Source organism: Pinus tabuliformis, chromosome 2_1, assembly GCF_031772625.1.
Source record: "Pinus tabuliformis cultivar Carrire ecotype Pingquan chromosome 2_1, CPIR1, whole genome shotgun sequence".
In the NCBI taxonomy this organism is placed as follows: Eukaryota; Viridiplantae; Streptophyta; class Pinopsida; order Pinales; family Pinaceae; genus Pinus; species Pinus tabuliformis.
The window spans coordinates 503,350,424-503,422,512 of record NC_142299.1 but is presented as its reverse complement, the minus strand read 5'-3'; positions in this window follow the sequence as shown (position 1 = coordinate 503,422,512).

The window sequence follows — 72,089 nt, the reverse complement described above, 5'->3', positions numbered from 1 at the left end:
GGCAATGTGCCAAGCACCGGTCTTAGCTACACTGGACTTCACAAAAATCTTTATTGTGGAATGTGATGCTTCAGGAAATGGAATTGGTGTTGTTCTAATGCAAGATGAAAGACCCATTGCTTTTGAAAGTCGTCCAATCAAGGGAAAGTTTTTAAGAAAAGCTATTTATGAGAAGGAAATGTTGGCAATACTCCATGCACTTAAGAAATGGCGACCCTACCTAATGGGAAGACACTTCAAGGTAAAAACGGATCATGATAGCCTTAAATACTTTTTAGAACAAAGATTATCCTCTGAAGAGCAACAAAAGTGGGTCACAAAGATGTTGGGTTATGACTTTGAAATCATCTACAAGAAAGGGAAGAAAAATGTGGTGGCAGATGCACTCTCAAGAAAGGATGAGGATATGGAAGCATTGTTGTGTGCCATTTCTATTATCCAACCAGATTGGATAAACGAAGAAAAGGAGGAATGGAAGAATGACGAAGAAGTGTGGGCACTTATTCGAAAGCTACAACAAGATTCCAGTACTTCTGATACATTTAGTTGGCAAAATGATTTGTTATGGTACAAAGATCGCTTATACCTCTGTAAGAATTCCCAGCTAAAACAAAAGATTCTTATGGAATTGCACACTTCTCCCTTAGGAGGGCACTCAAGATTTTTAAAAACTTACCACAGGGTTAAGAAGGAATTTTTTTGGGATGGCCTTAAATCAGATATTCAAAAGTTTGTGGCGGAATGTTTCGTTTTCCAACAAAATAAAGTTGAAACAATTAAGACACCAGGTCTATTACAACCTTTATCCATTCCAAGCCAACGTTGGGAGGAGGTTTCAATGGATTTTATCACAAGTTTACCCAAGTCTGAGGGAAAGAGTGTCATCATGGTGGTAGTTGACAGACTTACCAAGTATGCACACTTTTGTGCATTATCACGTCCATTTAAAGCCAGTACAGTTTCTACTGCATTTATGGAAATAGTTCAAAATCTACATGGAAACCCAAAGATTATTGTAAGTGACAGAGATCCCATTTTCACTGGAAATTTTTGGACAAATTATTTTCTTGTCTGGGTATTCAGTTAGCTCATAGCTCATCTTATCATCCTCAATCTGATGGGAAAACTGAGATAGTAAACAAATGTTTGGAAGGATATCTTCGTTGCTTTGTATCTGATAAACAGACACAATGGGTCAAATGGTTGCCTCTGGCTGAATGGTGTTATAACACTTCCTTCCATACGACAACAAAGATGACCCCATTTATGGCACTTTATGGGTACCAACCACCATCAATCGCATCATATTCAAGAGAAAATTCTAAGGTTCAAGCAGTGGAACATCACATCGAACATAAACAACAAGTCCTCCAACTCTTAAAGGATAACCTCATGTTGGCACAAAATAGAATGAAACATCAGGCAGATCAACATCGCAGTGAAAGAAGTTTTGATGTAGGTGATTGGGTATTCCTACGGCTAAAACCATATAAGAAAATGTCCCTAAAGCAAGCTAAGAAGGATAATAAATTATCACCAAAGTATAATGGTCCGTACAAGTTGTTGGAAAAGATTGGTACTATGGCATACAAATTGGAGCTTCCTTCAGCTTCTTGATTGCACCCAGTTTTCCATGTTTCATGTTTAAAGAAGGTTACAGGCGACAAGCTCCCAGTTCAAACAATATTTCCAGAACTTGACGAGGAAGGAAAAATTATATTGGAACCGGAAGTAGTCACAGAAACAAGAACTCGACAGCTACGAAATCGATCAATTTCAGAGTATCTTATCAAGTGGAAGAACTTATCCGCTGAAGATTCCACATGGGAGGATGAGAATTTTATGCAGAAGTATCCAGAACTACTCAAGCGTTGAGGAAAACACTTTTTTTAAGGAGAGGGGCATGTTGGGTCCCTATAATACTAGTGATTACCCCATTACTATTGTAGTTATACCCCTTATTTATAATGTTGTGCCCCTATTACCCCCATATTATTATTTCTATGCCCCATAGAATGCCTCTATTGTTATTTTTGTGGCTTTATATTATTATTGTTAGGTCGGCTGGATTATATTGTGACTCCTTAGACTCCTATATATAGAAAGGAGGTTTTGTCATTTGTATCATCCAAGAATTGTTCATTTATGTAATGTAAATGAGGTTTCCCCCTCGAAGAGGCTGAATTCTAAGGCGTTGATCTATCTTTTCTATCTTTTCTTGAGCTGGTTTCATAACAGATATATAGATCCATGACTTCTGTCACTTGTATTGAGAATTAGCTATGTTTTTTAAACCAATCCTCTTTTGAAAAGTAGCTATAAGATTTGGCACCAGACATAGGTCCTCTCTGTTCTACTTCACGACGGAGGTAAAGAGGTTACTATATATTACCTTGTTTCACAAAGTGGATTTATCAGAGTATCCTAAGTGTGCATATGGGAACCATCCCCATGCCTATCATTTTAATTAAGTGCTTACATAATTCCTGCATTGTCCCATCTAGAAACGTTTATAGAGGATCCCACTAAAAGTTTAAGAATCTAGAAGCAGATTATTAACTATTGTTTCCTTCCCTCGTGAGAGTCTGCATTATGCCATTTTCCTTAAAATGTTCATTTATTGTGGCGTTGTATGTCACCGAATTAGGAGAAAAACTATTTTTAATGCTAGCCATTATTCGAAACATTAAAGAGAGTAGCATTGGGACTTATAAAGTGGACAAACCATTGAAAAATAAGTAAAAGTGTTAGGACAAAGAAATTTTTGTTGCACTCATCCTGCAACTACGAGATTCATTGTATGTCACCCTCCTTAATATATTCAACAATCAAAAAGTTACAATTTTGTAAATTAGCAATAAAACTTTGTGCTGTAGTTCCCAAAACACATCCTCTTCCTCCTTAGTCATTGATTTCCTGTGGAGTCACTGAATTAATAAATTGTCAGTAAATTTATCAGATGTGATGTTGCTCTCCACCATATTATCACAGGGGGAAAACTATTGAAGCCAATTGTTACCTTTCTTTCAATATCCATAGAATCTCAGAAAATCATAAGCGAGCTCTGATTTGATACCTTTGTCAACCATCTATGTGAAGAAATCCTTAGCTCTGTCCTTCTCCATCTAAGCCTATACATTTGCACAATGTGCATAGTCATTGCAATGTGATTCTCCATTAGCTCAGCCAGAGAGAAAGCCATTTCCCTTTCAGATAGACAGAAAGGAAAAGCTTTCTCAAGTGGAATCTAGAACTTTTCACGAAGGCATGCTTCAGGAAGACAATTGTTAGGGATCTTGTCCCTAAAAATAGAATTTTCCTTTAGGGATATCAGCCTTATACACCCAACAAGAGATTGCATAGCAAGTCACTAGGTATTTTCCTAGTGTACAAGATCATTAATTCAGACCTCTTTCTTCAGGCGAATAATCCCACCACACCCATATTTTTCTATATTGTTCTTAGTTTCCCCATGATTTTATGATATGTGGCTTGTAGTGTATCCCATGTTTTCAATATACGGAGCCATGTTAATACTATTATGATTGTGAAGAATTCCTCCATAATGTGCTTTGTCTTCATTTCCCTTACATTATCCTTCAAGTTTTTCTTTAATTTTCCCTACTTTTGTGTGTTATCAAATATTCTCCTAGTATTTGTTAGTTGACCTTTATTGATGAAGTAGAGTAGTATTTTTTTTTAATAGAAAACAATTATATTTGTATTTCTGAGGAACACACCTCATGTATATTATAGGCTATTGGAGAAAAAGAAAAAATGACATCCTATAAAGAATTTTGTACCTAAAAAACTAGAGTTCTCATACAAGAAATTTAAATGAGAAGAATGACTATCCTCTACTGGGCCATTCTCTAGGGTAGAATGATTGTCCCATTCTGGACTACTAGCCCTAAGGTAAAATGTCTGTCCATGATACTGTTGAACCATATTCCCTAATATGGTCAAGCATGACACATAGGGAATATGTCTATTGTCTTACTAAGAACCTATCTTAATGATCCAGGTCCAGCTGTGACAAAGGACCCTTCCAAGACCTTTTACTTTCGTGATGTGTAAGATTGCATTTTTAAAAGAACATAAATGAATACATTTGCATGCTGTAAAGAAGAGGAACATGAAATTCATCAACACATGAAAAATAATCCATTGATAACGAAGTTCATCCAAGAGGGACTACCTCTCTGGGTCCCACTGTCAAGATGGTGTAGGCCGTTGCATTAAGTGTTGTCAATATTGATGATGTACATAGAGATGATGTCACTATCATATAATGAAAACACCCTCACACACGAGTGGTGCCAAGAGATGTTGCACTATAGGAAATTTCAGTCAAAAGACTCCTATCATTATGAAACAAAACTCATGCATGATGATCATCCAACCAACATGGCATAAAATGGATCTCAAAACACAACATGCATAGTGACACATGAGTATCCTATCAACATACAACAAAGGGATCTCGAAACACAACCTGACGAATCATGAAAACAAGTAAATCACACATATGATTCTGCATCACATCAAGTAGGAATCATGAAATCGAGTAAGAAACAAGATCCCACATCAAACGTCAAACAAGGATTTGTGAAGCACAACGTATAGCAAAAGAATTACATCAACATACTGCATATACCTCACAGCTAGGGGCCATATGAAGAAGCAAATGTCAAACTGCTAAAGCTGTTTGCGCCATCAATCTCACGGCATCAATCGCATGGAAATGGTTGGTCGCACATGAATGCTGACACCTGCACTCCACTTAGAAAGTGGCTAAATAATAGAATGAGAAAATAAAAAAGTTGAACACACCATCATATTTGTGGCATCGAATGGTACAAAATCGGTTGTCAAATTTCTAAATTCTGAGAAATTGAGAAAATGGGGCTCAAGGAATCTTTTAGATTCCCCCTAGATTCCTCAAAGATTTTGCTCCATGGGTGGATTGGAAAGCTGCAATTCAAAAGGTGAATCTGACCTCGCCATTGCGATCTCTACATAAAACCATGAAAAACAACTGTAAAGTTGACCATATTCCGACATGGACAAAAATTACCTCCTTGGGAAAATTTCCAAGATCATGGTTCCACTCCCTATTTCTATAGTAGTGAAGGTTCCACCCCAATATTGAAAGATGGCCAAAAAGTGCAAAACACTGATGGAGAAATAGATAGCACCATTGCGTTTATGGCATCGAGAAGTGCTAAAACCATATAAAATTTGTCAAAATTTGACCAAGTGAAAATTCGACCCTCTTGCAAAACATTGCCTCCCCCCTCCTAGGCACATTGACAAACTGTGTTTAACAAAATTTTGCTAGGGAATTTTCCCAAGAGGATCGTTGTTTGAGTTGGTTAAGGTTCTGATTCATATGGAGGAGTTTGGGCAGTCAAACCTCGCCTCCTCCTTTTTTCTATACATTACAAACCAATTTTTTTTAAATTAAAGTTTTGGTTGGGTTGGGCCCGCCCATCGTACCCACCTCTGGCTGGTTCCGTGCATTAGGTTGCATGTTGGGCATGGCTGGGTCTGTGCCCCAGGGCCAGCCCACCACCCACTATCTATAGTGCACATGTTTGGTATGATTTATGGGGTGGCAGGGTCATGGCCGCCCACCTCATTTTTGGGTTGTGGTTCCGTGGGAGGGGCCAGGGGTCGTGGTCCACCCCTCCACCAATATTATTTTTTCTATGTGTGGATGGGATTTGGGGTAGCAGGGTTGGTGGCCCACCACCCCCTTTTTTATATATATTTTTTTGTTATATTAAAACAAACTGTGCAAATTTTGAAAATTTGGTTTTGGACCGAAGGGATCATTTCAAATAGGCAACGATTTTGCCCAGAATTTGGCTAGAGTTGTCCAGATTCCATGCAACGGAAAAATTTCAAATTGTGCCTTCATTAGTCCTACCTAATCATCAAAAAGTCAACCCAACTCTCACTACCTCTATCCCCTTCATCCAGACTCGGATAGGAGTGTCGTCCACACCATTGGAATCAAGGTGACAAGAACTTCGATTTTATTCCAAGTTAATCTCCTTTCTACCACTTTGGATTTTGAGCCTTTTCCATGCCACTGGTGTCTGAAGATCCACAAGGATCACTTAACAAGTCCAAGCTTGACCACACAGGGAGTATGTCTATCCTCTTGTTGAGAACCTATCTTGAGAAGTCCAAGCTTGTCCCTGAAGTGCAAGTACTTCATCTACATCTAGGACAGGCTTGTCAAAGGCCTATCACAGCTTTGGCTATAAAATATAGTTTTTAATGACTACCTCAAAACTAAAGAATTAAATTGGTTCCTTTGAGTCCAAATATTATTTTAAATTCAAGTTTTTTTTGTATCAAAAGCTCCATCTAAATCCATTTGCATGTTGCATTCAGCTAAGGTTGTCAAATTCGGATCAGATGCACATTTAAGGTTGTTACAAGTAAAGAAATAATCTATTCTTTTAAGTATGCATTCACCAAACAAAACCCATCCAAGTTGAAGCCACTCTTCAATGAGCCAGTGAAAGGAACACATCAGCTTGACATGACCAAAATTCACACATAAAATTTGCAACTTTTGACATGATATACACCCTTACATGGTATTGCTTCAAAGCTTGTGAATACGCCCATCGCAAACTATGTCATACTTTCTCAACAAGACCTAAGGTTAATAGTGAAATTACTTTTCTATTTTACTTTCTACAAATACAATTACTATTCATAAAAATGGCTTTACAAGGATAGCTAAAGCTCCCATTTTTGAGTGAGTCCTCTTAGCATCATTATACAGACAATAGTATTGCACATTATTTATTTTATTCCTATGTTAGAACTTGGACAACGAAGAGCAATGTTAAAATTGAAATATTCATCATAGTGTGATATATAGATCCACAACTTCTGTCACTTGTATTGAGAGTTAGCTATGCTTTTTAGACCAATCCTCTTTTGAAAATTAGCTATTAGATTTGGCACTAGACATAGGTCCTCTCTGTTCTACTTCATGTCAGAGGTAAAGAGCCTACAATATGTCACCTTTTTCACAAAGTAGATTTATCAAAGTATCCTAAGAGTGCGTATGGGAACCATCCCCATGCCCATCATTTCAATTAAGTGCTTACATAATTCATGTATTTTCCTGTCTAGAAAAGTCTATAGATGATCCCACTGAAAATCTAAGAATTTGGAAGTAGATCATTAACTACTATTTCCTTCCCTAGCGAGAGCATGCATTATGCCATTATCCTTAAAATGTTCATTTATTGTGATGTTATATGTCACGGAATTAAGAGAAACTATTTTTAATGATTTTCACTAATATCTAGTCTACTTCTTTAATGATTTCATCATATGCAATATCGTCTCACTGGCGAGCCTCATGCACTATCCCATTAAGAAGTTTAGAAGAATCATGCATTCCACCTTTCTTACGGTAGCCATTATTTGAACCATTAAAGAGAGTAGCATTGGGACTTATAAAGTGGACAAACCATTGAACAATAAGTAAAAGTGTTAGGACAAAGATGTTTATGTTGCACTCATCTCGCAACTACAAGGTTCATTGCATATCACCCACCTTAGAATGTTCAACGATCAAAGTGTTACAATTTTGTAAATTAGCAATAAAATTTTGTCCAGTATTTCCCAAAACACATCCTCTGCCTCCTTAGTCATGGATTTCCTGCGGAGTCCCTAAATATAAACTGTCAGTAAATGTATCAGATGTGATGTTGCTCTAATCCATATTATCAGAGAGGCCAAACTACTATAGAATATTGTTACCTTTCTTGCAATATCCATAGATCAAAAAATCATAAGTGAGTTGCGATTCGATACCTTTGTCAACCATCTATTTGAAGAAATGCTTAGCTTTGTCCTTCTCTATCTAAGCCTATCCATGAGCCAAATGTGCCTAGTCATGGCAAGATGGTTCTCCATTAGCTCACAGGGTTGAATTACTTTCTCCACTAGTTCAGTCTCACCTGAAATCACCTTTACAGGGCTTACAAATCTGAACCTAGACCCAGTAAGAGGAATCAAGTCAGATGTGATATCTCAGAGCGTAGAACAGTCTTTTAGCCCCCCACAAACAAGTTGTTAGCAATGTTCGTCTTGGTTCACATGGATTGCATGTTCACAGCCATGGTAAAGTGATTATCCATTAGCTCACATGGTTGAATTACTTTCTCCACTAGTTCAATCTCATATCCAGGTTCGCTACTTTAAACATCCTCTTCTGTCCACGATAACCTGAAAGCCCCTTTGCAAGGCTTACGAATCCCAACCTAGACCTAGTAAGAGGAATCAAGTCAGATGTGATATCCCAAAGAGTAGAACTAGTCTTTTAGGACCCCATAAATTGATTGATAGCTTCCCCCCAGCATTTCTGCCATCGATTACTTCCACTGCCCATTATAGCCATGCAGTGTGAGAAAGCCAGAGAGAAAGCTATTTCCCTTTGAGACAGACAAAAGGCAAAACCTTTCCCAAGTGGAATCTAGAACTTTTTCACAGAGGCATGCTTTAGGAAGACAAATCTTAGGGATATTTTCCCTAAAAATAGAATTTTCCTTCATCAATATCAACCTTATACACCCAGCAAGATGTTGCCTAGCAAGTCATTAAGTATTGGCCTAGTGTAATGGTAACCCAATTTTGTCATTGTCAAGTAGATTTGGCACCATACATAGGTCCTCTCTATTCTACTTCATGTTAGAAGTAAAGAGCCTACTATATATTACCTTTCTCACAAAGTAGATTTATCGGAGTATCCTAAGAGTGCATATGAGAACCATCCCCATGCCCATGATTTTAATTAAGTTCTTACATAATTCCTCCATTGTCCCATCTAGAAAAGTATATAGATGATCCCACTGAAAGTCTAAGAATCTAGAAGTAGATAACTAACTATTGTTTCCTTCCCTAGCAAGAGTCTACTAGCAATGTTCTTCTTGGTTCACATGGATTGCATGTGCATAGTCATGGCAAGGTGATTCTCCATTAGCTCACAGGGTTGAATTACTTTCTCCACTAGTTCAATCTCATATCCAAATTCGCTACTCTCAACATCCTCTTCTGGCAACTATAACCTGAAAGCACCTTTCCAGGGCTTACAAATCCCAACCTAGACCCAGTAAGAGGAATCAAGTCAGATGTGATATCCCAGAGAGGAGAACTAGTCTTTTAGCCCCCCACAAATTGATTGATAGCTTTCCCCCCACTATTTCAGCCAGCGATTTCTTCCAATTACCATTCCAGAGAGAAATCCATTTCCCTTTTAGATAGACAAAAAGCAAAACCTTTCCCAAGTGGAATCTAGAACTTTTTCATGTTTTTGATAGTTTTATCTTTTATTATAGGTTGTTGGAGTAGAGTTCTCATATAGCAACTTTAAATACCTAGGATGATATATTTGCCTTATGACCAGACCTCTCTTTATAGTGTCAATGAGTTTATGATCTGTGGCTTGTAGTGTCTCCCATGTTTTCAATATATAGAGCCGTGTTAATGCTATTATGATTGTGAAGAATTCCTCCATAATGTGCTTTGTGTTCATTTCCCTTAGATTTTCCTTCAAATTTTTATTTGATTTTCCCTACTTTTGTATGTTGCCAAACCTTCTCCTAGTATTTGTTAGCTGGTGTTTATTGATGAAGTAAAGTTGTATTTTTTTAAAAATAAAACCGTTATATTTGTATTGCTAAGGAACACACCTTAGTTATATTATAAGTTGTTGGAGAAAAAGAAAAAATGACATCCTATCAAGAATTATGTACCTAAAAAACTAGAGTTCTAATATAGGAACTTTAAATGGGAAGAATGAATATCCTCTATCGGACTGTTCTCTAGGGTAGAATGATTGTCCCATTTTGGACTACTAGCCCTAAGGTAAAATGTCTATCCATGATACTATTGAACCATATTCCCTAATTTGGTCAAACATGACACATAGGGAATATGTCTATCCTCTTACTGAGAACCTATCTTAACAAGTCCAAGCTTGACCACACATAGGGAATATGTCTATCCTCTCATTGAGAACCTATCTTAACACGTCCAAGCTTTTCCTTGAGGTGCAAGTACTTAATCTACATCTAGGATAGGCTTGTTAAAGTCCAATCACAGCTTTGGCTATAAAATATAGTTCTTAAAGACTGCCTCAAAACTAGAGAATTAAACTGGTCCCTTCGAGTCCAAAGTTATTCTAAATTCAAGGTTATTTTTGTATCAAAAGCTCCCTCTAATTCCATATGCATGATGCATTCAACCAAGGTTGTCAAATTGAGATGAGATGCACATTTAAGTTTGTTACAACAAAGGAAATAATTTTTTCTTTTAAGTATGCATTCACCAAACAAAACCCAGCCAAGTTGAAGCCACTCTTTAATGAGCCAATGAAACGAGCACATCAAGTTGACATAACCAAACTTCAGATATAAAATTTGCAACTTTTGAGTTACTATACACCCTTACATGGTATTTCTTAGAGCTTGTGAATACACCCATCCCAAACTATATTGTTTGCACATACTTTCTCAACAAGCCCTAAGGTTAATAGTGAAATTACTTTTCTCTTTTACTTTCTACAAATACAATGACTATTCAGAAAAGGAGCTTTATAAGGATAGCTAAAGCTCCCCTATTTGATTCAGTCCTCTTAGCATCGTTATACAGACAATAGTAGTGCACATTATTTATGTTGTTCCTATTTTAGAACTTGGACAACGAAGAGCAATGTTACAATAAGAAATCTTTATAATAGTGTGATATATAGATCCACAACTTTTGTCACTTGTATTAAGAGTTAGCTATGTTTTTTAAATCAATCCTCTTTTGAAAAGTAGCTATAAGATTTGGCATCAGATGTAGGTCCTCCTTGTTCTACTTCATGTCGGAGGTAAAGAGCCTACTATATAATACCTTTTTCACAAAGTAGATTTATCATAGAATCCTAAGAGTGTGTATGTGAACCATCTCCATGACCATCATTTTAATTAAGTACTTAGATAATTCATGCATTGCACCCTCTAGAAAAGTCTATTGATGATCCCATTGAAATCCTTATCTCTGTGCTTATCCATAAAATCTTATCCATGAGCACAATGTGCACATTCATGGCAAGTTGATTCTCCATTAGCTCATAGGGTTGAATTACTTTCTCCACTACTTGAATCTCATACCCAGGTTTGCTACTTTGAACATCCTCTTCTGGACACTATAACCTGAAAGGGCCTTTGCAGGTCTTAGGAATCCCAATCTAGACCTAGTAAGAGGAATCAAGTCAGATGTGATATCGCAGAGAGAAGAACTAGTCTTTTAGGCCCCCACAAACAAGCTACTAGTAATGTTCCTCTTGGTCCACATGGATTGCATATGCACAGTTCTGGCAAGGTGATTCTCCATTAGCTCACATGGCTGACTTACTTTCTCCACTAGTTCAATCTCATATCCAGGTTTGCTACTTTCAACATACTCTTATGGCCACTATAACCTGAAAGCACCTTTGTAGGGCTTATGAATCCCAACCTAGAACCAGTAAGAGGAATCAAGTTAGATGTGGTATCCCAGAGAGAAGAACTAGTATTTTAGTGGCCCACAAATTAATTGATAGCTTTCCCCACACCATTTCTACCATCTATTTCTCCCAATGTCCATTCCAGCCACTTAGTGCCAAAAAGCTAGAGAGAAAGCCATTTCCCTGCAGAGCCCCTGAATTAATAGATTGTCAATAAATGTATCGTATGTGATGTTTCTCTCCACCATATTATCATAGGGGCCAACTATTGAAGAATATTGTTACCTTTCTTGCAATATCCATAGATCAGAAAACCATAAGTGAGCTGTGATTTGAAACCTTTGTCAACCATCTATGTGAAGAAATCCTTAGCTCTATCCTTCTCCATCTAAGCCTATCCATGAGAACAATGTGCATAGTCATGGAAAGGTGATTCTCCATTAGCTCAGCCAGAGAGAAAGCCATTTCCCTTTCAGAAAGATAGAAAGAAAAACCTTTCCCAAGTGGAGTCTAGAACTTTTTCATGGAGACATGCTTAAGGAAGATAATTCTCAGGGATCTTGTTGCTAAAAATATAATTTTCCTTCAGGGATCTAAAGCTTATACACCCAAAAATAGGTTGCCTAAAAAGTCACTGGGTATTGGCCTAGTGTACAAGATCATCAATTTGGACCTTTGTGTTAACTTTGACGTCTATATTCAGTTGAATAATCCCACCACACCCAGCTTTTCATGTATTGTTCTTAGTTGCCCCATGATTTTATGATCTATGGCTTGTAGTGTCTCCCATGTTTTCAATATACAGAGCCATGTTAATTCCCTTATGATTGTGAAGAATTCCTCCATAATGTGATTTGTCTACATTTCCCTTAGATTTTCCTTAAAAATTTTCTTTGGTTTTCCCTACTTTTGTGTGTTGTCAAATCTTCTCCTAGTATTTGTTAGCTGACCTTTATTGATGAAGTAGAATTGTATTTTTTTTTTAATAGAAAAGGGTTATGTTTGTATTGTTTAGGAACACACCTCATCTATATTATAGGTTGTTGTAGCAAAAGCAAAAATGACATCCTATAAAGAATTTTATACCTAAAAAACTAGAGTTCTCATATAGGAACTTTAAATGGGAAGAAGGACTATCCTCTATTGAGAAATTCTCTAGGGTAGAATGATTGTCCCATTCTAGAGTACTAGTCATAAGGTAAAATGTCTGTCCATGATACTATTAAACCATATTCCCTAATCTGGTCAATCATGACACATAGGGAATATGACTATCCTCTTACTGAGAACCTAACTTAACAAGTCCAAGCTTGGCCACACATAGGGAAGATGTCAAACCTCTTACTGAGAACCTATCTTCACAAGTCCAAGCTTGTCCCTGAAGTGCAAGTAATTCATCTACATCTAGGACAGGCTTGTCAAAGGCCTATCACAACTTTGGTTGTAAAATATAATTCTTAAAGACTACCTCAAAACTAGAGAATTAAACTTCTCCCTCTGAGTCCAAAGCTTCTTTTAATTAAAGGTTATTTTTGTATCAAAAGATTCCTCTAAATCCACATGCATGATGCATTCAACCAAGGTGGAAAAAATGAGATCAGATGCACATGTTAGGTTCTTACAACTAAAGAAATAATCTGTGCTTTTAAGTATGCATTCACCAAACAAAACCCAGCCAAGTTGAAGCTACTCTTCAATGAGCCAACGAAAGTAACACATCAGCTTGACATAACCAAACTTCAGATAAAAAATTTACAGCTTTTGACATGATATACACCCTTACATGGTATTACTTCAAAGCTTTTGAATACACCCATCCCAATCTATGTTGGTTGCACATACTTTCTCAACAAGACCTAAGGTTAATAGTGAAATTACTTTTCTCTTTTACTTTGTACAAATAAAATGACTATTCAGAAAAAGGGCTTTACAAGGATAGCTAAATCTCCCTTGTTTGAGTGAGTCCTCTTAGCATAATTATACAAACAATAGTAGTGCAAGTTACTTATTTTATTCCTATGTTATAACTTGGACAACGAAGAGCAATGTTAAAATAAGAAATATTTATCATAGTGTGATATAGAGATCCACAACTTCTGTCACTTGTATTGAGAGTTAGCTATGGTTTTTAAACCAATCCTCTTTTGAAAAGTAGCTATAAGATTTGGCACCAGACATAGGTCCTCTCAGTTCTACTTCATGTCGGAGGTAAAGAGCCTACTATATATTACCTTTTTCACAAATTAGATTTATCAGAGTATCCTAAGAGTGTGTATGGGAACCATCCCCATGCCCATCATTTTAATTAAGTGCTTACATAATTCCTTCATTGTCCCATCTAGAAATTTCTATAGATGATCCCACTCAAATTCTAATAATCAGGAAGCATATCATTAACTATTGTTTCCTTCCCTACCGAGAGCCTACATTATTCCATTTTCCTTAAAATGTTCATTTATTGTGGTGTTGTATGTCGTAGAATTAAGAGACAAACTATTTTTAATCTTTCTCACTAATATCTGGTTTGCTTCTTTATTGATTTCATCATATGCAATAGCATCTGACAGGCGAGGCTCATGCACTATCGTATTAAAAAGTTTAGAAGAATCCCAAATTCTACCATTCTTAGGCTAGCCATTATTTGAACCGTTAAAGAGGGTAGCATTGGGACATATAAAGTGGACAAACCATTGAACAATAAGTAAAAGTGTTAGCACAAAGACCTTTTGTGTTGCACTCATCCTACGACTACAAGGTTCGTTGCATATTACCCTCCTTAGAATCTTCAACGATCAAAGTGTTACAATTTTGTAAATTAGCAGTAAGACTTTGTCCAGTAGTTCCAAAAACACATCCTATGCCTCCTTACTCATGGATTTCCTACAGAGTCCCTGAATTAATAAATTGTTAGTAAATGTATTGGATGTGATGTTGCTCTCCACCATATTATGACAGGGCCCAAACTACTGAAGTATATTGTTACCTTTTTTGCAATATCCATAGATCAGAAAATCATAAGTGAGTTGTGATTCGATACCTTTTACAACCATCTATGTGAAGAGATCCTTAGCTCTATCCTTATCCATCTAAGCCTATCCATGATCATAATGGGCACAATCATGGCAAGGTGATTCTCCATTATCTCACAAGGTTGAATTACTTTCTCCACTAGTCCAATCGCATATCTAGGTTTGCTACTTTCAATATCCTCTTCTAGCCACTATAACCTGAAAGCACCTTTGCAGGGCTTACGAATCCCAAACTAGACCTAGTAAGAGGAATCAAGTTAGATGTGATATCCCAAAGAGTAAAACTAGTCTTTTAGCCCCCCACAATTAAGCTGCTAGCAATGTTCCTCTTGGTTCACATGGATTGCATGTGCACAGTCGTGGAAAGGTGATTCTCCATTAGCTCACAAGGTTGAGTTACTTTCTTCGCTAGTTCAATCTGATATCCAAGTTCGCTACTTTCAACAACCTCTTCTGGCCATTATAACTTGAAAGCAACTTTGCAGGGCTTACGAATCCCAACCTAGACCCAGTAAGAGGAATCAAGTCAGATTTGATATCCTAGAGAGAAGAACTAGTCTTTTAGACCCCCAAAAATTGATTGATGGTTTCCCCCCACCATTTCTACCATCCTTTTCTTCCAATGCGCATTCCAGCCACCCCGTGACAGAAATATAGAGAGAAAGCCATTTCCATTTCAGATAGACAGGAAGCAAAACCTTTCTCAAGTGGAATATAGGAATTTTTCATGGACGCATGCTTTAGGAAGACAATTCTCAGGGATCTTGTCCGTAAAAATGGAATTTTGCTTGAGCGATCTCAACCTTATACACCGAATAAGAGGTTTCCTAGAAGGTCACTAAGGATTGGCCTAGTGTAGTGGCAACCCAATTTTGTCATTGTCAAGCAAACTCAAACCACACATCCCTAACTATGTTGGCTGCACATACTTTCTCAACGAGCCCTATGCTTAGTAGTCAGATTACTTTTCTCTTTTACTTTCTACAAATACAATGACTATTCAGAAAAAGAACTTTACAAGGATAGCTAAAGCTCCCGTATTTGATTCATTACTCTTAGCGTCATTATACAGACAATGGTAGTGCAAGTTATTTATTTTGTTCCTATGTTAGAACTTGGAGAACGAAGAGCAATGTTAAAATAAGAAATCTTTATCATAGTGTGATATATATATCCACAACTTCTGTCACTTGTATTGAAAGTTAGCTATGTTTTTTAAACCAATCCTCTTTTGAAAAGTAGCTATAAGATTTGGCACCAAACATAGGTATTCTCTATTCTACTTCATGTCGGACGTAAAGAGCCTACTATATATTACCTTTATCATAAAGTAGGCTTATCAGAGTTTCCTAAGAGTGAGTATGGGAACCAACCCCATGCCTATCATTTTAATTAAGTGCTTACATAATTCCTGCATTATCCCATCTAGAAAATTCTATAGATGATGCCACTGAAAGTCTAAGAAATTGGAAGTAGAACATTAAATATTGTTTCCTTCCCTAGCGAGAGCCTGCTAGCAATTTTCCTCTTGGTTCACATGGATTGCTTGCGCATAGTCATGGCAAGGTGATTCTCCATTAGCTCATGGGGTTTAATTACTTTCTCCACTAGTTCAATCTCATATCCAGGTTCGCTACTTTCAACATCCTCTTCTGGCCACTATAACGTGAAAGCACCTTTCCAAGGCTCACGAATCCCAACCTAGACCCAGTAAGAGGAATCAAGTCAGATGTGATATCGCAGAGAGCAGAACTAGTCTTTTAGCCTCCCACAAATTGATTGATAGCTTCCCCCCACCATTTCTACTAGCCAGTTCTTCCAATGCCCATTCTAGCCACCTAGTGCTAGAAAGACAGAGAGAAATTCATTTCACTTTTAGGCAGACAGAAAGAAAAACCTTTCCCAAGTAGAATCTAGAACTTCTTCATGGAGGCATGCTTTACGAAGACAATTCTCAGCGATATTGTCCCTAAAAATAGAATTTTCCTTCTGCGATCTCAACCTTGTACACCCAACAAGAGGTTTCTTAGCAAGTCACTAGGTATTGGCCTACTGTAGTGGTAACTCAATTTCGTCATTGTCGAGCAGATTCAATCCATTGTATTTTTAATCAAAATTTATTTAACTTGTTGTATTTTTAAAATCACTCTTGTTCATATGCTCAGAATGGCACCCACAGTGTTTGATTGTTCACCAACGTAGTAAAACAATTACAGTCCACTTGTTAAACTAAACTTGGAATGATGCATGGGTTGACTTTTTTGTTTGTTTGATTGCCAGAATCTTGTAGTTGTGATTTCTTCTCATTTACTGTGGAATTTTATTATAATTATTTGTGAAGTCTTTATTGTTTTTTAATATGGTGCAATTGGAGATCGAATAAGAAATTATTGATACCACCCTTCTTTGGTTACTATGTTTTCCTTGCAATTAATATTAAGATTTATGTTCTGGTGGTGAATAATTGATTTTGTCTTTTCCATATAATTTATTGACCCAAATTTATTAACATTGGTTTTCTTAACATTAGCAAGGTTAGCATTGAGAAATATCAACAATTCATTATTTCATTAATGTAGCAAACTACTTTGCTTAGATTGTAGCATTATTTCTTAATCTAGTACACTATTCATCAATTCCTATACCAATGATCAATGCATTTTTTCAATGTCTTTTAATGGATGTATTCACTTGATGTCAATATTGGCAGTCTGAACAACGCAGTACACATTTCCAGTTCCAAAGGTACACAATCATCACTTCCTGTTCTACATCGACTTTCAGTTAACACTGACATAAGCACTTTGAGTAGCTCAATAGACATTTGCAGTCCAAAAGGTACACACAACCACTCCCTGTTCTACATCCAATTTCATTGTTCAACTTGTTGTTATGATTCTGTGACTTTTAATTGCATTGCATTACTAAACATATTATTGCGTCGAGCACTTAGTCATTATCATGTCTGCTATGTCTGAGAAACACAATTTTCAATTAGTCTTGGAAAAGCATCACTTATTTTGTGTGAAAAAATTCTCGTATCTAATTGGAGACTGTTTATTTGATAGTTTAGAACTATTGCTAGATATTCTATACACATCAGTAGAGCTAAGGAAAGGAACAATAGAGTATTTTAGAGACTGTCTCGAAAGACAAGATAAAGAGGCAATTTTGTCTTACGAAAATGAACTTCATGAAGAGTCACTTAAAGAAATGCATAACGTTAGCAAACGTGAAATATATTTAGACAAAATGGCTAGATATGCCTCAAACAATACACCACTAGGATCTAGAGGTCTATGGGGAGATATTTTCTGTATCCACTGGCTCTCAAATTGGCTGAAGATTCCAATTAGGTTTTGGTCCAAAACAAAGATGAGAATTTATTTGCACTTCAATTCAAGAATTGAAACAAGTACTCATGACATATTATTCCATGACAAGGATCCTCTGAATGGGCACTTCGAACCTTTGGTTCGTAGGCACTCTACAATGGATTGTACCTTCCAACAACAAAGAAACACCTCATATGAACAAATGAACTTATCCAGTAAACAAGATAACATAGAATCATGTCTTCTTCGATGTAAATAAGATACAAGTGAAATAAAGATATCTCATGCTAACGTTGAAACATATGATGTAGCAACTGCGACAAATATGAAGGAAGTTGTAATGTTTCATTCAACACATTTCTCAAAGAACAATACTCAAACAAAACCTGAAACAAAATGTCAATTTTCAAAACTAAATTAAAACCATATTGTCACTTAAAAAAGCACAAGAGAAGTTTATCTTTGTGTGTGCTTAACGACATTTCTTGGAAAATTTTGAAAAGGAAAAAAATAGGCATTGAGTATAACAAAATTACAATGAACCAACAAGTAGTTCTAGAAAACATAGAAGATGTTAGTGAGACACTGAGATTTTAGTCACTTAGAAACTTGAAGAAACACATTAGAAACATAGCACAAACAGAAATTGTAACTTCTTCTGTGTCAAGCAAACAGACGAAAATGTTATCTTTGAATTTGCTTAAAGGCATTATTTGAAAAAAAATGAAAACACAGAAAATAAAACTTGCATTCAACACAACAACAATGAAACAAGAAATAATCATAGAAAACTTGGAATACAGTCCATCTGCAACAAGATCAAAGGGTCTTTCAACACATTCAAAGAAATTAGGAAAATCTAATCAATTGATTCAATCAAGATCAATGAACAAACTAACAGAACTATCAAAGTTTGAACAAATATATCAAACACAAATAATTGACACACCTATTTTTGATTGTTCATCATGTGAAATAACTTTTTTCAAAAGAGACATTTGTTTCGTGAAATAATCAAATCAAACAACAAAAAAGAAGATTAGGAAACTATCGACTAGATTAGAGAATGTCAAATCTAGTGGTGAAAATGGCTATATTTGTAAACATTGCAAAAAAACAATTGAACATGAAACAATCGCTAAATATGCAGTTTTTGAATAGATAAGAAGAAAAAATGCCACTATAACACTCACACAATTCATTGAACTAGAAGAAAGACTAGTTGCATTAAGGATTCCCTTCTTCCAAATAAAAAAATGGGCCATTGGCATTAGAAGCCATAAGTAGGCTTAACTGGAGGAGTCATCAATGTCCCCAATAACATTTCTAAAATTAAATATGCATTGCCTCAAACTATAAAAGACATTGGCACAGTTTCCGTTATTGTCAAAAAAAGTTTAAGATTCAAAAGTGCTTATGCATTTGGCTGAGTTCGAGTTCACAAAGTGATGAAATCATTAAAACAATTATGCAAAATAATGCTTTACAAGATCGAGAACGCTACCATAAATGACAATTAGAAAGAGGCATTCCTACAAAACCAAGAGGCATATCAAAGTTCAAGTGAAGCTGAAGATAGCAAACACAATAACCAAGAAAATGTTGAACCAACGACAAAAACATTGGTCCATGGATTCATTGATGTAGATACTGTCCATGACCTTGTAAATAAAGAAATTAACATTGCACCTACTACAAGATACATACCATTAGGAATATTCAATGATAAGTACTCAGAAATGAGTTTCCCATCGCTTTTCTATGGAAACAATTCCCAACTGACATCTACAAAAACTTTACATGTCAAAAGATTTGTCATTGGGAAGTGCTTCATAAAAGCCACGATTTTGCTTATCATATGCCTAATGTGCTTTATAAAGCAATTCACATTATCATAAATCAAGTCTTGAATATAATGTGTATTAGAATTAGAAAAGGGCAGTTAAAAGGTAGAAAACTAGTCGCAAAAGATGTTAAGTCAAAACCGAACATAGATCGTATTTTAATGTCTAAAATTGGGTACATGGACCTAAAAAAAATTCGTACCTTACCTAACTACCACCAAAAAAGGTGGAACAAACTCTATGCAATGATTCCACAACTAGGGCCACCCACTTTCTTTGTGTCCTTTAGTAGTGCAGAGCATCTTTGGAATCCTTTAATGCATGCATTGAGACACATAAATCAAAACACTAGAAAAGAAAACACAAATGAACTCGATGAAAATGAGCATAGATCATTAATAAAAAAATGACCCTGTTACTTGTGTACATTACTATAGATCTAGGAGGGACGCACTACATCAATTGATATCTCATAATCACAAGTACTATCGAGAGCTCAATGATTACTTCCATGTAACAGAATTCGAAAATCGGGGCAGTGAACATGAACATGGCTTACTTGGGATAAAATTTGCACCAATCTATGGTCAAAATACAAACATTGATGCTGAAAAATTTGTTGACAAATACTTGTCAACTAATTCATTGCTGATTGCAAAGGAACTTAGAGCTCTACAACACCATTGTCACACAAAAAGTTGTAGGAAGCGTATAAATTCTAATTGCGGATTTAATTCCCAATACCACCAATGAAAGTAACAAAAATACTTGAGCCTCCTGAATTCAATAGTGATAAAACAAAAGCACATACAAATCTAATCTTCGAGACAATAAAAAGTACAAGAAATAGTGAAAATGATACATTTGATAGCTTCTTAGCTAATCTTGGACTAGTATATAATGAATACGTACATGCCATCCAATGTATGCTAAATCGAACAACTTTGTTATTGCAAATAAAACCAGTTGACATTTGAATGAATAACTTTGCACAACACATTCCGGGAATTTGGATTGCAAATGTTGATTCCTAATTTGTACTTAACTCATATGCATCTACAATGTATTGCAGTTCCTATATGAAAAAAGAAGATAAAACACTCAAAAGAACATTTGAAAACAAACGCAAATATCATGTCAAAACAAAATCTAAATTCGTAAATACCATTAGTTCCTTAGGGAAAGCATTGGTCAACTTGCAACAAATGTCTATACAATAAGCAGTGCATATTGTGTTATCGCTTCCACTAAACTATAGTTCACGAAAGTGTGTATTCATTAATACATCTCCTATCGATGAACGTGAATTTGTTCTTAAAAGAACAAAGGACCTGCAAAAGGAAGCAGATGACTCAAAAGACATAATGTTCCCATGAATCATTGACTACTATGTTCTATGAGCTATAGCTATTGAACTTGTATGCTTAGCAAAATTTGCATCTAATTATACAAAGAAAGGACAAAAGCACAGAAAATCAAGTAGACCAAATTTCATTCGATCTGTTAGATAAAAAAATACAAGGACATTGAAAATCATTGTAGAGAACAATTAATGTTATACTATCCCTATCGAGAAACTGAAACTACATTTAAGCAACATCACACAAGTTGGCAATCTGCATATCTTGCATTCGAAGAAACAGTGAGGAAAAATGAAGAAAAGTTCAAATTTGTTACAACACTACATGGGGTGACATAGATGATGCAATGCACACAAGACAAACAAAAACTAGACAAATATGCAACATAGATAGTTTAAAATCAAATGAAACAGAAACTATAACATTTAACAAATTGATGGATGACAAATACAAAAACTATGACTTCCAAAATGACTTGGAAGATTTCCAAGATACAACAAAGTTTTCTCTACGATATAGAAGGCCATATGAAATCGTCAAACAACCACATATACTTGAAGACATAGAGTTCTATGAGTTTATGCAACAATTAAACACAAAACAAGAAAGAATAATCATTGATGTTGTAATAAGAAAATTGTACACACTAGATGAATGATCTATTTGTTATTAATAGGAGGTGTACAAACATGAAAGACACACACAACTAAGGCAATTTTCCAATCCTTAGTACGCATACATCATGTGGCATTTCCTTATAACCCATCACAAGTAATAGGAATTGTTATGCTCCTATATCAATAGGTGTCATATTTCATGATTGACTTGATGGGCTATGTAATATGTTCACACCTTTAATTGTTGGAAAGGTTTTCCATATTGTCAAAAAATAAAAAAATTTAAAAAACGTAAAGAGGGTATACCCTAAAATAAAAATCAAAGGGTGAAAAAGTAAAATGGTCAAAAAAGTGAAAGAAAATGAACCCCACCAAAAGAAACGCCAAGGAAAGTGTGCAAGTCTAAATGCCACTACCTTTTACTCTTATGTAATAAACAGATTGTGTGCAACTTGTAACTTATGCCACAATTAATGAACAATCAAACAGCTTAAACTTGACTAGTTCATATTTTCAATTTCTTGTTTTAGAAATAGAGAATAAAATCTGACCAAACTGTTTAATCTTGACAGATAAGTAGATATGCAGAGTGAATAAAAGGAGCTCAATAGTTTAATCTGAGCCCTTGGCTGTAATAAGGTTAGACTTAGATAGATTTCTATATGTAAAAGAAAAAGTGTGGTAAGGATTTTCTACTCCAAGCGCACCCTTATAAAGAAGAAAAAATGTGAGGCTAAAGTAGGTAGGGTAGGTAGATGATGTTGCAGAATCTCTTGTGATGGATAATGTCTCTAATTGTGTTAACTTTCTCTTTTATCACAAGTGCCGGGCAGACATTACTCTTGATGTAGTTCAAGCAAGACAAGGTCAAATAATTAACTTCCCTTCTCATTTTTCGCTAAAAGATTTCACTAGTTCCCCCTAAGTACTAAGGTCTTTGAAGATTAGAGGGGCTCAAAGCATTTCTTTGACTTCTAGAGGGATCAGACCCTTGCCAAATAATTTAAAAAGCCTAAAGTATTTAAAATCATCGTCCATTCACTTTCATAAGTCTTTTCCTAAGTAAAATCCTATTTTACTTAGGAAAAATACATAATATTACATAAAATCCACTCTTTATTTAAGCCTAAGATAAATATACACTTTAAATGTTTTACTTGGTGCTTTATTACATTTTATCATATTAATTTCTAACACATGTTATATAACTCTCAATGAAAGTTCACCTTTTCCCGTATTACTAAGATATATATAAAATCCCGAAAATATTAATATCCCAACCCCATTGGTTAATTATAACCATAAGTATGTTTTAAACTGGGATTAACTAGTTAACTCGTAACTAGTTAAAAACCCTGATCTCCTGCTGCTTTAACAAGGAATTAATTAACCCCCAGGTTAATTAAGAACCTCCCCACCTGTTATAGACAATTTTGTGCCTTACAGCAACAGGTATGAATTGTCAATAATCCAAGGGATCCAAAGTTCCCTAAACATGATGTTCCTACCCCTAGAGGAACAAGGTCAGCAAACCAACAGCTCTCAGATCAGTTCTCCACCTGAAAACACTCAAAAACAAGCAATCCTGAAATCAAAGCAGGTGCTCCACTAAGCTTCTACGCTGAAACACAACTCCTCCATGGTGTACCTGCGTTGCAAAGCAGGTAGAACAAAGGCCACCTGCGTTGAGCGAGATTGGACAAGTGGCACACTGAGTCATTGCTCCAAAAATGACACTTGGATCAGGGATTTTGCCTTGTGATGAGTCAGAGGCTCTGTTTCTCCAAGTGGACTCAAGAACTGAAGATCAACTGAAGAGAGAGAGGACACAAGGCAACTACACATCAGTTGCAAGCTGACTCATCCTTTCTTAATTCATCTATATATTGAGCTCTCTCCTATGAGCTTAGGAGGCTGGAATTTTGTGCAAAGTAATTATATGCTTTTGGTTTCACTATAGAGCTATTGGGTGATTGCTTGAAGGAGGTGAAGAGGAGAAATTCTTTCTGCTGGGAGGTGTTGCTGGATTGGAGCCTTCAATGGTTGTAACACTCTCAGATTCTTTACTTCTTCATTAATAAAAGCTATTGAGGTTCTTCTATATGCTCTTGTTTCAATGATATATTGTGATAATTGTATATATGATTTACACTAATCCCTGAATCAGTTATGATTGCATGTTGCTTGTAGTTTCCTTCTTTGCTATTTTGCAAGATCTCATTGTAGTTGGGCCAGCAATAGAGCAAGGAGCTGGGAGCAAGTAGCCATAGAGAAGAGTTTGGATTCGACATTAAGCGCAAGGCAACGGTTAGTGCATTCTTTCATTCTCTTTTGCTTTCATAAAGAAGTAAACCTTCAGTAGTTTCCTTTACAGTTGTTGCTGAGGTACTATCACCCTTAGAGTGGGATAGGGTCATCCGAATCGGATACTTTTCCCTACAACACCGCCCATTCATAATCACCCCAATATGATTAATTAACTTTTTAATTAAATCGGGCCCGCCGCATTTAAAACACTGCCATATCACTCGCATGTCCACTGTCTGATCCTGTCCCCATCATCCGATGGTCGTTATTAATATCGCGCCCTGCTTAGTGACCACACGTTAATGCGTGATCACCAGGCGGTTTTCCTCCGATACCTCCGCCATGCATCATGCAATCAGTGGGATCGCTGTATCCCAGCCTAATACCACTCGATCCCAAAAGAGGCGCGATCACATACCGCTTACTGCACTCTACGTACGACAAAGTGTCATGTCTTTCTTACATCGTCCCTCGAATAAAAATAAACCCTTGCCAACCTTGATTTTTTGAATAAAACTGATGAAATGTAATTTTCATTGTTTCATATGACAAACTGTGTTCCCATGAAAAGCAATGTCCAAGTCAAGCGTTGAATCTTTCCGACCACCACCTAGTCCGAAAATTTGCAACAACACCATCCGGAACCTATTATCCATCCTACCATTGCACTGTTTGCTTCCCTAATACAAGTATTTACCCATTTCCACCAAAACCCTGTAATTTTTAGTTTCACACTGAATATTCCATAGAAAAAGACCAAATTCACTATAAATTTAGTGTTTGTTTCACTATATAGGTTCCCAAACCTGCTGTTTTGACTATTTTTCACAAAAAACCCTAATTCCATTTCTGAATCCACAAGAAACATGGATGGAAACCACTATAGCTCTGAATGTCTCACCCATGAACGCTCTCCACAAAGATTTAGATTACTTGCCTCTGGCTGATAAAGATTTTTAGATAAAAGACTTATCTAGTAATGAACACCACCTTAAGATCTTTTTCAAGGCCAGATATAGTTATCTGAATGGCTCTAACATCTTAGGACTATGGGAATCCAACCTTCCCATGTACTTCCTCCCTTTATTCCATGTGTCCCCAAATAAAATTCATCACTACTGTGCCAATTATGACCCTAACCACAGAGTAGTCATGTCCCCAAGTCAAACATTCCTTTTTCCCATAACTGCTCAGTCCATCAATGAAATACTACAATTCCACTCCAGTCAAGCTCTCAATCCCATTCCTATGGGATACTTGAAGAAATCTTTCCAATTGTCTCAATTAGACCTGACTCGCATCTTTCAGATGTTCATGGACCCTAAACATCAACTTAAAGGCCCACCTCCTTATTTGCAGGCTTTCTTTACAGATACAGGAAAACTCATTGTTGATATGATAGCCTTAATCATGGGATTCAACTCCGGAGAGTATGTTGATGATGTAACCTTAGTACTATTGTCAATTTTTACTCCTGGACATCCCCCTGCTATTAAATATGATTATGCCTCCTATATTTCCAATAAAATTCATGACCAATTCCTAAGACTGAACAATGAAGGAGTCTTCACATACACTACTTTCATCTATCGTCTTATGTTGTATTATCAGTCAGACAACTTCCCTTTCCATGACAAGAAACTTGACACCAGAGGCAATCCAAGGTCTGTCATTTTTTGGAGTCCCATCTTCCATAATTCCATTGAGACCCCTTACACCTACAATGAGTTCATTGACCTATTTGTCCATCCAACAACCACTTTATTGACAGGAGTTCCCCTCCTAGGATCAATGGTGATATGAAGAAAATCCTCTAGCTCTCTAAGCAGAACAAGATAGATGACTAGTACCTATATAAGAATCATACAGAAATCAAGATTTATAGGTGTGAACTCTACCCTTTTAAGCTACCAAAGTATGTTCCTATGAGACTCTTTGCATTGGAATATTTTAGGCAAATGATAAATGCAGAACTAGTCCATTTTTGTAATTCCAAGAAGAAAGCTCAACTTAGAATCAAGAACCAGCTTGGCCCTTTTTTCTGCAACAATAGGGAAGCATGGAAAGAAGCAGAAAAAGTCTTAGAACAGCATCTTAAGTTACAAAAGAGTTTTGAGTGGAAACCATATGACCCTAACAACTTTATATGTGATAGGAGAATGAAGAACAGGTTGTCCCCATATATTCACCATAGGATTCCAGTAATTGAACAATATGCAAATATGGATGAACGGAGGAAAGGAACCCTAGTAGAGCATGATAGTGAATAGGTCAATTTTGAGAAAGTTATGAGAAATCTTGAGAAAACACTGGACCTGGATTACTTTGGATAGGTACCATTTAAATTATCTCAAAGAGCAGGAGTTGGTGCATCTACTGCAGGAACCTCTCAGCAACCTTCACAAGAAACAAGTATACCAGCCACAGGAACATTAAAGGGCAAGGAATTAGAGACCAGCTTTCAAAACATTGAGCAGCCTACAATGTCCAAGAAGGCTAAAACATCCAGAGAACAGGCTCAAATATAGAATCCTACCACTCAAATCAATATGGGAGAGCCTCCATTTCTGCAAACTCCTCTAAATGAGGAAAGAAACAGAAAGAGAGATCGAGAAACAACTACCCCTACCAGTGAACCATTAGGACAGCCTGGAACAAAGAGAAAAAGACTAAATCCCCTACTAGAAGAGGAATTTGCAAAAGAAATTATAGATAGTCAGAGGGAAGAAAGAGTGGAAAGCCAACAAACTTTCCCAGTAGGAGGAACATCCCCTAGCTCTCAGAGGTAGGAGCTAGAAAGGCACCAAAGTGCAGAGATATCTTCTTTCAGGCCATCAGGGACTGATGCCTCAGATATTAAGAAAACATTCACAAAAATAAAATCTAGGAATGATCCATTGAGGTTGCAGGTTTATAACCAATATTTGAAGATGGCTCCTACCAATCAACAGAGATTGAAGTTATCCTATGACATCAAAGAAGACAAGATGATAATGAGCTATTTCAAGCCAAAGGTGTAGCAGTCTAAATCAGCAGCAGATTATCTCAAAACAAATTTTGAAGTCATGGAAAAGGATATTCATCCTTTCGATCAGATTGAGTTTCATAAGCGAACTAGAGAAATGATTTACTCAACCTTGACTGGTAAGGCAATGACGTCCCAAAGATTGCAGAATTCTTTGGACAATACTATTTCTCAACTACACTTGGAAAAGGCCTCCTCTTAGGCCAAAGATAACAAAATAAAATCTATAGAAGAAATAATTATTGGATTGGGCCATGATCCCAAAGATGCAAAGGCTACAGAAGCCTTGATCAAAAAGAAAGATGAAGATATTGCTGCCCTAAGGAAGCAACTAAAACTTCCACCTTCAAGGCATCCTCAGACTGATGAGGTTATAAAGCAGAAATCTGAAGAAGAACTGATGGATTTACTCTTAAAACTCAATGAATGACTAAATGATACTGAACAAGCACTTAGAAAAAGCAATGAAGGAAAAACAGGGAGAGTCGACCTCTTAGCCTCCTAACGTAATACCAGTGGTATCAATAGCAGTCCCGTCAACTCTTGGAGAAACATTGGCACCAAATATTCCAGCAGTCATAGCAGAGGTAGTTACAGGTACAAAAACAATAGGAACAATAGGAGTAGCACAGGGTAGCACTGCCAATTTGAGCACAGAAGAGCTAATAAAATCAATGGAGGAACTAAAACTACAAGTTTCAGAACTAAATAAGGTAAAGGAGCAACATGCCAAAATGGAACGAAGCTATGATCTCTGAAATATAAATGTTGCAGAAAAGACAAGGAGATTAAAGTGTTAGAAAACAAAGTGAAATCATTGAAGAAAGATCTTACTTTTGATAAGCCTCTGTCAGAAATCAAGAAAATTCTTTGGGCCAACATCACTCAATCCATAAATGATGTTTGGCCATCCATCCAAGTAATTTTTTAGCAAATTGATCTTGTGAAGGCAGCTCAAGAAGAAGTCCAAAGAACAAAAAAAAGATTAGGAAAAATGCCTAAGGAAGCGAACATGCTCATACATTTTTTGAATAGTAGAAATAAAGAATAGCTGGAAGAATTAGGCATTATCGACAGAACAGAAACCATTTTGGAAATCAAAAGGTTATTAACCAAGAAAACTTTGATGAAAAATTTAGAAAGAAGATGTCATGACATGTAGATAGAGATTAATGCTTTTATGGAGAAGTTTGATATTTTGCAGAGTAAAGTGTTGCCTAGTCCTTTAGTGATTAATGACAGATTAATGAGGCATAAAGATTATGTGGAGAAATTGAATAAGTATGCAGGTGACCAAGTAGGTTGATCAACAAGTGCATCAGGAATAAAAGCATTGCCTACAGGCAGATTTCTCTATGACATCCTAGAGAACTTATTCTATGTAGAGCATGAACTAAAGCACTTGTTCCCAATTTAGTCTACATTTTTTAGGTATACAAAAACAAATGAAACCCTCAAAAAGCTTCAGAAACCAGAATACCACAGCCAAAATGGTGGGAAGAAATGCTTGAGATTTTGTAATTCACTCTTGGTAAAAGGTAAATTTTGATTTTTACTATAGTCAGTGAAGGTAAAGAGGTGAAAAAAGATCAACAGGTAAATAGTAACAGATGCAGGTAAAGTGTATCAGTAGGAAGATCAAAACAGAGCAGCCAGCACATAATTACACCAAGGACAGCAAGAGGCCAAATCATAGGGCCTAACTCCAACACATTCTTGAGAATAGGGACAGCAAACCATTCGGTTGCCTTATCTGTCATCTACGACGTCTTCTGGCCCTATTTTCTTAAAAGATATGATTAGTCATCCCAATTTATATCTCACTTTGTTATGAAATATTTCATTGTAATTTTTTTTTTTTAAATAATCCCTCAATTGGAGTATTGAGGGTGGATTCTTATACATTGCTGTAATATTGATTATTTTGGAATAAAATGTTGTTGGAACAACTTTTGTATGGCTTGCTGGATAAAGAATTGAAGTAAAGGACTTTCCACAAATTTCTTGAATCAAACACCGGATCAATAAGTCCTCTATACCTTATGTTTTAAAGTTTTCCTTGTTTTTATATCATCTATGTTTCATATCTCAATCATAAACAAAAAATATTAATTCGGAATATGCTTGATTGCACTCTGCTTTCAATCGTTATTATTCTCTATGTTTTCTTCTGAATTGGGATAAACAGTGAAATTGCTCCTGTTTTCTAGTTCTTCCATTTTGATTATTTAGTAAAGAATATTTAACTGCTCTTTATTAGTAAACATTCAAATTCCCTCTTTTCATATAGGTTGAAGAATTCTTAACTGCTTTTTATCCAATTTGAGCTCATTCCATCTATCCGAAGTCTTTATTTGTTCCCTGTTTTACCATCTTGCCCTGTGAAACCATTTTTTGTTAAGAAACCAAATCCAATCAAGCCATCCTCGTTGACTCCATTAGCCCAATGGCCTAAACTACTTAGTCCTACCCCTCTGCTATTGAATTTCACCACCCAAACTCAAAAAAACTCATAAACTTCACAACTAGCCTAATACCTTTCAAAACCAAGCTAAATCATAAAGAGAGAGCCCTCTCTGGGTACAGATTGGTTAGATTTTGTACCTAAAAGTTGGTTTGTGCTTACCTCGGACCCCTTTCCTCTTCCCAACAACTTCAAGGAAAATCTAAGTGATAACATAGCGGCGACTCCACTGGGGACCTGCATAATTTGTTTGTTACTATTGTTTTCTTTATAAGTTATAGACTGAGCCTGAAATTAGCCAGGTAGCCTTTGAACTGCTCTTGCTTTGCATTTGCATAAGTAAATGAATGCTACTTCAGTCTAGCTTCGGTCTAGTTTATGGATTGAACATCTAGTTTCAAAAACTTGATCAGTTCCTCTTATCAAATAAGTCTTTAAGAAAGTTCAAATCCCATACCTAAAGCCTCTTAAAGAAACTGTAGAAGTTGTATTGTCCAACCCATTTAGATAAAAAAACAAAACATACCTAGAAACCTGGCTTCAAAAAGGACTCATTACACCAGAGCTAATCTTGACCCAAATCCACCACCTATGTTTGAAAACCCTAATTTGATCCCTATGATTCTTAGGAGACAAGAAAGCCACGAGACTTCTGCTAGTTCTCAGCGTCTATACAGATGAAGATCTTGTCCTGTGAAGTGGATTCACCTTGAGGATGAATCCTTTGATGATTATTTTGAGACCTCTTTATTTGTAACCTTTTCTGATTCTGGGTTAGCTCACACAGTTCATGACCCATTATTTATTGAAGATTTACAACTTGAGGTTTTCACTTCACATCTTGATAGACATTTGCAGAATTCCATACAATCTGAGCTTACCTCTGAAGGAACACCAAACCTTTCTTTGATCACTACAACCTCTCCAAGTTCATCAACAACACATCAAACATCTCAACCTCAAACCACCCCTTCCACCCCTCCATCCACCACTCCAAGACTAATCCCACTTTTTGTTTCAACCCTAGCTACTGCAATGGAAAACAGATATACTCCTCTGATATTACCATCCAATCCAAGGGCTATGCTTCAAGACTATCAAAGTAAAATTACTCCTTTCAATGGCTCTGGAACTTACACTGCACAACAACATACCAAAAAGATGATTGACTACTTTGAGATATATGAAATTGATACAGATAATGTCAGAATGAGAATATTCATTCAAAGTCTGATTGGAGAAGTTAGAACTTCGTTTAGAGCCCTCCCTGCAAATAGTATCAATGACCTACAAGCTCTTTATACAACATTCTTGAATAGATGGGAAATGAAGAAATATTCTCTCCAACTCTTATCAGAATATGAAAACTTGAAGAGAGGAATGCAAGAACCTGTGCAAGATTACTACACTAGGTTCAATAACGTTTACAATGCTATTCCTCAAAATGGTAAAGTTATCCAAATCTTTGCCCCCTGACCACAAACTCAAATATGTTGAACTAATGAGAGAATTCCAAGATGCCTTTGCCTGGAGTTATGAAGACCTGAAATCATATGACACCGATATAATTCAGCATACAATACCTCTTAAAGAAAATCAAAAACCATTCAAGAAAAAACTGAGAAGAATTAACCCTGTACTACTTCCCTTAATTGAAAAAGAGATTAAATGAATGTATGAAGCATGGATAATTTCTCCTATCAGATTTTCAGAGTCGATGTCTAATCTAGTACCTACTAGGAAGAAAATAGGAGAAATCAGATTATGTGTTGATTTAAGAAATGTTAATAAGATTTCTTTGAAGGACAATTACCCTTTACCCAAGATGGATCACATTTTACAAAGGGTAGTAGGTGCTTCTAGGATTTAACTTTTGGATGGGTTCTCAGGCTATAACCAGATTCTGGTTCATCCTGATCACTAGGAAAAGGCTGCTTTTACACCACTATGGGGCACATTCAAGTATTTCAAAATGCCATTTGGACTTAAAAATGTAGGGGAAACCTTCCAAAGAGCAATGGACATATCATTTGCAAGAGAGATTCGTGATTTTATAGTTATATATCTAGATGACTTGGCTGTTTTTTCTAAATCAAATCAGCAACATTTATTAGACAAGTATTCTTAAAATGCAGAAAATATGGTATTTCTTTAAATCCTAAGAAGTCCTTGTTTGTTATAGAGGAAACAAAACTCTTGGGCCATATCATCTCCAAAGATAGCATTAGAATTGATTCTGCTAGAATAGAAGCTATACTGCAAATACCCCACCCCAGAAATGTCAAGATTTCGTAGGAAAAAGTAATTTTTTCAGAAGATTCATATCTAATTTACCTGAATTAATTAGATTTCTTAATAATATGTTGAAAAGGAATTCAAGTATTAAATGGACAGTTGAAGCCAAACAAGCCTTCGAAAAAATTAAAATGGCTTTGACTGGAACACCGGTCGTTACAAGTCCAAAGTTTGATAGAGACTTCATAATATTTTCATTTGCATCAGAACACACCATAGCAACTATTTTACTGCAAAAGGATGATCAAGGATGTGAAAAAACTATTGTCTTTTTTAGTAAAGCACTTAGGGATGCACTATTAAAATACAAAATAATGGAAAAGCAATTTTTTTCACTTGTAAAAGTTATTAAAGACTTTAGAGTCTACATATTGTACTCCCATGTAATAGCTTATGTACCAAATGTTGTTGTCAAAGACATCTTAACCCAGGATGGAATTGAGGGCAAAAGAGGTAAATGGATTGCTACTACATTAGAGTATGATATTGAAATAAAACCTACAAAGCTTATAAAATGACAGGGATTGGCGAAGCTCATGACTAAAACAAATTGTCAGGCCCTAGACATTAATGAACTGAATAATGAATAAGAGATGGTGACTCCACAAATCAGGCAGGCCTTCTTAGATTCACCTTGGTATGCTGATATTATTTATGTGCTATTAAACCTACATGCTCCTCCAAGGTTATCTAGAAAAAAGAAAAGGTTTTTAAAGATGAAAGCTTCAAAGTTTTGTATTTTAGATAATGCTCTTTTTTGGAAAAATCATGAAGGTATTCTATTGAATTGTTTATTAAAGGAAGAAGCTGATAGCGTTCTCCAAGAATTTCATGCAGGAGACTGTGGTGGACACCTTTACTGGAAATCAACTGCAAACAAAATCCTAAGGGCTGGATTTTATTAGCCAACCTTGTTTTCTGATGTAAACAAATTTGTCACTGCTTGCCATAAATGTCAAAATTTTTGAAGGCAAGAGAAAACTATTACCTTTACCCCTGAGACCAATTTCCACTGAAAAACCATTCCAACAAGGGGCCTGGACTTCATTGGAGAAATCCTTCCTCCCTCTTCTGGCCAACATAAATGGATTCTCGTTGCTACAGATTCTTTCACCAAATGGATAGAAGCCATTCCTTCTATACAAGCCAATGACACAGTGATTATAGGACTCCTAGAAACCAACATATTGTCCAGATTCGGCTGTCCTAATAAAATCATAATTGATAATGCTACAGCCTCCAAATCCAAGAAAATAATAAGTTTTTGTAATAAGTACCATATCACTTTAGGCCATTCCACAACCTATTACCCTTAGGGTAATGGTCTAGTTGAGTCTTCCAACAAAATCCTAATTAATATTATTAAGAAATTATTGGAGGAGAACAAGAAAAATTGGCATAAGAAACTTACTAATGCACTATGAGCAGACAGACTCACCACCAAGAAATCTATTGGAACTAGTCCTTATGAGTTATTCTATGGCATGGAGGTTGTATTTCCTTCATCTGTAGGAGTTCTTGTAATGAAATTACTTCAAAAACATCAGGTGGAACCTAATGATATTCAAAGGGGGATAAACTAGACCATCCATTTGCAGCCGACGAGAGAGGAAGTGTATCAAATATCCCAAGTGTTACAAGAGAAGCTTAAGAAAATATTTGATAAAATAACCAAGGCAGAAGATTTCTACCTTGGAGACAAATTTTTAAGATGGGATTCTAGGAGAGAGGATAAGGGAAAACATGGGAAGTTTAACTTCTTGTGGAAAGGACCTTTTATTATCCATGCCTTACAAGGAAACAATACTTACTATCTGAAAAATTTGGATGGCATAGAAACAGAAGAAGGGCTAGTTAATGGTCAGATGATGAAACATTACTATGATCCTACTTTTTAATGTATTCTGATTATAACACATACATACTATATCCTTAGTAATGTCACAATTTGGATTGGATAGTAACTTGTTGGAGTTGAAGCCCGAAGAGAAGGCCCTAAGCTTCAGAAGTGTTACTGTCATACATTCAATAAAGCAACAAGCAAAAGAAGATTTCAGAGCATAGTCAAAGTCATTCAGAGGCCATCTGACCTACTGTTCTCGACTTTCTACCAGGAAAAGCCATCCTCAAGTGGAGCCAATGTTATGATCCTATACCAATAGGTGTCATATTTCATGATTGAATTGATGGGCTATGTAATATGATCACACCTTTACTTTTTGAAAAGGTTTTCTATATTGTCAAAAAATCAAAAAAATTTAAAAATGTAAAGAGGGTATACCCTAAAAGAAAAATCAAAGGGTGAAAAAAATAAAATGGTCAAAAAAGTGAAAGAAAATGAAACCCACCAAAATAAAGGCCAAGGAAAGTGTGAAAGTCTAAATGCCACTACTTTTTACTCTTATGTAATAAACAGATTGTGTGAAACTTGTAACTTATTCCACAATTAATGAATAGTCAAACAACTTAAACTTGACTAGTTCATATTTTTCAATTTCTTGTTTTATAAATAGAGAATAAAATCTGACCAAACTGTTTAATCTTGGCAGATAAGTAGATAGGTAGAGTGAATAAAAGGAGGTCAACAATTTAATCTGAGCCCTTAGATGTAATAAGGTTAGACTTAGATAGATTTCTATATGTAAAAGAAAAAGTGTGATAAGGGTTTTCCAGTCCAAGTGCACCCTAATAAAGAAGAAAAAATGTTAGGCTAATGTAGGTAGGGTAGGTAGATGATGTTGCAGAATTACTTGTGATGGATAGTGTCTCTAAATGTGTTAACTCTCTCTTTTATCACAAGTGTAAGGCAGACATTACTCTTGATGAAATTGAAGCAAGACAAGGTCAAATAATTCAATTGCCTTCTCATTTTTCCCTAAAATATTTCACTAATTCCCCCTATGTACTAAGGTGTTTGAAAATTAGAGGGGCTCAGAGCATTTCTCTGACTTCTGGAGGGACCAGACCCTTGAACCAATAATTTAATAAGCCTAAAGTATTTGAAATCATCATCCATTCACTTTCATAAGATAGGATTTATGTAGGCAATATTACATAAAATCCCATCTTTATTTAAGCCTAACTTAAATATACTCTTTAAATGTTTTACTTGGCACTTTATTACATTTTCTCATATCAATTTTTAACAAATATTATATAACTCCCAATGAAAGTTCATCTTTTCCCATATTACTAAGATATACATAAAATCCCAAAAAATATTAATATCCCACCCGCATTGGTTAATTATAACCATAAGTATGTTTTAAACTGGGATTAACTAGTTAACCCGTAACTAGTTAAAAACCCCGATCTCCCGCTGCGTTAACAAGGAATTAATTAACCCCCAAGGTTACTTAAGAACCTCCCCACCTGTTCATAATCACCCCGATATGATTAATTAACTTGTTAATTAAATCTGGCCCACTGCAGCTAAAACTGTGCCATATCACTCGCCCGTCCACCGTCCGATCCCATCCCCATCATTTGACGGTCGTTATTAATATCGCGCCCCCCTTGGTGACTGCACATTAACATGCAATCACTGGGTGGTTTTCCTCTCATATCTCCACCATGCGTCATCCAATCAGTGGGATCGCTATCTCCCAGCCAAATACCACCCAATCCCAAAAGCGGTGTGATCACATATCGCTTACTGCACTCCACATATGGAAAAGTGTCATGTCTTGCTGACGATAAAAATAAACCTAAATCCCCACCAACCTTGATTTTGTGAATAAAATCAACAAAATGTCGTTTTCATTATTTCATACGACAAACTGTGTTCCCATGAAAATCAATGTCCAAGTCAACCGTTGAAGCTTTTCAGCCACCACCTAGTCAGAAAATTTGTAGCGATGTTGTTTGGAACCTGTTATCCATCCTGCCATTACACAGTTCACTTCCCCAATGTAGGTATTTACCCATTTCCACTGAAACCGTATAATTTTTGGTTTCACACTGAATATTCCACAGAAAAAGACCAATTTCACTATAAATTCAGTCTTTATTTCGCTATATAAGCTCTTGAACCTGCTGTTTTGACTATTTTTCACAAAAAACCCAAATTCCATTTCTGAATCCACAAGAACCAGAGATGGAAATCCCTATAGCTATGAATGTTGCACCCATGAATTCTCACCACAAATATTTAGATTATTTACCTCTGGCCGATAAAGATTTTGAGATAAAAGACTTATCTGATAATGAAAACCACGTTAAGATCTTTTGCCAGACCAAAGAGTGTTATCTGAATGGATCTGACATCTTAGGATTGTGGGAATCCAACCTTCCCATGTACTTCCTCCCTTCAGTCCATGTGTTCCCACATATAATTCATCACTTCTGTGCCAATTATGACCCTAACCACAGAGCAATCATGTCCCCAAGTCAAACAGTCCTTTTTCCCATAACTGCTCAGTCCATCAATGAAACGCTGCAATTCCACTCTAGTCAAGCTCTCACTCCCATTCCTATGGGATACTTACTTGAGAAATCTTCCCAATTGTCTTAATTAGAAGTGACTCGCACCTGTCAGATGTTGATGGACCCTAAACATCAGCCTAAAGGCTCACCTCCTTATCTGCAAGCTTTCTTTACAGATACAAGAAAAATCATTGTTGATATGATAGCCTTAATCATGGGATTCAACTTCGAAGAGTATGTTGATGATGTAACCTTATTATTATTGTCAATTTTTACTCCTGGACAACCCCTATTAAATATGATTATGCCTCCTATATTTCCAATAAAATTCATGACCAATTACTAAGACTAGACGATGAAGGAATCTTCAAATACATTACGTTCATCTATCATCTTATGTTGTATTATCAGTCAGACAACTTCCCTTTCCATGTCAAGAAACTTGACACCAGAGGTAATCTAGGGTCTATCATCTTTTGGAGTCCCATCTTCCATAATTCCAATGAGATCCCTTACACCTACAATGAGTTCATTGACCTATTTATCCATCCAACAACCACTTTATTGATAGGAATTTCCCCTCCTAGGATCAATGGTAATATGAAGAAAATCATCCAGCTCTCCAAGAAATACAGGATAGGTGACTGGTACCTATATAAGAATCATACAGAAATAAGGATTTATGGGTGTGAACTCTGCCCTTTTAAGCTACCAAAGTATGTTCCAATGAGACTCTTTGCAATGGAACATTTTAGGCAAATGATAAATGTAGACCTAGTCCATTTTTGTAATCCCAAGAAGAAAGCTCAGCTTAGAATCAAAAACCAACTAAGACCATTTGTCTGCAACACTAGGGAAGCATGGAAAGAAGAAGAAGTTTTTTTAGAAGAGCATCTTAAGTTACAAAATATTTTTGGGAGGAAACCGTATGACCCTAGTAGCTTTATATGTGATAGGAGAATGAAGAATAGGTTTTCCCCATATATTCAGCATAGGATTCTAGAAATTGAACAATATGCAAATATGGATGAATGGAGGGAAGGAACCCTAGTAGAGAATGATAGTGAACAGGTTAATTTTGAGAAAGTTATGATAAATCTTGAGAAAACACTTGACCTGGATTCTTTTGGACAGGTACGATTTAAATTATCTCAAAGATCAGGGGTTGGTGCATTTACTGCGGGAACCTCTCAGCAACCTTCACATGAAACAAGTACACCAACCACATGAACATTAAAGGGAAAGGAATTAGAGAGCAGCTTTTAAAACATTAAGCAACCTACAATGTCCAAGAAGCCTGAAACTTGCAGAGAACAGGCAAAAATACAGACTCCTCCCACTCATATCAATATGGGAGAGCCTCTAGTTCTGCAAACTCCTCTAAATGAGGAAAGAAACAAAAAGAGAGATCGAGAAACAACTACCCCTACCAGTGAACCATCAGGATATCCTGGAACAAAGAGACAAAGACTAAATCCCCTATCAGAAGAGGAATTTGTAGAAGAAATTACAGGTAGTCAGAGGGAAGAAAGAGTGGAAAGCCAACAAACATTCCAAGTAGGAGAAACATCCCCTAGCTCTCAAAGGCAGGAGCTAGAAAGGCACCAAAGTGCAGAGACATCTTCTCTTAGGCCATCAGGGACTGATGCATCAGATATTAAGAAAACATTAACAGAAATAAAAGCTAGGAATGATCCATTGAGGCTGCAAGCTTATAACCAATATTAGAAGATGGCTCCTACCAAGCAACAAAGATTGAAATCAGCCTATGACATCAAAGAAGGCAAGATGATAATGAGCTATTTCAAGCCAAAGGTGCAACAGCCTAAATCCGTAGCAGATTATCTCAGAACAAATTTCGACGTCATGGAAAAGGATATTCATCCTTTGGATCAGATTGAGTTGCATAAACAAACTGGAGAAATGATTTACTCAACCTTGAATGCTAAGGCAATGATGGCCCAAAGATTTCAGAATTCTTTGGACAATACTACTGCTCAACTACACTTGGAAAAGGCCTCCCCTCAGGCCAAAGATAATAGAATAAAATCTCTAGAAGAAATAATTATTGGATTGGGCCATGATCCCAAAGATGCAAAGGCTACAGAAGCCTTGATCAAGAAGAGAGATGAAGATATTACTGCCCTAAGGAAGCAACCAAAACTACCACCTTTAAGGCATCCTAAGACTAATGAGGTTATAAAGCAAAAATCTGAAGAAGAGCTGATGGATTTACTCTTAAAACTCAATGAACGACTGAATGATACTGAACAAGCACTTGAAAAATCATTGAAGGACAAGCAGGGAGAGTCAACCTCTTAGCTTCCTAATGTAATACCAGTAGTATCAATAGCAGTCCCGTCAACTCATGGAGCAACATTGGCACCAAATATTCCAGCAGTCACAGCAGAGGCAGTTATAGGTACAGAAACATCGAGAAAAACAGGAGTAGCGCAGGGCAGCACTACTAATTTGAGCACAGAAAAGCTAATAAGATCAACGGAGGACCTGAAACTACAAGTTTCAGAACTAAATAAGGTAAAGGAGCAATATACCAAAAAGGAACGAAGCTATGATCTCTCAAAGATAAATGTTGGAGAAAAGACAAGAGAGATTAAAGTGTTAGAAAACAAAGTGAAATCATTGGAGAAAGATCTTACTTTTGACAAGCCTCTATCAGAAATCAAGAAAATTCTTTGGGCCAACATTACTCAATCCATAGATGATGTTTGGCCATTCATCCAAGTAATTTTTTAGCAGATTGATCTTATGAAGGCAGCCCAAGAAGAAGTCCAAATAATAAAAGCAAAATTAGGAAAAATTCCTGAGGAAGCCAATAGGCTCATACAGTTTTGAATACTAGAAATAAAGAACAACTGGAAGAATTAGGCATTAATGACAGAATAGAAACCATTTTGGAAATCAAAAGGGTATTAACCAAGAAAACTTTGATGCAGAATTTAGAAAGAAGATGGCATGACTGTTTGGTCAATTTAGTGAAGTCTAAATTGCAACTTTTAAATGTCAACCCGGGGCTCGTAAGCTGATGAAGTGATGGGTACTATATGTACTTAGGCAACTATTTCTTAAGTTTTTGTCATTTTTAACTTTTTAAGTTCGTTTTCAAGTCTATTTCTCCTACAGTGATGTGATGGAAATGAAATAAAGTGAGTGAGGTGTGTGTGATTGTGATGAGTTCTAGATGATTTCTTAAATCTTAAAAAGTAATCTACAACAAAGCTTTGAACAACAACTGAAATGAAATTAACTCTTAAAAGAAAAATGAAAGCATGAAATAAAAGACTAATGACCTTGGCCCCATGTCTATGTTGCTGCAAGAAAATGAAGTTGAAAATGACATCTACATTAACTTAAAAAACAAGAGCAACTACTTTAATTCTTCAATGAAATCTCAAGCAATGTACAATCTAAGTGACAAATCACACTACTTAATTTTCCCTTAACCTTTCTGCCTTTAGATGGATTGATCATATAAGAAAGAGTTATGAGTGAGTTAGCAATGTGAGTCTTAAACAAAATAACCAAGCTGTGTTAGTGATATTTTGGTCCTCGATAAAGATATTGAATTATAAAGAAGAGACCATCAAAAAGTAAACAACTTGATTAGTAAACAATTATGCAACTTAAAGAAATGATAACAAAGAAATAAAGGCTGCAAACAAAGAAGGTCAGCACCATTAGACAAGATGATCACAAGTATCACTAGCTGTGAAAAAGAAAGAAAAGAAACTTTCCCGGGCACCTAAGCAATCTGCAAAAACGCACTGATCAGTCATGGAAAAGTGTAGTAATATAAATGGACATAATTCAAAGTTATATACAGCTATTGTACATGATCAAAACATAGTAAGAAAAAGCATTCTGTACAACTATTATACAAAAGCTGATAAGAAGAAATGAATGAAATGAAAAGCACTTTACAGGCCTTAAGTAAACAGGGGCCCTCTGCCTACTCCAGCCAGCTCAAAAGATCACTTAAACGCTCAAATGGAGAACACTCTTCTCATATATTACGTTGCAAAATGGAAAGTACACTGAGGTTCAATATTACATAACAGTAGCTAGCTAATCAACGTTCAAATACGCTTTATTTATAACAGAAAAACCAAACTAAATTAATCACAAACTGCGCTATTCTAACAGCTGTGTGAAGAACACGTAATCTATCACAGTCCACGGATTTAGGCAACGGTCGAGGTGGGTATTAAATCTCTGGTTGGATTCGTGTTCCCCATCATCTGCGTGGTTGAGGAAGAGGCCAGTTGTGCTTCACGTGCTCTAAACCGAACACGCAGAGCCGTGCCACCGTCAATTACCTTCGTTTGACCAAAGTTGCCCCCTCGTTGACCATGGGTGTTTACGACTGTTATGGCTGAGTTGGAAGGACACACACCATGTCCTTAGTGCCACGCACTTGCCCATGTGGCCCTTCTGACCGGAGGACACCTGGATCATGTCGTTTAAGAAAATAGCTGCGGAAACTGGGATCAGCTGCGGAAACTTGGATCAGCTGCGGAAACTGTAGGTTTTGAACCAAAATTCTAATTCAACAACACAGTCATTAGCATAATTAATAAACCATGTAAAAGTCCTATAATACAATGATTTAAGCAAATTGATGAAGGAAATGGATGATAAAGGAGGGAAATGAATGGAAAAGGAGGCTGAGAGGATGTGAAAAGGAGTGCAGGTCTGAGGCTCAACATACCCCCACTGTGAGGATGTTGCATGTCCTCATGCAACCAAAACTTTGTCAGTGTTTTTCCGTCCATGTGCTCAGATGCTTCTGCCAAAACATCCAGCCTTCTCCTCTTTCTCCTTGTTCGCAAAATTGTCCTTGGTTTTTTGACTAAACACTTGAATTTCAAATTGATCAAGGCCCTGCTCAATTTCTTGCATTTTCTCTTTAATTTTTTGTTCTTCTTCTGCCAAAGCCCAAGGTGAAGCATGGTGTTGTCATGGACAATCTTGTCCACCTTGCTTTGTTCTTTCAATGCTTCATTCTCCTGTCTAATATGCCAGTTCAGGACTTCTAGCTCAAATACCTCTTGTTTTAGAGAGTGGACTTGTTCCTCAAGAGGCAATATTGTGCTTGCACCGGCAACAGATTGCTCCAAGGTCTCCAAATAATTGTATGCCTTCTGTTGGTCAGGGTCAATGTCAGGTGTTTGTCTTGGCCTAAATTCGAATTCTTGAAGACTGCTTTCTCTTTCTTGCTGGAAGGGACTTTCTTCTCGTGGAGGACTTGGCTCAATATCTAGCTGGATTGGAGTCTTTGCAGGTGTGCCCAAATCAATGAAATGTGACTGCTTTTCTTTAGTCACACTCTTCTTTTCTATAAGTCTACTGCTTCTTCTCACTTGTACACTAGTACTCTTTTGTTGACTGCTTTATTTTTCTTTTTGTTTCTTCTTTGAGAGGGCAGTAGCTTGGAGTTCTATTAGTCTATCAGCCAAGGTTTGACAGTCCTCTTCTATTGAAGGTTCAAGGGATGAATATGATTCTTGGACAACTTCTTTCCCTTTATCCTTTTTCTGTTTCTTAGTTTTCTCTCTCTCTCCACTTCTTCTTCTTGAGTAGTCTCGTGAGTTTCTATAATGGGAGGATCTTGGGCTACAACATCCTTTTTCATTCTTCTACTTCTTTTTGGGACTCTAGGAGAGCTGCTAGCGGAAGCTTCAGTTACCTCTTGAAAATGATTCCTGACTAAAAACTTTTCCCATGTATCATTGTTGTTTTTCAATTGGTCCTCTATAAGAATTTTAATGAACCCATGATGATACAAGTGAGGTTCAATATTGCCTATATTCTTTTGGACAGTAAAACTCATTTTTGTTAGGCTTCTTAATAGAAAATAGGGCAAATTGATGGCATGGCCCTCCATGAAGTTCATCATAATTCTAGCATGGTACATATACATAGTGCCAAAGCGGCCTTCACATGTTATAAACTTTTGAACTAATAACAACAATGCAGTCCATTCTTCTTTTATAACATGTACAGGAATCCCTTTGGTGAAGATTGAAGTGTCCATACCTGGATTCTTAAGCATATTTTTCCATTCTTGATCTTCAACCCCTCTGTTCTTGAACCATCGGTCTCCCACCATAGGTAAATTAGTTGTTGTTGCTATAGAGTTTTCTGTGACTGTGAATTTCAGATCTCCTATTTCCACAGTATTTCCATTGAATGAACGAGCAAACATTTTCGTTACCTCCTTATCATATCCTTTGAATTTCTGAATGAACTTCAACCATTTTTCCTTTTTTAACGCTTCCTTTGTCTGTGGGTATCCTTCTAGATACTTTGAACCTTCAGGCTCAGCTCGAAGCAATTTCCCCATCTCAACTTCGGCTGAAGCTTTGACTGTATATGGATACTCAAGGAGGATGCTCACGGGAAAGACAGATAGACTACGGCTGTAAGTGAAATAGCCGCACTGTAATGCGAGGTAATACAGTTTGAAAACGGAACTGTGGAGCTTGAAACAGAGCTGCGGGGTTTAAAACAGAGACGTGGAGTTTAAAACAGAGCTGCGGGGTTTGAAACGAAGCCGTGGAGTTTACAGCAAAAACGAGAGCGGAAATGGTGTGAAGGTAAAAAGTGGAAGACAAGCACGGGAATGAGTTCGAATGCATGTGAAAACGGAGTGATAAGGGAATGAAATAACGGCCAAATCCCTTGGAGTCGGACGGCTTTCATACACGTTTCAGTTTTTGGCTGCGGAGATCGTGGTGGAGAAGAGACGTAGTACGATAGGTCTCTTCTTCCTCGTACGGCTAATTAATGAAAGCGCAGTCTCGATTTGAGTTTAAACTAAGGGTGATTATGAGACCGTTATGAGGATCTGAGGTGGATGAAGGATGATCACGGCGGAGAAATGGGATGATCTTTGCTTAATCATTGCATTTAGTGACTCTGTCCACGATTAATAATTATGCACAACATGACATTTAAATGGTTGTTTGGAAAAAAAATTTGATCATACCTTTATGGGTTTACCATCTGTTGATTAAGGTTGTTGATCCATGATTGCCTTGTGATCCTTCAAGTGCCTTCCATCCTTGTTGCCCTCTGACTGTGATTATTTTTGAAAACAGAGTACTTCTACTGTGGAGACAGAGTGTGCTGGCTGCGGAAACTGGTGCAAGCTGCGGAAACTGAAACAACACCCTTCTGTCTATACAAAAAGTAGTTAGATAAGACTTACTAAATGAAATAGTCCTGAGAGGGACTTTTATTGATTAAATGGAGTGAGATGAATGAAATGAAGTGGAAATGGAAATGAAAGTGGAAGTGAAGATGAAAATGAAATGAGATGAAAAGAATGAAATGGAATGGAGATGAAGTGGAATGAGATGGCGAATGAGATGGAAAGAGAGAGAGATTTTTTTTTATTTGGAAAATATAAAGTGTCAGGTGGCCCTGATTTTCACCTTATATTTTCTGCATAAGACCGCCAATCCATGATTGGTTTTCAGGCTTATACAAGAGACCTTTTTTTTTTTTTCTTTTTTTTAACTGAAAGAAACAAAGACTAGGTTGATGGAGGAGAAGAATTCTTCTCCACCAGCCTCATTGCAGAATCTTCTTGGAACATTTTAACAAATTCCTCCTTTGAGAGTGGCTTGTGGTAGACTTTCAATCGGTGGCTATTCACAATGAGAGGAGTCTGAAGCTCATCAATGGTCTTTACTCGGACTGCTCCAGTGTTAAAGACTTCATCAATCTCATATGGTCCAAGCCAATGAGTTTGAAATTTTCCTTTGAAGTCCTTAAACTTGGAATCAAACAATAGTGCCCAATCTCCCTTCTGAAACTTTCTTTCTTTGATGTGTCGATCATGCCACTTAGTTCTTTGGTGCTGAACTAGATCAGTCCTTAAAATTGCATCTTGTCTTATTTCATCTAGCTCATTTAGCTGCTCCATTCTGTGCTTTTGGGCTTCTGATAGGTTCATCCCCAATTGAATTGCCATCTTGAAGCTCTTGACTTGGAACTCAATGGGGAGCAGGACTTCTTTCCCATAAACAAGTTCATAGGGAGAATGTCCTGTTGTGTTCCTCCATGTAGTTCTATAGGCCCATAAGGCTTCAGGAAGCCTTTCTGCCCAATCTCTTCTGTGGAGATGAAAATTTTTTATGATGATACTTTCAAGAACTTTGTTTGTGGATTCCACTTGACCATTTGCTTGCGGATGGTATGGAGTAGATGTTCTGTGCTTGATTTTGTATTCTTCCATCAGCTTCTCCATCAAGTTATATTTAAATTGACTTCCTTGATCTGTCACAATTTCTCTTGGGACACCAAAAGGAGTAAAAATATCCTCAAAAAGAAATTGAACAACTGAATTTTCAGTGGCAGAAGGGAATGCCTTTGCTTCTACCCATTTAGTAACATAATCAGTACAAACCAATATATACTTCTTTTGCTTAGATGGTGGGTTAATAGGTCCAATGAAATCTAAAGCCCATTTTTCAAAGGGTTCGATGCATACCTGTGGCTGTAATGGCATTTCATTTGAAAGAGTTGGTCTCCCAATTCTTTGGCAGCTGTCACACCTTTTGACATATTGTTTTGCATCTTTGAAGAGAGAAGGCCAATAATATCCTAAAGAAAGGATTTTATAGGCCGTCCTCTTGTCAGCAAAGTGTCCGCCGCACGGTTCATCATGACATGCCTTAAGGATGTCAGGCATTTCATCTTCCTGAACACATCTTCTGATCACACAATCTGGCCCTGTTTTGAACAATTCATTAGAAATCCAAGAATACTTTGAGCTCTCCTGAATGATTTTCCTTTTCTCATTAGGAAATAAGTGTGGAGGTAGCTTCCCTGTAACCAAATAGTTAGCAATATCTGCATACCAAGGAGTTTTAGTAGTTACTGCAAACAGATATTCATCTGGAAACTTATCCTCTACGGGAGAATCTTCGTTAGTATTTTGAATTCTAGACAAGAAATCAGCTACTGTATTTTGTTTTCCTGGTCTATCTAACACGGTAATTTTGAATTCTTGTAGAAGTAGAAGCCATCTTGTAACTCTGCCATTAGTAACAGGTTTGTTCATGAGATATCTAATTGCAGAATGATCAGTATGGAAAAAGTTTCATAGCCTGTTATATAGTGTCTAAACTTGTTGATTGCATGAACAACGGCTAAGAATTCTTTTTTAGTCACAGTATAATTTAACTCAGTGGGAGTAAAATTTTTACTGGTGTAATAAATGGCATAAGGAACTAAATCCTTTTGACCCAACACAGCTCCTAGAGCTGTATCTGAAGCATCTGTAGAAATGTGGAAAGGGAGTTTCCAATTTGGCCCTCTTAAAATGGGTGCTTCAGATATTCTAGTTTTTAAAGTTTCAAATGCAGATTGACATTCAGGATCCCATTTGAATTCACAGTATTTTGTAAGTAATTTGAAGAGCAGAGATGCTATCTTGGTGAAGTTTTCAATAAATCTTCTATAATATCCAGTAAACCCAAGAAAACTTCTAACATCTTTCTGACAATTTGGAATAGGTAACTTGGAGATGACTTCAACTTTTGATCTATCAACTTTAATTCCATATCCTGAAATATGATGTCCTAAAACAATCCCTTCAGTAAACATCATGAAACATTTTTCATGACTTAATGAAAGATTTGTTTCTTTACATCTAATAAGGACTTTTTCCAAATTTTCTAATGCTTCTTCAAATGTGTTACCATAAACTGTAAAATCATCCATGTAGACCTCTACACAATAATGAATTAGATTGGAAAAGATTCCTAATACTACCCTTTGAAATGTTGCGGGTGCATACATAATCCAAAAGGAAGTACTCGGTAAGCAAAAGTTCCCCATGGACAAGTAAATGTGGTTTTGTCCTGATCTTCAGGTGCTACCTGAATTTGATCGTAACCACTAAAACCATCCAAAAAGGAGAAATACTTTTTTCTTGCTAAAGTATATAATACTTGATCAATAAAGGGCAAAGGAAAGTGGTCCTTCAAGATTGCTTTGTTCAATTCTCTGTAATCAATGCAAACCCTCCATTTACCATTCTTTTTAGGTACTATAACCAAAGGGGAAACCCACCGGCTATCTGAAATAGGGTAAATGAAGTTTACATTAAGTAACTTTTGGAGCTCTTCTTTCACTATCTCCCTAAGGTTTGGATTCATCCTTCTTTGAGGTTGTCTGATTGGTCTACTATTTTCCTCAGTGTAGATGTGATGAATGCAAGTCTTAGGGTCGGTACCTTTCATATCAATATACTCCCATGCAAATGCAGTAGAATGTTTTTGCAAGATTTTGGTTATTTCCTCCTGTTGTGATTTTTCCAAGTTCCTATTGATATTCAATGTTTTTCCTGGAAAGATCTCAATGGAAAAACTACCAAATTCTTCCATAGAGAAAAGAGACATTTGTCTAGATGATAGAAACTCAATGTCAGAATCCAACTGAAATTGTGTGTGGTCATATTCTGAAGATGGTTCAAAGTTTTCTAATGTATTCAGAATTTGACTATCTTCACTAATCTCAGAAATGGTAAAGACAGGTTGTATAGTATCTTCATCATCAACCCACTCATTATCTCCTATTTCTGTAATTGCTTTTGTTGGAGGATACAGATTGAACTTCTTTGTCGAATTACCATCAGAAATATACATATCCCCAGACCTACAACTTATGAAAGCATCAGCTGTGGCTAGCCAAGGTCTTCCTAAAATAAGAGGATGTCCTCCTAGATTACTCTTGGGAGTTAAAATCATGAAATCCACTGGATATTCCCAAGAATATAAGGAGACTGGAATGTCTTCTAATACACCATATGGTTTGATAATGGATCGATCTGCAAGTTGTAACAAGGTGGGTGTAAAAAGAAGATTAGGAAGTTTTTGCTGTTCCATAGTCTGTCTACTCATGATGTTGATAGCAGCCCCTCAATCAATCAAAGTATTTGGTATTTCTACCCCATTGATATGTGTTTTCACAATTGGACTACAGGGATCTACATATTTCTGCATAGTAATTTTTCCCATCATGATATCTGCAATTTTCCCTACCAGGTGGATCCCTCTGGTATCTCTTGGTTTCCTTCCTGGTCTTTTCAGACTCAGCTCCTTTATTGCTTTTGCTAGAATAGGAATCTCTTTAATGGCTTGTAACAAGGGAATCTTGATACAGACATTCTTCAATTCATCTAGAAAATTATAGTCAGGCAACCAAATTTGTTTTTCCACTCCTTTGTCGATTTGTAATCTTTCAGGAAAAGGAGGTGTGGACAAAGATGTAGGTTGTTCAGCTATGGGAGTTGTGGGGGTTGATTCTTTTTCTTTTTCTTTTTGAGTGTTTGGGTTTTGAAGAGATGCTTCAGAACCCTTATTGGCTTTAAGAGACTCTTCCTCATAAATGCTTGGCCGTTGAACATTTATAGAAGGTTGATCTAGGATTCTACCTGATCTGAGTTTTACTTCATTGAGAGGAACAATCATATAGGTAGGGAATGGTTGACCTTCCATCATGTAAGCATTTTGAGGGTTTTTATTATTGGGGTTTGGTAATGGCTGAGAAGGAAGTTGATTTGACTTAAACAAGAGTTGAGAACTTTGATTCTGTTGAGAAGGTTGTTGTTGTTGAGGAAATGGCAATGATAGTTGTGGACTTTGATTTGGAAGTTGTGGAACTTGCTGGTTTTGAAAAGATGGAGGATATTGATAGAATTGAGCAAATCTACCATAACGATTTTGCATACCTTGTATCCATGATTGAAAAGGATTTTGAGGTTGGGACCAAGGCTGTTGCCAAGGATTCCAATTTGGTTGGGGTTGAAAATTCAAAGAGTTGTTAAACCCTTGATTTTGTTGCCCTTGCCAAGGTCTCCTTGCAACAAAACATAGATATTCGAGTGTATCTGGATCTTCTTGAAAGACAGCTTTGAGCCCAGCAATTGAAGGACAATCCTTGGTCTCATGATTCTCTGAGCAAATTACACATGTTTCTACAACTTTTGCATCCAAGGGACATTCCCTTAGAGCATGTTTCTTCCTACATTTTGGGCAAAAGATGGCCAAAGCCTCAGCTTCTGCTTTCTATTTATTGTGAATCTTAAGGGTGTCTAATTGTTCACTAAGACTCCCTAAGATGTCAGTTTTGAATTCATCAAGCATATTGCCGATCTCAGCCCTACTTACTGATCCAGTTGCAAATTTATTCGCTCTAATGAGAGAAGGATCTCTAGGCCCTTTTTGAGTCTTTGATTTCCCCCTTGAGAGATGGACACATAGCTCTGCTATATCATTGAGTGAAAGTTGAGATATATCTCCTTTCCCCATCATATTCAGAATATCTATCCATTCATCTCTAATGGCTTTTAATAGGAGGGCTTTCAAGGTCTCCTCATCTAGGTTACTCATTTTTGCTCTTTTCAAGTTATATTGGAATCTTTCAAGTAGATCCTCCAAATTTTCATATTCCTTTTGTACCATTTTGAATACCTCATCCTTGTGATTGGTGGGCATACAATAGTCCAGGTACCTATCCAAAAATGTTTGTTTCATATCATTCCAAGACCTAATGGATTGGGTGAGTAATCCCATGAACCATTTCAAAGCTTGTCCTTTCAATGTTGAAGGAAACAATTTGAGTTTTTGAGAGTCATCCAGATAATCATAAGTTCGACATACGACTTCAAATTCAAATAGAAATGTTTCAGGTTCCTCATTCCTTAACCCATGGAAGTTTGGGAGGACAGATGGTGATATGTTTTTCATAGTGGCTCGGGAGCCCTCATCGACGATAGGGAACCCAAATGAGTTATCCCCATCCCTATTTCCTCCTCCTCCTCTACCTATACCTCTACCGCCTCCTTCCTCTGTCATAGTAGTTTCCCTAGAGACTTCAGAGTCTTCTGGTTCTTCTACAAAGGGTGAATGAGAAGGAATTTCTCCCTCTTCTTCAGATGATTCTACTTCCTCAATTACAATTGGTCTTTCTGTAGAAGGAAGGAAAGGATCTCTTTCTGATTCAAATTCAATAGAAGGTGTGGGAGAGTCAATTCTTGCCTCTTGAATTCCAGGAATCCTAGGGCTAGGAGTGTCAGTTGGAGATGAGGGAGGTGTCTCTTGTCTATTCCTTGAAATAGATGGACTTGTAAAAATTGAACTCTTGGTTCTAGCTAAAAACCTTCCCCTAGAATCTCTAGCTCTATGCATGTCATTTTTTTTTTCTTCAAGTTAGGCTAATAATTCTCTTTCTTATCTTCCAGGTCACTCTAGGTGCAAGAAGAGAGCATACTTAAGAAACTATTAAACCAATAACTTTCTCTTTTCTAATCCTCCAGATCACTCTAGGTGCAAGAGGAGAGCATACTTTGAGAGGTTATCAATTTCCCTTTCTTGAAATTTTCTAAATTTTTTTTTTAGAAATTGGCTACCTAATTTTACTTCCCCGGCAACGGCACCAAAATGTTTGGTCAATTTAGTGAAGTCTAAATTGCAACTTTTACATGTCAACCCGGGGCTCGTAAGCTGATGAAGTGATGGGTACTGTATGTACTTAGGCAACTATTTCTTAAGTTTTTGTCGTTTTTAACTTTTTAAGTTCGTTTTCAAGTCTATTTCTCCTACAGTGATGTGATGGAAATGAAATAAAGTGAGTGAGGTGTGTGTGATTGTGATGAGTTATAGATGATTTCTTAAAGCTTAAAAAGTAATCTACAAGAAAGCTTTGAACAACAACTGAAATGAAGTTAACTCTTAAAGGAAAAATTAAAGCATCAAATAAAAGACAAATGACCTTGGCCCAGTGTCTATGTTGCTGCAAGAAAATGAAGTTGAAAATGACATCTACATTAACTTAAAAAACAAGAGGAACTACTTTAATTCTTCAATGAAATCTCAAGCAATGTACAATCTAAGTGACAAATCACACTACTTAATTTTCCCTTAACCTTTCTGCCTTTAGATGGATTGATCATATAAGAAAGAGTTATGAGTGAGTTAGCAATGTGAGTCTTAAACAAAATAACCAAGCTGTGTTAGTGATATTTTGGTCCTCGATAAAGATATTGAATTATAAAGAAGAGACCATCAACAAGTAAACAACTTGATTAGTAAACAATTATGCAACTTAAAGAAATGATAACAAAGAAATAAAGGCGGCAAACAAAGAAGGTCAGCACCATTAGACAAGATGATCACAAGTATCACTAGCTGTGAAAAAGAAAGAAAAGAAACTCTCCCGGGCACCTAAGCAATCTGCAAAAACACACTGATCAGTCATGGAAAAGTGCAGTAATATAAATGGACAGAATTCAAAGTTATATACAACTATTGTACATGATCAAAACATAGTAAGCAAAAGCATTCTGTACAACTATTATACAAAAGCTGATAAGAAGAAATGCATGAAATGAAAATCACTGTACAGGCCTTAAGTAAACAGGGGCCCTCTGCCTACTCCAGCCAGCTCAAAAGATCACTTAAACGCTCAAATGGAGAACAGTCTTCTCATATATTACATTGCAAAATGGAAAGTACAGTGAGGTTCAATATTACATAACAGCAGCTAGCTAATCAACGTTCAAATATGCTTTATTTATAGCAGAAAAACCAAACTAACTTAATCACAAACTACGCTATTCTAACAGTTGTGTGAAGAACATGTAATCTAGCACAGTCCACGGATTTAGGCAACGGTGGAGGTGGGTATTAAATCTCTGGTTGGATTCGTGTTCCCCATCATCTGCGTGGTTGAGGAAGAGGCCAGTTGTGCTTCACGTGCTCTAAACCGAACACGCAGAGCCGTGCCACCGTCAATTACATTCGTTTGACCAAAGTTGCCCCCTCGTTGACCATGGGTGTTTACGACTGTTATGGCTGAGCTGGAAGGACACACACCATGTCCTTAGTGCCACGCACTTGCCCATGTGGCCCTTCTGACTGGAGGACACCTGGATCATGCCGTTTAAGAAAACAGCTGCAGAAACTGGGATTAGCTGCGGAAACTGGGATCAGCTGCGGAAACTGTAGGTTTTGAACCAAAATTCTAATCCAACAACACAGTCATTAGCATTATTAATAAACCATGTAAAAGTCCTATAATACAATTATTTAAGCAAATTGATGAAGGAAATGGATGATAAAGGAGGGAAATGAATGGAAAAGGTGGCTGAGAGGATGTGAAAAGGAGTGCAGGTCTGAGGCTCAACAATGACATGCAGGTAGAGATTAATTCTTTTATGGAGAAGTTTGATATTTTTCAGGGTAAAGGGCTACCCAGTCGTTTAGTGATTAATGACATGTTAATGAGGCATAAAGATTATGTGGAGAAATTGAATAAGTATGTAGGCAACCAAGCAGGTTCATGAACAAGTCCATCAGGAATAAAAGCATTGCCTATAGGTAGAGTTCTCTATGACAGCCTAAAGAACTTATTCTATGTCGAGCATGAGCTAAAGAACTTGTTCCCATTTCAGCCTACATTTTTCAGGTATACAGAAAAAATAAAACCATCAAAAAGCTTCAGAAAACCAGAATACCACAGCCAAAATGGTGGGAAGAAATGCTTGAAATTTTGTTATTCACTCTTGGTAAAAGCTAAATTTTTATTTTTACTACAGTCAATGAAGGTAAAGAGGATGAAAAAAGATCAACAGGTAAAGAGTATTGTATGTAGGTAAAGTGGATTAGTAGGAAGATCAAAACAGAGCAACCAGCACAGAATTGCACCAAGGATAGAAAGAGGACAAATCATAGGGTATAACTCCAGCACATTCTCGACAATAGGGACAGCAAACCCTTCGGTTGCCTTATCTTTCATCTACGAGGTCTTCTAGCCCTATTTTCTTGAAAGATATGATTAGTCATCCCAATTTATATCTCACTTTGTTATGAGATATTTCATTGTAATTTTTTTTTTGTATAAATACTCCCTCAATTGGAGTATTGAGGGCGGATTCTTAGACATTACTGTAATATTGATTATTTTGGAATAAAGTGTTGTTGGACCAACTTTTGTATGGCTTGCTGGATAAAGAATTGAAGCAAAGGACTTTCCACAGATTTCTTGAATCAAACACCAGATCAATAAGTCCTCTATACTTTATGTTTTAAAGTTTTCCTTGTTTTTTATATCATCTATGTTTCATATCTGAATGATAAATGAAAAAGATTAATTCAGAATATGCTTGATTGCACTCTACTTTCAATCATTATAATCTCTATGTTTTCTTCTGAATTGGGATAAACAGTGAAATCTTAATTTCTCCTGTTTTCTAGTTCGTCCATTTTGATTATTTAGTAAAGAATACTTAACTGCTCTTTATTAGTAATCACTCAAATTCCATCTTTTCAGATAGGGTGAAGAATTCTTAACTGTTTTTCATCCAATTTGAGCTCATTCCATCTATCCCAAGTCTTTATTTGTTCCTTGTTTGACCATCTTGCCCTGTGAAACCATCTTTTGTTAAGAAACCAAATCCAGTTAAGACATCTTCTTTGACTCCATTATCCCAATGGCCTAAACTACTCAGTCCTACCCCTCTGCTATTGAATTTCACCACCCAAACTCAAACAAACTCCTAAACTTCACAACTAGCCTAATACCTTTCAAAACCAAGCTAAATCATAAAGAGGGAGCCCTCTCTGGGTACAGATTGGCCAGATTCTATACCTAAAAGTTGGTTTGTGGTTACCTCTGACCCCTTTCCTCTTCCCAACAACTTCAAGGAAAATCTGAGTGATAACAGGAATAATCACTGCATACACGGGCAAATATGTTTTTAGTGCTGGTGGTGTGACATTGCATTCCGTATTCTATTTTCCCTTTAACAAAGCAGATTTCCCCTCACTAAACAACAAAAAACTAGACACATTATCAAAGAACTTCCAACAATTGTGTGTACTCCTCATAGATGAGGCATCACTTGTTGGTGAAACAACACTATATCAAATTGATAAGTGCTTCCGACAAATCTTACACACACCAGCTTCATACTTTGGTAATGTTGACATGATATTCTCTTGTGATATTTACCAGGCAAACCCCCTACGAGACTCTCTGATCTTTGAAAACCAAAAAATCAACAAAAACACAATTCCATATGACTTCTGGGTAGAGAAAATAAAATGTTATCAACTACACACACCAATGCGTCAAAAAGACCCATTGTTCATCGATGTACTAAATAGAATGAGATTAAACATGAAAACAGATCAAGATATTGCTTACATAAACAATAATTCCTATTTCCCCACACCTTTAAGCCCGATTTTCCCATACATTTTCTATTGAAACAAAGATGTCCATAATCACAATGCAAAAATTCTTTCACTAACAAAGGGGGAACAAATAATGCTTGCTTCAATTGACAACTACGAGATTCTTGGATCGAGCTATTTTTCCTTTGATAAAGAAATCTCATTGCCATCAACAATTGCAGTTAAACTATACATGTTAGTTGAACTATACATAGGAAACTATAATACTAACGATGGATTGGTTAATGGTGTTGAAGGGATTTTCAAATCCTATTCATCTAATAACAACAAACCTGACATTTTCTGGATAGAATTTTCAGACACAGAAATTGGGAAACAAAAAAGAAACAAATTCAAACAACTATACAATATAAATATATTGCCAAATTGGACACCAATATTTCAAATTGCAAAATCACTAGCAATGTCTCATAACAAATTACAAATTACAATTCGAAAACAATTTCCAATCCAATTAGCATGTGCACGAACAATACATCGAACACAAGGGTTGACATTAGATCAACTTGCATTTTGTGCAACTGGTGTCACAAAACATGGTCTAGTCTATACTGCACTATCACTTGTTAGGACTATCGAATCACTATACTTGATTAACAAATTGACACAACAAAACTTCCATGTCAAAAACAAGATAATCAATGAAATGGCACGACTAGAGACAATTGGTGCATGGAAACTAGAATTCACAAAGAAGAAATCTGATAACAAGAATGTTTTATCAATCACAAGTCTAAACACACGTAGTCTACATGCACATATTAGTGACTTGATCCATCGCAAGGACTTAATGGACGATATGATTCTCTGTTTTCAAGAAACTCATTTGTACATTCTGCCAATAGACAAAGAATTTTGATCATTCAATTTTTCCATTGCACATTCTACACATGAAATTATTTATAAACAAAAAAATATCTATTAAAGAAACAAAGACATTTTTCAAAAACAAAACAGAGCTTACACTAATTAACATGTACTTCCAACAACCTATTTTCTTAATGAACATTTATGCAACACCATTTGAACAAGTATCCACGATAATACAAATAATTAAAGAAGAAAAATTGCAAACTACATATACTAATTGTGTTTTCTTATTCATTGGTGATTTCAACATTGACATCCAACTACAAACATCTCGGAGAAAAATATTTGTACAGTCTATGGAAATGGAAAACTTATAAGAAATGACAAGCAAACTATCTCTGCATCGAAAAATAATAATAGACCATATCTGGACAACCTTTCCTATAAAACAGTGTGAAATAAATGTAACATGGGCATATTGGTTTAATCATAGCATATTCAATGCCCTAATATAGCTCTAATCACACTTTTCTATGGAATCTGCTAAACATGCCATAAAAGAAACTCTATGGTTTCCACTTTTTTTTCATCTTTTGTTTTTTCACGGAAAAACAAATGTAACATTGAGATACAAGTTTCTGCATAATTTGCTAAACATCATATTCAAACAAATTCTATGTTCTCTAAGCAACATCAATGTCCAACCGACATACTAAGACTCTATGTCATGCAGCTTCCTTGCAACTACTTTGGGAAAACTAATCTAGGTATGTAACAAAACATAGAATAACATTATGAACAGACTTCCTATTACATAGAACACATTTTTCTTGTAAACCTAGTAGCTTTTACCCATGTGCTGTATAGGTAAATAATATGAAAAGACAACACGAAGAAATTACTTCTCCAGAGACTTCCAGCTTCTCAGAATCTGATAAAATGTAACTAAACAAGCTTTATATCTATTCTTACAAGTTTTATAATGCAAACAATACGTTAATTCAGATTCTTTTAATATTGTTCTACAGAAAAAAACATGAAGAGGAATCTAAAATAAAGACTAACAATCAATCATACAATTTGATCATGATACAAGAATTGAATAACTTGAAACTTGGAACAATCTTTCACGGTGACATTCTTGTAATATATAAAACAATACTCGATCAAATGCACAAAATTGAATTGATACGTGCTGACCTAGTTTCTAGCAAAGGGAATATGGAAATTACACTGAATGTGCCACATAATCTCATTGCTATTGTTGAAGCCAAACTTGTAGTTGGCCAGGGAATTTGTATCAGAGATTTTAATATCTCTCCAAAAAAAATTTATGACCATGGAGACTGCACTTGCATATTAGTTCTACATGATAAAAGCACCGTAGAAACAATCCTAGCCATGTGTAACTAGTACAAATTTGTACCAACAATAACAGTTAACCATCTAAAAAACACAACAATTGCATTCACGATCAGCACAATCGCTAGCCTTGTAACATCTGTAAAAGAAATAGGCTGTCAATATGTGCTAAATATCAAGGATGGCCAATCTCAAAAATACAAAGGTACGGTATGTACAAATTCAATCATATATACATTTTTACAATTACTTAAACAGATTTTAAAGCAATTAATCTTAACACTAGTACATTTTGCAATTCAGGTTTATCTCTTCTATACATTTGTATCACTTTTCAAATCCATACAAAAACAAATTTCAAAATAAGAAGCACCAATGGTGTTGTTTCGAAATGTTGTTAGAGGAAAAGAACACAGATCACTACACATGTCCAAGTCCACCTTCATAACAATTGTCAATTCGAACATAGTACTTGTAGACCTGAGCAAACTAATTGTGTCAACAACAAAGGTTGTTTCATAGTTCACAAAATATAAATTTTGGTCCTTTATTTATTGTCCTCCTAAATTCTGCTCCTTTATTTATTGTCCTCCTAGCATTTTCTATTACAATATCTAACGCTAAAACTACACTTGAACATGAACCAGGTAAAAGGAATGCTGACGATATCAAACATTCATGCAGAACCTTTTGTAACAATTTGCAACAATTTCTCTCTTCATGGAAAATTTTAGGGGCGAATTTTCGCCCTTGGGCTAAATTAAGGGGTTTTATATTTTTATTGGGCGAATATTTTGTATCATAGTACATTATTACAAATCACCTCAAATTTATTTTATAAAAAAATTAGGTATAGAGGTTAGCCCACCTTATTTTAAGGGAGAGGGTAAAAAAAGTGAATTTGGCCCTTGAAATTAGGAGTTACAATCTTCCATTGGCCCTCATTGTCAATAAAATGTACTAATGATAGTTATAAATAAAAATATAAATACAGTGGAGGTATGGTAAATAAATAAAAGCTCTTTTTATACTTACTCCAAAAGTATGGTAAATAAATAAAACCTCTTTTAATATTTAGCCCATAACCCTCTTTCTATTTAAGAAGGCTCAAAAACAATGTTTCATTTAAGTGAATCCTATGGGCCAAATACCATATTTATAAAAGAGGTATGGTAAATAAATAAAACCTCTTTCTATATTTAGTCCATAACCCTCTTTCTATTTAAGAAGGCTAAAAATAAGGTTTTATTTAATTGAATCCTATGGGCCAAAAACCATATTTATAAAAAATGAATGGTAAATTAATAAAAATATAAATAAAAGAGAGGTATGGTAAATAAATAAAACATTTTTTATATTTACTCCATAAGCCACCTTATATTTACGAATACTAAAAAAATGTGGTATATTTAGGCCAAATACCATGGGCCAAATTATTATTAATACCATGCAAAAAAACATTATTAACCGTAATATAAGTATTAATAAAAATAAAGATGGCACATGGTATTGACCCATGGTCTTCACATGGAATGCAACCTATTTAAAGGGGGGAATTAAACTAGCATAGATCCATCTTTACTGTGGATCAAATACCATGATATGCAAACTAACATAGAGTGAAAAAATATTTGATCCCTCTCGGGGCTTGGTAGATCAAGAGTAAAAATGATCTTACAATTTAATGTCATTTAAACATTTTAACTTTGTTAAAATAAAAAAATAAAATAAAAATAAATTATTAATTTTATTAATTTTTATAAATTACTAATAGTATTTTTGCAGCTCCAAGTTTATGATAACCCATAGTATTGACCCATGGTAATACCATGGTATTCATGTCAGCATATACTTTTAAAGGGGAAATTCTATCAACTTAGATCCATCTTAATTCCGGGTCTACCAAGTGCTGCGAGGGATAAATAGATTTCATCCCTCTAAGAGTGGTAGATGTGGATTTAAGATGGATATAGGTTGGTTTTTATGATAATGAAGATATTAAATAGACTTAGGAAATTATATTGTAATTTTTTTTTTAAGGAGAATGGTCAAAACTAAATTTAGTCACTTCACAAAATTTAGTAAAAAATATCGATATCTCCATTAATATTGGTTTTTCAAATTTAACAAAAAAAATTCAAAACAATGAAATATTAACTCTTTCAGCATCACCCTCACAGAAGAGAGATAGTTGCTTCCGAGATTTCCCACCATTTTAAAAACATTCTCAATATGATATCTTCATGAAAAAGTTAAGGTACCGATCTTGGATTAGTTTTTTGAAAAATATGTTGGTTTGTACAACCTTTCATCTTCTCTGCTATTCTTAGTTTGTCATAATGATCTATAGGGGTTGGGTCATTGTAACATGTTGTCCTAAAAGGCAGAGATTGTGCACAAAAAGGAAATTAATCCACATGTTACAATGCTATTAAAAATGGTATGAAGGTAGTGAATTATGTTAATAAGAAATTTACATTGGGAGAGACGTAATTAAATTTTATTATTGAATTGAAGATTTCCAACTAAAATAATAATAAATCTACATTTATATATTTATATATTGATTGGAAGGTTTTTGACAATGGTCACTTCTTTCCATTAGATCCCCTTCAGGCCTTTGGGATACCTACTACATTATATTATATAGTTTGGGATTGCTACTTGTTGGCGTGTTGGAGTAAACAAACTTGATCTGTTTTTTTTTTATGTCACAGTTGGAGTCTATGGAATAAGAAAGAAATTTGATAGCTTGACAAAAGTGGTAGCTTGAAAATAGTGGTAGAGAAAGCATTAATATCTCTTGCCATGACAAACATGGCCACTAAAACTTGCAACATTATTTGTAGGAAGTGAAAATTATGTTTTTTTTTTTCCAAACATGTATGTTAGTATATTACAGTTTAATGAATATTTTTTATTATTATCATATATGGTTTCATACTTTAACAAAACATTCGCCAAGACTTCACAATGTTTTATTATTCAGTGAAAGATTCGCCATATATATATATATATATATATATATATATATATATATATATATATATATATATATATTAGTGATAAAATCACCTCCCATGTTTCTTATGTATCATGGGGATTCGCCCATTTATTATACATATAAATTTAGGGTGGTTCTTAGTATTTCTCTTTTACTCTTCCCTTTTTTGTAGCTTTTGATACTTTTAACTTTTATTATAGGCTCTTGGAGCAAAAGCAAAAAATGACATTCTATCAAGAATCCTATACCTAAAAAACTAGAGTTCTCATATAGAAACTTTAAATACCTAGGATGATATATTTGCCTTATGACCAGAGCTCTCTTTATAGTGTCAATTATTTTATGATCTGTGGCTCGTAGTGTCTCCCATGTTTTCAATATACAAAGCCATGTTAATGCTGCTAGGATTGTGAAGAATTCCTCCATACTCTGCTTTGTCTTCATTTCCCTTCGATTTTCCTTCATATTTTTCTTCGACTTACCCTACTAAAATGACATCCTATCAAGAATCCTATACCTAAAAAAGTAGAGTTCTCATATAGCAACCTTAAACATGAAGAATGACTATCATGTAATGGGCCATTCTCTAGGGTAGAATGATTGTCTCGTTATGAAGTACTAGCCCTAAGGCAAAATGTTTGTACATGATACTATTGAACCATATTCACTATTCTGGTCAAACATAACACATAGGGAATATGTCTATCCTCTTACTGAGAGCCTATCTTCTCAAAGTCCTATCACAACTTTGGCTATAAAATATAATTCTTAAAGACTCCCTCAAAATTAGAGAATTAAACTACTCCCTCTGAGTCCAAATCTTATTTTAAATTCAAGGTTCTTTTTTAATCAAAAGCTCCCTCTAAATCCACGGCTATTTCAAGATTCAAAGCTCCCTTTGAATCCTGAGGCTAGTCACAAACTTTGTCCTTGTTTTCATCTTATGACTTCCCAAACTTGCCAATCTAATTGCGAGTTCTACAAGAAAACATATGTTGTTACAAGTTCCATATTTGCTAACCATATGCTTTCTATGGAACTTCAACAAATCTTCAGCCACAATCCCGACACCTTCTGAAACATCCCCCATAGTTAGGGCCTCCGCGACCTCGCCAGCGGTCACTTATACTATCTCCATACCATCCTTAGGTGTTGTCATTGTATTTGTGCTACAATCTATTACTCAAGAATTCAGGGGCTCAATCCACACTCGACTGCCAACGCTGATGGATTTGTTCAATCGCTCAATTCACAAATGACCAAGTGTTGTTTGCTGGGTAGCCCTTTGTATTTTATAGCTCTTTTTGAATTCGAATTCGACCATTCCCCCTAATTCCAATTCATTAATGCTTTCTTTGTGGCAAATTTTCCCAAATCTTGCCCATAGATTGCATCTTAAATACCTGTCGCCCACTCTATTTGGCCTCAAGTCAAGCATCCCATCATGAATAGTGACTTCAACGGTCACATTCTGGCCAACCCGCATGGCAGCAAAGTCCCCCGTGCGCGTTCACGTACCTTGTGACTCTTTGCTTCTACGTGCATCTCCAATATCGCACAGACCTTGGGTAGAATATTTTATAGCCCCGTGCTCCCTTCCAACTTCCCGGAGTGCTAAGACTATCCTTCCCTTGGGTATTCAGGTGGTCATACCACCCACGAAAAGTTCCATCTGGTCATTCATCATGTTTCCTGGAGAATATCTACGATTTACTATTATGGTCGACATACTGTACTTTATTACTTGCATCACACTACCCTGGTCATTATGTTTAGCAATATGCAGTCCAAGCCAAGGCACCAAATTGATCAATTCACAGCAATAGGCCTTAACCCTATCATTGTGATCACACACACCTTGCCTTATGACTATCGTCTTTTTGCAGAGAAAATCTTTCGTTATTTCATGCGCATTTGTTTCGGTAGATTCGCTCTTCAAGCACTTGAACCCGCTTGGACTGGACAGTCGAGTGTGCTTACGCACCCTCACCATATGAATAGTGAGTGACTCCGTCCCTGCAATCCTTATCCCCGATCTGATAAACAGAAGCATATCCTTCTGAGCAGTTACACAAGGTGCGAAGCCGCTTGTTCTTCCGAGAACAAGGTTCCTCCAAATCCTCCACTCTACTCTCAACCCTTAGATCCGGATCTGGCGAATTTGCTGCAGGAAGATTCTTGCCCACACTAACCCTTGGATCCAGCTCTCTGTCTTCTTGACTTCCACATACATCAAAGCACTTTTCTTCCTTAAACATACCCTTTCTTCTTCAAGGTTGTGGAGTCTAAGGTTTCCATGTTGGATTTCTTCCTCAAGTCCCATGCGTTCTATTTCTTGCAACTGTGCGATTCCTCCTTTGCAGGCTTTGTGCAACATCATATCTATGGGTGCTACTATGTGTGGATTGGGCTTTGCATGGTTAATAGGGGTTACAACATCTACTTTATACTTTAGCTTTGGAAGTGTTTGTGTGGTCATGGTTTTGTACATGGTCCTATAAGCCTAGAGAACCGTTGGAACGCATAGGCCCCAGTCAGTTCGTTTCAAATGGTGGACCGTGTTTAGTGCTTCGCGTATTTTGTCAAAAGCTCATGCGTGAATAAGCTTCTACGTGCTTGGTCTTACCATACTTCCTAGTCCTAGGAGGAGGGGTCATTTGTGCCATTGTCTTGCCCACTCTTGCTTGTCAATCATTTTTCCTATCATGAGGAAGGTGTGCATTTGTGTAGGTTGCGCACCATACTCCTGTACCCATTTGGAAAGGTGGGCGCCTGGGCTATTTCGTCTGTCATACTCAGCTTTCATCTGCATCTAAGGCTTTCCAAATCACATGCGCATAATCCTTCTACATTTGCGCCAATCCTCAAAACTTCCTTGATGCATACCCCACCATCTTGTGGTCATAGCGTGCAATAGCCATTTCAGAGTGTTGAAACGTTGTTTTTCTTGTACTTCTCTCTCAAATTTGTTCAAGAAATCTTCCACCTCGCTCAACCCGTCATACATAGGCAAATCTCTTACCTCTACTGCCATGCACTGCAGCAACCTTGTCATCATGTTACCGCTGAGCATGGTTACCTCGTGTAACTGATTCTACCATCGCTCTATTTCCTTGTCTGAATCTAAGGTCCAGGAGCTTTCTCACTCCCACAAGAGTTTTCCATCTGTTGTTGGATTTATCTAGTCCTGCTACTACACGATTATCTTGTAGATACAATCTAGATCGTTGTCATTATCATAGTCACACACTGGCTCTATGTAGTGCGATCCTTCCATAGGGTCTAAAGGTACGACTACGTGCAGTTACTTTTTCTCAAAAATCATCTTGTGTTTATTTATATTTATCGCTCCATTCATGTAAGAAGCCCAATTTATTTCCAGAAGCGCAGGATAGGGATTGCTGTCATCCACAATCTCTATCACTTCAAAATATACTAGCAGGCTTCCAACTTCGATATCTACCATTATTCCGTGAAATCTTCCCATAGGTAGGATCTTTTGCGGGTTCACCATTTTCAATTGAATAGGAGACCATTGCAGCATAGGTCTGCCCATGCACTCCCATGTCTACTTTGGTAGGAAGTTCATGTTTGATCCTAGATCCAAAATCACTTGATCCATTTCATATTCCCTAATCTGCGCGATCAATCTCATCTCCCTTCCTGTTCGCGTTGTGTGCTTCCCGAGCTTCCGGACAATGCACGGTTCCCCTGGCGTGGTTCCAGCACATCTAATGATAAGTTATTATAACCCCTTCATAGCATTGTTGTTGTGCAACAACTTCATGAATGTCTCCAAAAATGTAGTGATCATTGATGGGTCCATTTCTTGTTCCAATTTGTCATTACTTTCTGGAGTGGAGGCATCCGTGAAGCTCTTCTTCGCTTCCATGAATGTCTCCCTAGCACGCTCTAGACCAAATTCTGGTTCCTTTGTTGGAGCCTTGTGAACCAAGGCACTCTCTTTAGGCTACTTGCCTTTGTCATGATACCACTTCAGAGCATGATATTTACATTCGGGTCTTCCTCACGTGGCTCAGACCTCATCATTTGCATGTTCTGAGTCAGGGGAGGTTCGAGTGCTCCTGTATCGCACAAGCTTTCTATCACCGTGAGATAGTCCTCTATCTCATGATCAAATTGGGTACAATATAAGCATGATGTTTTCCTTGGATTTGTACAATCATGGGAATAATACCCTGGCCCTCTATAACTGTAACATATCAGCTAGCCACGACCTCTTCCTAGTCCCATTCCACCTCAACCTCATCCGCGCCCTTGAAATCGAGTGCATGTCATCCTCACATTTTGATCAAGGGCCCATGTTTCGGTTTGAACTCTGTAGGTAGGAGTCTGATCCATCATAATTTCATAACTTCTACAAGTATGCTCGTCGTGGCCTACTGACCTACAAAAATTACAGAAAAACTGTTGGGAATTCTACGTATACTTCTGCAATAGATGGTAGTTATCTGTGGCATGCTTCCCTCCTATCTGACAAATCGCACACCATAATGCAAGTGCCATGCTTGGTATTACTTGCGCCTTCGGTCTCAATGGAATTAGTCCTCCTCCCGCCAAGTAGTTCACGAAGACTAGACAATGGTCCTTGTCATGTCCCCGGCCTTTGCACTTTACCCACCATATCTCCTCGCATGCTTCTGGGTGAGTCGTCCTATCTGGTTTCAAACTCTACATTTCGAGGCCCAATCTTTTCAACTTCGCATGGATCTATTGAACTCCCAGGTTAAGATCTTGTATAGGGGTCTCATGCAGTCTCATCGTGATCTCCAAGGCCTCAATTTGAGTGGTTAACTTCTGTTGTGACAACACGTTCCTTATATGCGGCATTAGTGATGCTACAAACCATGCACAGTGTTGCCCACCAATCAAGGTTATACTGGCTTCGCGAGTTGTACACTTTAGTCTCTAATCCAATTCACAGGGGGTCTCACCTGGAAGAATCACAATTTCCTTAAATCTGATGATCAACTGTGTCTCTGATTTTGGCCTGCTAAATTCCTTTTTTAGCACAGCTTGCATATCCATGATCCTTGAATTTATATTGCCATTGGAATGCTTAATGTACCAAGTCAGTGCGTGATCCTGTAGAGTGTTGACCAGCGTTGCTTTCTTTATATTGTCATTAATGACTACCTGCGCTTCCCATACACCCTTGACCATGAACCAAAACTGGTCTAGATCTTCATTCCCTACTCCTTTGAATACCAAGAACTTGATTGTGCTTGCCATATTGAACTATGGTGGTGGTGTGGTTGAAGACGAGGGTTAAGATGGTGAAAATGGCGATGGTGTAGGTGGAAGTGGTATGCGCGGAATTCACTGCTTTATTAAACTAATCACACTTCTTGATGAAACCTTTACAAGCTCTCCTGCCTTCTCGTAGAGGTGAAATCAAGGGGCTAGCTTCTAGTTCTTTTCTACCTTCGTTTATGTAAATCCTCCCACTTTGTGTAGCCCCAAACATCAATTTATTCACATAACCTGCTTTTCACATATTAGCATTTTAATCCAAGTGTTCAAAGATTTAATGTACTTACCTCACGGTCCTTTGAGGAAGTGTCGTTCCACATCCCTATAGCTAACTGAAGTATCTACCACGAACTAGGAGATAAATGCTCCTATAATTCGATCGAGCCAGTGATTCACAACGTGCGCCATCTTATCTTCCGATGCTTCCAGTCTGCGCACTAGTTCTGGAGTCCACACAATAGGTTTGTCGAGGCTACATCTTCCTTGACTATCTGCTAGCTTCACGATCCAGTCATACGACTCAGAGGGGAAGGATGAAAAGAAAATTTTGTGGATTTCCATACATAAGTATAAATCTAACCAATCTTCCTTTGATAATCGTGGGTTCCTATTTTCCTACGTCTCAAACTCATGAATATTTCTATCCAACCACTCTTCAATTCCTTTCTTTGTCGGATTCGAGTGATACGACATTAGACATCTCTATGTAGATCCCGGTCTTGGGAATGGAACCATTTGTTGGCTTATTGGGGCCTGGCCTAGGTTCGGAGTTAAGTTTGCCAAACAAATCACGGTACTACTGGCCCTTTTGGCAACAATCCATAGAGCACGGACTGAGGTCTCACCCGAGGTAGTATGGGAGGGTGCTAGAACTAGGTTTTCGCACCGTGGAGATAGTTAGTGTTGGTATCTTCATCCCTCCGTCAAATATCAAATCCTCTTGTTGCATTTCATATTATGTGTTCTGTTAAGTCAGCTGCATTCCATTAGGCACCTGGATCATCTGACGATAGTGGCTTTCCTACAGTTTCCCTCATGTTATCTACCTGTTGGCTCATGTTTGTTCATTTCAAAGCATATACAGTCATCTTTTGTCTTAAATATTGCAAAGGTTTTGCTTTAGGGTTTCATTGTCATTTAGGTCTAGGGTTTTATTATGGTTTCGTCAAAAGGAGTTTCAAAGTGTCCAATAATAACCAGCAGGCCATGAAGAGGTTCCAGCATCAAATAAATTTCATCATCAAGTGCTCAGAAATGTGTCTTTCCAAGTATTTTTTCTTTTATGATACAAATTTATGTAATTTGATTTTCTTCATATGTAAATTACTTCCCCTGCAACGCTAGTTTCTTTCCCTAGCCCCAAAAACAGAGTGTAAAAAATAAAGTCATTTTCAAAACATTATGAAAGTGGGTTTTGCAAAATTAAAATTTAAAAGCTCCATGTATAAGTCATGTCTCCAAATGTTTAAAGCTCATTTGCACTCCAAGATCAATGAGAAAGCAAAGAAAAATTGTTTTGGGGTTGAGCAAGGCAAAATTAGTGAAAATCACTCCAAGTCACTAGGCGCGGCGCACTGGGCCTCAAACTCCAGTTCAATTTTGCATAGGCGCGACGCATACGCTGGGCGTGGCGCATTGGGTTTGTTGCATTGTGCACACAGTCGAAAAGCCCGAAAACTGCCAAAGCTTGCTCCAAATCACTCTAATAGTGTGAACTGTCATTGGTACAAGTAGGTTGAACCTCCGTCACTCTTTTTCATCCAATATTAATGCTTTCTTCATGGTGGTTGATGTATGGTGATTGTTTAAAGCAATCAAACCCTATCTCTTCAAAACATGCAGATCAAATTTCTACCTAGGGTTTCAAACTATTGTTTTGCTACCAAGTCCATCCTTTATTCCCTCACCACTCCCTTACTCCATTTCTCCCTTGATTTCCTTATTCCCCAATATTCACTAATCCCATATCCCCATTCCCATTTCCCAAAGTCCTAAACTGAAACTCCCAAAGCCTAGTCCTATTCTAAAAACTCCCACACTACTCCCTAATTCCCTATTCCCTTAACCAAACCCTACCCCGATAGTCCCTAAATCCCTCACTGTTTTCCCCCCCACAGTCCTTCATTTCACTATTCCCTTTGGTAGCAAAAGTTTAAAACATCACAATCACCTACTCTTCATCAAGGCAGCTCCAAGATAGTTTATCCACTAACAGAGGTGGCATTTGATCCTTCATATGATAATGAAAAGGAGACCCATAGTGATTCACCTATAGAGGTACATGCACCCAAGAGGCCTCGTAGAGGTGGCAAACATATTAGAGAAGAACCAACCACTCTTGCTGAATTACAGGCCTACCCTCTTGCCATCTCTTGTTTCCAACATCAGTCTTGCTATGAATTTTGTGAGAAGGTTGCTAGCATTCAGTTTCATCATGAGTTGGCTCGTTTATTTGTGCTGCACTTACATGATGGTCAAGCCACTCTAGCTGGTGTCACTTTCACATTAACACTAGAATCCATTTCACTAGCAACCGGTATTCCCAACATTGGAGAGCGATGGAAGAAGAGGCAGCAAATTGACCGTAAGAATTATGAACCATACATCAAACCAGGATATTTGAGGCAACTCAGTAGAGTATTTCCTTTCATATACCTCAAAGATGCTTATGCTCCTTTGATGAAATTGATCATGAGGTATTTCAGGTGTGAAGGTCGATTTTCATGTTTGTATGCTTATCATATCAGGCTACTGATGCATTTTACCAGGGTAAGGATGATGAACATCCCTTACTTCATGTGCCGAAACATAGAGAAGATGACCACCCTAGTGCAACACAAGACTCCTTAGCAGTAGTTCAACAATATTTACCATTTTGCTCTCATTAAAATTGTGGTCATTCATCAGCTTGGCTTATAGGGCATCACTTGGGAGGACTTCATCTCTCGTGAGCTTTTCAAAGCTCCACAGGGACATTCAAAGGCTTTGTATGAGATAGGTGGACCTTCTTATCAGCATGAGGGTCACGAGGCACAGACCGCTAGCATGCCAGTGTTTATCACCTATTAGAAGGGCACTAGAAGGTTGTTTGCAACATCAAAGTGAGTGTTATCTCCACCAGGGTGGAACGAGCTTCGATTCTGTCATCAGCACAACAGGTTTAGGACAAAGGCAATAGACCACTATAGGAGGAAGGACCATCAAGTGAGCGGGAGACTGATTTCATTCTCATTGAGAGTGATGATATTGATATGGGCTCGCAAAGCAAAAATCTCAAGGAAATCATTCAGGAGTAACAGGCGGACATTGATGCCTTGTCTATCAACTTGGATAGAGACCAATGGACAATACAGTACCGGGAGAAAAGGAATAAGTAACTTGAGGACCAGCATGTCATTATGGAGTTGCAAAACATTCGGGAGAATCGTCAAGCTACCCAAACGAGGAGGGTGGAGTTCACTTCACTTGAGCAGGAGATTAATGCCAATAGGGAGTCATGGCTTGAAAGAGCCAATATCCACTTGGAGAGGAAGCTAAAAAAGGCCATCAATGAGAACAATATGCTTAGAAACCTATCATATCATTACTTGTTAAGGAACTTGGTGTGCCAAGCGAGAATTAGGAGTTTAAAGGTAAATTTGAAGAGAGCATCGAGGAGGAAAAAAGAGCATGAAGGACTTCAGATATTGGCTGAGGCTTCCTTGGCCCAAAAAAATGTTTGATGGAGAAGACTCAGCCCAAATTTCAAAAAATTTGGAGCACTTTTTGCATTTTTGAAATTTTTGGAACAAAAAATATGTTTTTCTAACCTATGCGCCATGCAGCGTGGCGCTTTCTTTTGCTAGGAGCCTCCAAAGCACAAAAACTCAACATTTTTGAATTTGGCATGAAAATATATGCTTGCCTACCAATGGAAAAGAAATTTGGAGAGGTTTTGAGCCCTCAAAAAGGTCAAAAACACTTAAAAAATGACCTCACTGCCCCTATATTCACACACAAGAAGTAGTGTTGGGAGAACTGACGTTTGGAGGGGCAAATGGAGGCCAAATTGAAAAATTCGGCTTAGGTTGGAAAGTGGATAGGAAGATATTTCTAACAAGCACACTTAGAGATCATTTAGACACTGGGAAGGCCTCCAAAAGTGGGTCCAAACAGGCACTATGCATAGAGAATCAAGCGCGACACATAGAGGAACAATTGCCAGTTTGACCAAGTTTTGCTCAGTTTTTCACCCACCTATGGCTAGTTTGACTTTTTCACTTTCCTAATGGAAAATTTGTGATGTAATTTGATTAACATTGATGGATCATGATGTAAATATGTTAAATTTTCACTTGTAGAGGTAGATTCATCAATTTAAAAGTTGTTTGAAACTGAATGAACCAGTTCCCTTGTTTCTAGAGGCATGTTGTTTTGTTGCCTAGTTTCTAGTTCTTAGTTTATAATTATTTGAAACAGCTCCTAAACATGTGTGCTCGACCCCTAGAGGCAAGGATGAGCTATGGTTGTCTATATTATGTTGTTTTTCAGTCATTAGCATGGTTGGACTCTTGAGAAAGCCTTAAGCTTCATTATACATTTCATTTCAGCATTTTGGCTAAGGAATTGAGATTAGGGTTTGTAGCACTATTTGGGATTCATGTGGCAATTTGTCTTGGTACAGTGATTTTCTTTGTAATTGTGAATTTGCTTATATGTCATGTATGCCATTCTCTATCTTGTTTCTTTTGAAATAAACAAACAAGAGTGTAAGTAGAATCAATTGAAATTGCAGTGCTCTACTTGAAGTTTGCTTTATTTTCTTGATGTTTTCAGCTGTTTGGGGAGGATCCATGATTGCTCTTGCCCTCTTCAACACCTCACATATCTATTCCTTCCATCTCATTTAATTTTAACTGCCAAAAACAATTTCCTACCTTGCCCCATTGAGATCTCTGCAGGACTGAGCCTCAATCCCCACACCCAAAATTTTCCTTTCCATTTGAGCCAACAAAAACAACATTTCATTCAATCAAAATCTCTTGCACTTATACCTAGCCTAAGATCAATATTTATATCAGTCATCTCAAGCCCTCATTGATCATTATTTGCTGAGATTGACCTAGAGAGAGCCCTCTCCTAACTTGGTAAGGCTAGCTACCAGGCTGAGCGTGGTTTGATGTTGGCCCTAGATGCTACCTTTTCAGCCTGAGGTAAATCTAGGCACTAATAGAGATGTCTAATGAGTTCAAGTGGGCCACGGTTTGACCCTGCGTGCAGGTTGCTTTGTGTACTTTCCCGTACATCGCAACCTGATATGCTACCTTCGTGCATCCCTACCCAAGGGTTGAACATCACGCTCTACATTATTACCCAAGATCTTACAAGTATTCCAATGTTAATTACCTAGAATTGCCTACTTGAGTTCTTTAAGTGTACTTAACAATATAAACCATTCATATAGGTGCGCACAGTAAATAAATAGTAAATTTGGAAATTATATCAATCATTCATTAACCCAAGAAAAAATACACAGAAATATGGTAAAACTTCTCTTTATTAATTCTTTGCTTGGTTACAGACTCGAATTTTCCCTACGCACTTAGCTATAGGGGTCCTGGCACTCAGCTGCGCACTACTAGGCCTCTACGCACTCAGTTGTAGAGCCTTCTCTTATCCTACAACCCAAAGAAACACTTCAACTTTCGACTCAATGACTTAAACCCTTTTTCATTTTTTTCTCCTCTTCTTCTCACTTAGAGCCTTGCTCTATTTATACAATCCCATGGTCCGTGGAATATGGGTAGGTATATCTAGCTAACATTACATTACAAAACTAGGATGAACAACCCTGTGGCTCTATCATACATTCACGCCCCGCACCAGCAATTCGTGGAGCTTTACAACAAGATTTGGTCAAAGCTTGGGTTTTGAGTGCCAAAACATGCCTTCGGGGTATTCCATACCCAACACTTACATATTCATGGCTTAATGTTTCTTGATTTGTTAAGTAGTTTGAATTAAAATTTTTCTATTATCATGGTTGTTGTTTGATGTTGTTTACTTGTTTTAGGTGCTTGAAGAAGGAAACGAGAGATAGCTAGAGTGAGTAAGCAAGGACATCATCAAACATGATAAGCGTACTAAGGGTAGGCCCTCTTAATTTGTTCTGACCTAAGGACATATTCCATAGAATGTATCTGTTGTGGTTAGATCCATTATCAATCTAGAGGAATTTGTTTGTGTCCGCACTTATAATTTTACTTCACCACAAATTGGTGGCTCCTCTGGGGAATCCAATCCTTTTGTTTTGGATTTCATGTTTTCATGAGAAATTTTAGAGTTCCACTTTTTCCATTTAGTTTTGTTTCTTTTCTCGTGCTTACTGGTTTGAGTCTCAAATTCATAGTAGCATATTTGGTCCTTGTTTCATTTTTTTTTTCTTGGTTCCCTCAATCAGCGCTCTTAATTCACTGACGGTCACACTGATTAGTGCAAGTTGCTGAGGAACAGTTGCGTCGACTAGCCTCTAGCGATTGTTACTAGTCAGGTAGTTGCACCGGTGCCTGTATGTTAAGATTAGGGTTTGACCCTAATCTTGGCCAGTGTGTTCTTCTATTGTGATTTTGACTCCGTAAGCCTTTTGGACCATTTTCTCCCTAACTATAAAGTTAATTTTCATTTGGTTTTGTCTGCTTTTTGGCTTATCATCTTTCAGCTTGATTGATTGAGTTGGTGAGTGGTCAGTGACACTAGGGTATCTAGTTTGTCATCCATTTAGATATTTGTGAACTTAGTAAGTTGGGTTGTAGGTGTACTTACTCCTTGCATTTTGTTTTTGGTCGTGTTATGACTTTGACCTCTATTACACAAGTTTGAAAAGTTTTCGTTTACTTGTCTAAACATTTCTTTTCTGGAATCGATCACGTTTCTTGTCTTGTTGTTGGTAAATTCGGTGTTTCATTAGTCTGAATGAGTTTCGCTTTTCGTGTTTTCATCTTCTTGAAGAGCTTATTGTCTCAAGAAATTTTTCACTGAAGAGTTATATGTGAAAAGTTTATTTCACTGTTTCATGAAAAGGTATGAAATTCTAGTTTGTTGCATCATTGTGCTACAATAGCTTGCATCGTTAAAATACTAGAATTGCATTAGCATTTGGAAAAGGAAAGAAAATCTTTTACTTTTGAAAGGACTAATAGATAAGTGCTTGTCAGGAAATTAGGAATTGGAATGAATTTTTCATTAGTTTATTTTTTGGAAAAGTAAGGTAGTGAAAGATCATTTCATTTTCAGTTTAATGATTGTTTGCATTTTATTGAGTAGTTTCTACCCTCTCTAGTGTAGGCATTTCATCGAATTGAAAGGGTATTTTCTGATTTAGTTGCATTTAATATTTTTGAGTCACATTGCTAAGACCTGAAAACTGAAACATAACTCAAGATAAAGTTTAAAACTAATTCAATTAACCTAAGGTGCATTTGACATTTAATGATCATATCTAGAAGGTCTAGGTTAGAGACGTGTTCCGACATCATTAAACCTAGCAACTATCATTAGCTTCAACATAAGATAGTGCTAGTATGGATTTGTTCTCCTTGTAAGAGACCACTCTAGGCTACAATCCTTTATCCTTAGGAAGCTGAGTTAGGCACCTTGCAAACATGATACACCAAACACAACATTTGGGGAGATTGCCTGCTCATACTTCTTAGTTCACTGAGAGGTATTCTGTAGTTCACGGTTCCCTAGTAATCCTATTTACCTAGATCATCCAGAGAAGTCATTTGATATTTTTGAATCATTAAACTTAAAAGATCATTCAAGCACTTGTTCTTTCAAGCTCGTTTCCAATCAAAAGCAATAGTGTCATCTCTGTTTCTTTCTCAACCCTGAAAAATGAAAGAGCACCAGTATTTTATGCATCTTAATAGTTAATTTGCCATGATCCAAAATACCCTATTAGTCTATTTTGAGACCAAATCGTGATTTTCCCTTAGAAGAACATTTTAAAGCCATGAAGTTAATTTTTCTATTGAATAAGATAGGTTCATCGTGGTTGAACCATCTAGTTCACCAAATTCCTCTTCCTCTCCTCTGTCTGAATTGTCATTTGAGGATCCATTTCCTGAGTTACCAG